Raw genomic sequence first — 61,514 nt, 5'->3', positions numbered from 1 at the left:
AAGAACTCAGCCAGGACCAGGAGGGTGTGGAATGCAGCAGCCAGGAGGTGGCTGTGGAAAGTGGCAGCCAGGAGGAGGCGGGGGTAAGCGGCAGCCAGGCGGTGGGCAGCCAAAGGAGCCTCACCGAATGCCAGGTCCCTCCCCTCCGCCTTCCACGCAAAAGGGCGAGAAAGGGGGGGAATGTGGAGGAGTCGGCCCTGAGGCTGATTGGTGAGGCTTCTGCGGCACTACAAGCAAAACCAACACACCAAGAGGCCTTGGCTGCCTTGATTGTGTGCAAGCTGGAGAAAATGGAGCAGGGGCAACAGATCTGGTGTGAGCAGGTTATTCTCCAAACCCTCAACACGGGTCTGTTGGGCCAAATGACATGAGAATCACACTTGTGTCATTTGGCCCATGCCCCTGCACCTCCTCCTCTTCCGCCTCCTCCTTCTGCCACACCTCCAGCACCACAGCCACAGCCTGGAAGGAAGCGTGTAAGGAAGACCAGAGTGTGATGACCTGGGTTCAGTCTGGTCTGACAGAAGATTCATCCTGTTGTAGTACCACAGCCTGGGAACATAGATGTCATCTGCTGCTGTTCCGGGTTTCGTGGACTTCAGGACCAGACTTCTCTCCCTCAGATATGTACTCCTCAGGCCACCAATTTTTGCGTTGAAATATTTGATGTGTGCCCTGGGGGCCAAAGGCTTCACAAATCTCCCCAGTTTCAACATTGCTGCCTCCCTCTTTATCTGTTACTGACACCGAAATAAAGGTAATTTTTGTTTGGATGAAATACTTGCGTATGTGTTTTCCTTCCAAAAGGCCAGTTTATTTGTGAGCAGGCAGGTACATTTCCAAAAAACAAAGTGAAATAAATAACAAGGGGTGTTAACACTAAACAACCTCCTGTAGATTAAAAAAGAAAAACAAAATCTCAAAAATCAAATAATGTTGTTGTTGTAAGTTTACACAAAATAAAAAAAATAAAAATAAGGACAAATGAGCAAAGTGTCTTTAAAGGAGATTTTTAGGGAATCCCCCCCCCAAAAACATCCCAGAAATAAAAAAAACAAATCAAACATTGTGTAGATGTGACGCAAACTAAAATTGTATTACTGAAATGGTTAAAAAAGAGTAATGAAATCCGTTCGGGAGAAGTGTGTGTGACTATAAGCATCAAAAGAAGTTGGTTCTTGCAGCATTGTAAAGAACAAGAGAATGCGCTTGATGAATGATTTTTTAACATTGCAGCGTGACGAATGTGCTATATCGCTTACGAGCAGTAGTTTTACCTGAACGAGCGCTTCCGTGTCAGAATTTGAATGTGAGCATGCGTGGCACTTGGTCCGATGAAAATGCTCTACACATGATCGGATTAGGTCCGTCCGGCCCAGTTGGTCGGGAAATCGTTCCAACATGTTGGAAAATTGGGTCGGACGGAGATTCGGACGGAATCAGTCGGATGCATACCACACACAGTCGGATTATTTGACGACACGGTCCGATAAGACTCATTCTGACAGATTCTCCCACCGTGTGTACAAGGGCTTAGAGGGATCAAGAGTGAGAGCACCGCCAGGATTGGGATTACGGGAGGAGTCAGATGTGTATGGACTGTGGAGAAGAGACTATAGAATAAAAACCAGAACCACCAACCTGGAGCCGTCTAACTGAGCCCTGCACGCTGCACTGAGGATACATGGGTTAGATTAGAAGGGATGGAGACCCAGAGACATGTCCAAAGAACACAGAGGATACATGGGATAGATTAGAAGGGATGGAGACCCAGGGACATGTCCAGAGTACACAGAGGATACATGGGATAGATTAGAAGGGATGGAGGCTCTGTGTACTCTGGACATGTCTGTAGGTCTCCATCCCTTCTAATCTATCCCATGTATCCTCTGTGTACTCTGGACATGTCTCTGGGCCTTCATCCCTTCTAATCTATCCCATGTATCCTCTGTGTACTCTGGGCATGTCTGTAGGTCTCCATCCCTTCTAATCTATCCCGTGTATCCTCTGTGTACTCTGGACATGTCTCTGGGCCTCCATCCCTTCTAATCTAACAGGGGGAACTCTGCGAACCCTGATGCAAAGAGCAATGCTGACGACCCTGATGTAAGTTGGAACTCTGATGTAAATGGGAATGCAGTGGACTCTGATATAAGGTGGTCTCTGGTGACCAGAGCGCCCCTTACATCAGAGTTCCTCCTTAGATCATGCTCTGTAGCCTTTTCCTTTGCCTTGGGGAAGAATCCTGCGGACTCTGATGTAAAGGGGAATGCCGGGAAATGTTATGGGGGGGGGGAAACTCTGGTGACCAGAGACCACCTTCCGCAGAGTGAATACACTGGAGGGGGGGTGTTACTGAGATGATGGGAAACCTTTATAGGAGTGCCCTCTTGTCACTGACCTCCTCTCCAGTGCAGCGTGCAGGGCTCAGTTAGACGGCTCCAGGTTGGTGGTTCTGGTTTTTATTCTATAGTCTCTTCTCCACAGTCCATACACATCTGACTCCTCCCGTAATCCCAATCCTGGCGGTGCTCTCACTCTTGATTCCTCTCCAGACTCCCCCTAAGAGACTGCAGACATGTTAAAAGACAAGAGATAGTCAGAGATTGCAGAGAGGACACAGGAGGTGGCTAGAGGCTACAGACATGGTACAAGAGGGGGTCGGAACATGTGCACAGGATACAGGAGGCAGTCAGTGGATGTGGAAATGGTACAGGTGGTGGTCAGAGTATGCAGACATGTAGGGGGGGAGCAAACAGATGGGTTCCCCGTGTAAGTTTTGGACACAGAGGGATCAGTCATGTAGGGGGATCACACAGTGGGGTGAAGTCCTTATAAGAGCTGTCACAGGAGGGCCCTCACACAGGACACAGGGCCGGCAGGGCAATGAGGTTGGCGCACACAGGGTGATCAGGTTCCTGTTCTTAGGGGAGGTGGGGTCCTGATCCCCAGGGCAGATGGGGTCCCTAGGTGAGATGAAGTCCCCGTTCCCAGGAGAGATGGAGTTCCTATCCCCAGGAGAGAAGGGGTCCCTGTCCCCAGGAGAGAAGGGGGTCCCTGTCCCCAAGAGAGAGGGGGGTCCCTGTCCCCAAGAGAGAAGGGGGTCCCTGTCCCCAAGAGAGAAGGGGGTCCCTGTCCCCAAGAGAGAAGGGGGTCCCTGTCCCCAAGAGAGAAGGGGGTCCCTGTCCCCAGGAGAGAAGGGGGTCCCTGTCCCCAAGAGAGAAGGGGGTCCCTGTCCCCAAGAGAGAAGGGGGTCCCTGTCCCCAGGAGAGAAGGGGGCCCCTGTCCCCAGGAGAGAAGGGGACCCCTGTCCCCAGGAGAGAAGGGGGCCCCTGTCCTCAGGAGAGAAGGGGGTCCCTGTCCTCAGGAGAGAAGGGGGTCCCTGTCCTCAGGGGGAGAAGGTTTCCCTGTCCTCAGGGGGGAGAAGGGGGTCTCTGTCTTGGGGGGAGGGGGTCCCTGTCCTCAGAGGGGGGAGGGGTTCCCTCTCCTGGGGGGGTTGGAAGGGGGTCCCTGTTCTCGGGAAAGATGGAGTGGGATATGGGATGGTCTCACTTACCATGACATGCAGGTCCCTCATTTATGCCCGTCTGGGCTCCCTCCAGCAGCACAGATGGGTGATCAGCATATCCCCAGGGAGCACAGCTACGGCTTGACAATCTGGCAGCAATTGATGGGTACAGTGGCTGTGTTTGATAGCACAGTGGCGGCAATTTATGGGCACAGTGGTTGTGTTTGATGGGCACAGTGAGCCAGCGTTTGCTGGGCACAGTGAGGCGGTGTTCGCTGGGCACAGTGAGGTGTTTGCTGGGCACAGTGAGGCGGCATTTTTTGGGTGCAGTGAGGCGTTTGCTGGGCACAGTGAGGCGTTTTCTGGGCATGGTGAGGTGGCGTTTGTTGGGCACAGTGAGGTGGCGTTTGCTGGGCACAGTGAGGGGCCTTTTTTGGGCACAGTGAGGCATTTGCTGGGCACAGTGAGGTGCCGTTTGCTGGGCACAGTGAGGCGGCGATTTCTGGGCGCAGTGAGGTGGCATTTGCTGGGCACAGTGAGGCGGCAAATTCTGGTCGCAGTGAGGCAGTGATTTCTGGTCGCAGTGAGGTGGCATTTTTTGGGCGCAGTGAGGTGGCGATTTCTGGGCACAGTGAGGCGGCGATTTCTGGGTGCAGTGAGGTGGCGTTTGCTGGGCACAGTGAGGCGGCGATTTCTGGTAGCAGTGAGGCAGCGATTTCTGGTCGCAGTGAGGCGGCATTTTTTGGGCGCAGTGAGGTGGCGATTTCTGGGCGCAGTAAGGTGGCGTTTGCTGGGCACAGTGAGGCGACGATTTCTGGGCGCAGTAAGGTGGCGTTTGCTGGGCACAGTAAGGTGGTGATTTCTGGGCGCAGTGAGGTGGCGTTTGCTGGTCGCAGTGAGGCAGCGATTTCTGGTCGCAGTGAGGCGGCGATTTCTGGGCGCAGTGAGGTGGCGTTTGCTTGGCGCAGTGAGGTGGCGATTTCTGGTCGCAGTGAGGTGGCGTTTGCTTGGCGCAGTGAGGCGGCGATTTCTGGTTGCAGTGAGGCGGCGATTTCTGGTCGCAGTGAGGTGGCGTTTGCTGAGCGCAGTGAGGTGGCGTTTGCTGAGCGCAGTGAGGCGGCGATTTCTGGTCACAGTGAGGTGGCGTTTGCTGAGCGCAGTGAGGTGGCGTTTGCTGGGCACAGTGAGGCGGCGATTTCTAGTCACAGTGAGGTGGTGTTTGCTGGGCGCAGTGAGGCGTATTTATTGGCAGAACAATGTACTGTATATGTAGTCAGTGGTATGCACGGGGCCCCGCCCCCTCTCCAAGCTCCACCCCCTCTCTAAGCTCCGCTCTATCTCTCCCTCCCAGCAAGTCTCCGCCCGCTTGAGTCAATAATTTTGGTCGACCGCTGAACAAATATCCAGCGCATGCGCTAATACAGCTTGAAGCCATAATTTTTCTTGACCAGTGAAGAAAATCTTGGGGTGGGCAGGGCTGCTGCTGACGTTCTAACCATCTGTTCAGCTCCGCCCGCCCACCCGCAAGTCTCCGCCCACTCGAGGCTAGAATTTTTCTCCACCGTGAAAATAAATATACAGCGCATGCGCCATTAATGGCAGGGGATTGGCGCATGCGCGGTACAGGCCCGCTGTCAGCTGTTTCAGTGACGGAGCCGCACCGGAAGTGACGGGGTGAGCAGATTTCATAGGTCGCAGGAAATTTTACAACACTGGCCCTTTACCATGTGATCAGCTGTCATCCAATGACAGCTGATCACATGATCAAAACAAAAGCTTGGTGATCGCTTTTTTTCTCCTCGCGCTGACAGCGGAGGAGAAAAAAAAAGCCGATCACCGATTCACCTTAAAGGGACATCAGTCCCGAAACGGAAGAGGCAATTATACCTCATATATACCATCTGAAAGTGCCCACAAGTGCGACCTATCAATGCCCACAAGTGCTACCTATCAATGCCCACAAGGGCTACTTATCAATGCCCACCAGTGGTGCCAATCAGTGCCACCTAGAAGTGCTGCCTATCAGTGTAACCGATCAGTGCCCATCACTGCCACCCATCGGTGCCCATAACTGCCGCCTCATCAGCGCACATCAATGACGGACAAAAACGACCCGTTTTCAAATTTTATAACAAAATAAAAAAAAACTTTTTTTGGTCTTTTTACATTTTTTTAACAAGAAATAAAAATCGCACAGGTGATAAAATACCACCAAAAGAAAGCTCTATTTGGGGGAAAAATTTTGGGTACAGTGCTGTGTGACCACGCAATTGTCATTCAAAGTGCATCAGCGCTGAAAGCTTAAAATTCAAGTGCTAGGTGATGTGATCGAACGGCAGTTAAATCGGTGGTAACCCAAAAGCAAACATTTATACTATACAACAGTTTATAAGAATATAGTATTACCCAGATTTAGGACAGCTGCACATTCCAATTAGTCGTTGCTAGTTAGCGCAGATTTTCCTTTTTAAACATATTACAGTTTACCAATTCTTAGTTTGGCCCACTCTGCAATGCCATTGCACAGAGCAGGTAAGTATTAGCCCTTGTACACACGGTCGGACATTCCGACAACCAAATCCGTCGGATGGAGACCACACACAGTCGGAATATCCAACAAAACGGTCCGATCAGACACATTCCGTCGAAATCTCCGACTGTGTGTACAAGAGCTAACATATTTTTTATTTTAGGAAAAAAAAACGTTACAACCGCTTTAAATGCATGAAAGTTTTTTTGAGCGCCGCTCCATATGCCACTGCTAGTGCTTCAGTGATTCACTGAAGCAGTAGGTGCTGACATCCACAGAGCTCATCCAAGCCCAACAAGTAATATTGAAGTGGAGAGATGCCGTACACTGATCAGCCTGAGTATTCAGTATGAAACTACAACAGCCTCAGCTTTTCAGAGGCCATGCCCTCTGGCACATTTTGCCCAGCCCACAGGACTTAGTCATAGAGGTCTCCTCAATGACTAACCTCTTGTTTTGTCACTTTGCACGTTTGCTGTGATGAGTAGGGTCACAGGTCCCAGGGCCTGTCCTGAAAGTCTGGGGAGGGGGTGGACATGGCCTTCTGGTTTAGTTCGCCCTCTTCCTTAGGGTTGGGGTCTCCCTTCAGGGGAGCCTCACCTAGTATTTGGGTGGGTCTGTTTCAGCAGACCTTCCAAAGAATGGGGTCTGACTGGTTTCGGCCAGGAAGACCAAGTTTTAAGTGTCCTTGTCCCTGTCAGGAGCCTAATGCCCTGGGGGATTCAGGACAAGGTCCTCTGATTTTAGAGGGCTTGTGTACCCGCCTGCACTTTTTTGTGTCACTCTTTATGTGTGTGCACATTTTTTATGCACCGGGTGAAGTTTTTGAGTGTGTTTTGCATGCCACAGGCTTTCAAAAAAACAAACAAAAAAAAAACTAGCCACTATGACAGCCCTGTGGGCAGGGTGAAACGCATCAAAGGCATGACCTGGGAGGAGCCGAGGCTGAGGCAGTTCCAAACTGAATAGATGGGCTGATCAGGGTGCGGCTTCTCTCTGGTTCAGTATAACCGGTTTAAATGGCTCATGTCCAAACTGGCCTTAGGATGTGTATTTGTGTATGTATGCGGGTAAGATAGGTACCTTCGATTATAAGCTAATTGAGGGCAGGGACTGATGTGACAGAATGTAAAGCACATTGTAAATTGTTGGTGCCATATAAATTAATAAATGCAAAAATCAATTCACATAACAGCGAGTGTACGTAAAGGATCACCCCCTTATGTCACCATCTTTTGCTTTTGCAGAGTACAAACACCGATACTTGTGCTCAAGTACTCACTGATAACGATACCTTTGCGGTGCGATTTGAGCCCATACAAAATAATTGTACTCAAATCGCACTGCAAAGAATCGCATGCGATTTGAACAGGTATGTGGTGCAATTCCTGTCTGAATCGCTTGCAGTTTCCCGTGCCGTTTCTGTGTGAACCCAGGCTGAAGTCACTATGACAAGCCTGGGTTCACATAGAAACAGGGAGGGAAACTGCATGCATTCAGACAGGAATCGCACCTCATTCCTGTTCAAATGACATGCGATTCTTTGCAGTGCGATTTGAGGCCATTGATTTTGTATGGGCTCCAGCGGCACTGCAAAGGTATCGGTTCAGGTATTGCAGTATTTGCATAAGTATATGTACTGGTGCAAATACTCAGTATTGGCACGGATACCTCTGCAACCCAAATAAACACATATGTGCACTCAACTCTTTGTGAGTGAGAGGAATCATGTGAGATTTATATGTGATACAGCTAGTATATAAGCAGGGTGTAGACAAGGTAGGCAACCTTGGCCCTCCAGCTGTGGTAAAACTACAAGTCCCATGAGACATTGCAAGACCCTGACAATCACAAGCAGGACTCCTAGAGGCAGAGGCATGATGGGATTTGTAGTTTTACCACAGCTGGAGGGCCCAGGTTGCCTACCCCTAGTAGAGAATGGGGTGACTCTGCATTGCAGAGGGAAGTATCATGACTAGACAAATACGGGGACACTTTTAGCACGTCAGTGACAAGTTATAAATACACGTCTCTATCTCAGCAATTTCAGAAAAATATAGATTCTGAACACATATACTGCAACTTGATAACTCTTACAATCTCACGATTTCATTTGTATTGTACAGCATATTATTTGCAGGCACTCTATTATCCTCAGACGCTCTGCTCCGTCATCTCTATGGTATTGGAGGAAAAGAGTTGATTGGCAGTGAAGGAGTTGATGGGCGGGGATAGTGCGCATTGGCTGCTGGCTGTTCTGGAGAAGAGTATCGGTCAGTGGAGTTTGTCATGAGCCCAGCGATCAACATGCTGCTGTCACTCAGGTAGATGGCATGTGCGGTACAGAGCTCCGGCTCGTCTTGTCTATCACTATCCCATCATTCTATGATAATAGCGAGCTATATTGTCTGGTGTAGGACGGGCGAGGTTTGGGAGAGGTGGGTGTGGTGATTGGACAAGACAGTGTGTGGGAGGAGCTTCCAATAGTGTGGAATGTGACAGAACAGTGGGGAGATCACAGTACAAGTCCTCATCCCATCTACTATACTATAGGCGTATAGGGGAACCTGGATCCCTCTCCCAATAGGGTACAGGGGAGAGGAAACTCATATGATTGGATGATGTAGAAAACAGTCACACTGCTGAATTTAAAGGGCCAGTTCACCATTATATACATCATGAAGCTTAAAATGGAAAACTCAGAGGACAGTGCTAAGAGAGGCCTAGCAGTTACTGTACACCAGGGATATACAATAAGCGGACCTCCAGCTGTTGCAAAACTACAAGCCCCATCATGCCTACCTCTGGGTCATGCTTGTGGCTGTCAGTCTTGCTATGCCTCATGTGACTTGTAGTTCTACAACAGCTGGAGGTCTGCTAATTGCATATCCCTGGTGTACACCTTCACCATCACACGAGTGAACACTCAAGCACTGAGCTCCGGACTACTTAATGTTGTAAAGCTTGTGCAAACTGTTGGTGCCATGTAAATCCTGTATAATAATAATACTGCAGCAGGGGAGAAAACGTTCATGTGAGGGGACTGAATTCAGAAGTAATGGCAGCAACACCCTTAGAAACATCCCTGGGAGTTTTCCAGGCAGACTTCATGAGATATTATTATTATTATTATACACGATTTATATAGCGCCAACAGTTTACGCAGCGCTTTACAATGTAGGTCGGGGGCAACAACACAATTACAGTACAGTTCAATACAAAAGGTACAGGAGGGCCCTGCTCATAGAGCTTACATTCTAAAGGGAGTGGGTGGTGGTACAAAAGGTAATAGATGCGGGGAATGATTTGATGGGGTTGATATGAGATATGTAAACTGAATACACCTATAGCAAGGGAATTATTCACCTTTGCTCAGAGATGCTCAGTTAGTGTTATTATCTACAGACAGCCCTTATCTGCATAGGCAGTTTATTGGTAAAGGTGAACTGAACCTTTAAAGCTGAATTCCAGGAGATAGTAAAGCTTCCTTTGCAGTGGGGCTCACATGTCAGGACGAGGGAGTAGCCGAGTGGGCACCTGCACTGGGTGCCGTCTTGAGGGTGGGGGGCCCTGGGGACTTAGCCGCTCTTCACTGACAGGAGTGATTAACTCCTCTCACAAGGAGCCAGCAGCTAGGTCCTGCTGGAGGAGAGGATTCAGCTTTTTCCCTCCTCCGGCCTATAGGGGGAGATGGAGAGCCTGCACTGAGACTGAGAACTCAGCTCAGTCTAAGTCTTGAGTAAGAATGCGCTCAGTGCGGCTGCAGAGATCAGGCGATGGCCCACTGTCTGTGATTAGTGCTGCGCTGACTTCCTGGTGGGCTCTGCACGTGGTCCATGCAAACACGCCTGAGCTCATCCCTAGTCTTGAGGATAGATTTGATTTCCCTTCTTCGTCTCACCCCCTCTCATGTCACATGATTGGAAAGGGGGGAAGAAGCCTTTAGGGGGAGATAGCCTGCACTGAGACTGAGAACTTGGCTCAGTCTCAGTGTGGCTCTGCTGAGAAGTGAGAGCAGATTGTTCTTCCTCCTCTCACCCCTTGCCATGTGACTTGTTACATATCTAGAGAGGGGTAAGAAGCTACCTGTGTGTTAACTGTGAGTACAAAAAAAGGGGGGGAAGCTAAGCCTTAGACCTTCCCTCTCCTTTCATGTCGCCATCTTGAGAACTCCAGCACCCTCTGGTGGTCAGAGGGTTGCGGTGCAGGTTGAGGAGCGAGCACCCTCTGGTGGTCAGAGGGTTGCGGTGCAGGTTGAGGAGCGAGCACCCTCTGGTGGTCAGAGGGTTGCGGTGCAGGTTGAGGAGCGAGCACCCTCTGGTGGTCAGAGGGTTGAGGAGCGAGCACCCTCTGGTGGTCAGAGGGTTGCGGTGCAGGTTGAGGAGCCAGCACCCTCTGGTGGTCAGAGGGTGGCGGTGCAGGTTGAGGAGCCAGCACCCTCTGGTGGTCAGAGGGTGGCGGTGCAGGTTGAGGAGCCAGCACCCTCTGGTGGTCAGAGGGTGGCGGTGCAGGTTGAGGAGCCAGCACCCTCTGGTGGTCAGAGGGTGGCGGTGCAGGTTGAGGAGCCAGCACCCTCTGGTGGTCAGAGGGTGGCGGTGCAGGTTGAGGAGCCAGCACCCTCTGGTGGTCAGAGGGTGGCAGGGCACGTTGAGGAGCCAGCACCCTCTGGTGGTCAGAGGGTGGCAGGGCAGGTTGAGGAGCCAGCACCCTCTGGTGGTCAGAGTGGTGCAATGCAGGTTTTGCTGGCTCACTCTGCCTGCCGCCAACCCCCTGTCGTGCGGTCCGGCTCCCACCTTTGCGTGGGAGTTGGGGACCCCTGCTGGAAAAGGATAGGAAGCTTTGGTTCCAGTTTAATGCCTAGACTAACTTTGACCACTTAAAACACCAGTCTGTATATACCGCTTGTTACCAGTAGGGGAGAGATCAGGCATGCTCACACTATTATTCACACCCACATGTGTGAGTGCAGCAGGAAGCTGTTACTTGTACAGGACAATCATCTGTGGCTCTGGGGCATTCCCCACCCTGCAACCCCACGTATACAATGGGCAGGCAATGCTCTGACTGTAGATGATTGCTCCATACAGGTGACAGTTTCCTGGTGGGCGCACACATGTGAGTTTGAATTCTTGTCTGAACACGCCCAATCTCATCACTAATTACTGAGTCAGTTTTCAGCGTTGTGAGTAAGGCTACCTTCACATTGCTTTGTATGAAAAACACATTAAAAATGCATAATCGTCTTTGCAGCATTTTTGCCACATTTTTCCCGCTTTGCATTAAATTCAATGCAATGCATAAGACGTTTTTGATGCATTTTTGCAGAGTTTGCATTTTCCCCATATTACTTCCAGTGCGACGTTAGATGTTTTCAAGCTGGGGTTCACAGAATTGTATGACAAGGGAGATCACATTATATTCTGACTTCAGTGCAATTTCAGCCCCACAGACTTCTATGTTATCTCATAGAAGTCGCATCAGCATAGATAAGAAGCATTCCTATAACTTAGATTTTATTTTTTATTTTTTTCCCAACCCTCACCTCTCCTTCCTGGTCATCCTTGCTGCCTAAAGGCTAGGTTCAGACTGAAGCGGCTTTGATTCTTCCTTTTGATCAATCGACCCTTCCTTCAATTGATCGATCCTTCTGTTGATTGATCCTTTCTTTGATCGTATCTTTGAAGGAGGGGTCGAGCGGTCATAGTAAGGATCTATAGGTGGAAGAGTTGATTGATCAAAGGAAGGAAGCCTCAATTGATAGAATGATGGATGGAAGAGTGGTTAATTGAAGGAAAGGTCGATCGACTGAAGTCTCCAAAATCGCAGCTTTAGCAAAACCGATGGATGACCAGGGAGGAGGCGTTAGGGTTAAAAAAAAAAAAAAAAAAACACTGAATCCATCAGTCACATAGGAATATTTCTTATCTATGCTGATGCGACTTTTGTGAGATAACATCGAAATCCACCAGGAACCTTTTCCAATATAGCACTGTGCTGAGTTCATTAGAAGGGCACCATTTAATATAATGTGATTTTCCCTTGTAATGCGATTCTGTGAACCTGGGCTTGAGAACTTCTTCCCATAGGTGTGTTGGATTTTTTTGCATTGACACACTCTCTGCTGCCTCTTTAAAAAGCAATCCACTGTACTCGATTTTCCATGGACAGTAGAGTGGCAGCACCCAAGAGGTGATACTGCTGCCTCCTGAATGCTAGGGGGTTATATTTGTGTTTTTTTTTTTTCAGCCAAAGGGGTTTGTTCTTTTAAAAAAAAATGCCACAACCACGAACCAAGTGTTTGGCTCAGAGTTGCAGCATTATTATTATACAGGATTTATATAGTGCCAACAGTTTGCACAGCACTTTAAAATGTAAAGGGGGGGGGGGGACAATATAGGAGGCTAGCCCCAATCACTTGATTGTGTCATATTTGGCGGGTTCTGCCTGCCAAACACAACAGGTGGTATAATTTTTACCACCAACGTGGCCACTGGCCATGTCCACTTGCAGCTCAGCAATCAGAGGGTGGTGAAACCACCCCCTGATTGCTCCCCAGCCACCTGTGTAAACATTGCCTAACATTACCGCTGGCCTTGGCAACTTACAGGTCGGTGGTAAATCCGTGGCTCAATTGCCTATTTTTACCACTCCCTGGCCACCTGTGCAAATGAGGCCTATTTCCTCACGCCACACTACAAAGGTCTTCTCACCTTGCTTGATGGCACTTTGGTTACCCAGCATTTAAAGAGGGCTTCCAGTCTCCCCAACAAAAATTAAAAGTCAGCAGCTACTAAAACTGTAGCTGCTGACTTTTTTAAAATAAGGACACTTACCTGCCCTGGATCCAGCATTGTCCTTACCCATTCTGATTCTTCAATCGGCTTCGGGGACAGGCACCAGCATCTTCACTAAGGGAATCTGACAGTGAAGCCTTCAAATGGCACAATGGGCAAGCCGCGCCACACTTTGTGTTTGCTGCCACTGTTTTCTGGGACTTGTAACATGTCCCAGAAGGCTGCAGGGGAAGGATGGGGGCCAAACTGGCCATCTGACCGGAAGTGGGAGATTGTCAAAATCGGGTAGCGCCCCCCCCCCCCCCCAATTTTTTTAAAAAAAGTGCTAAATGTAAAGGAGAAGGATGGGGTGAAGTTCTGATTTTAAGTAAAATAAATAAATGAAAAGATTTTTGCTTGTTATTCATTGTCCTCCCTCTTTACAGACCTGGTATAACATGTCAGATATCGCGGCTTCTCAGCAGATCGTTGATGACGACGAGTACAGGGCACTCTAATGGAAGGCTGCCAGATATGAGTGAAGGTAAGATTGGCAAATATAATTTAACTGAATCCAATTTTTCATAACTTTAGACCATCATGGGTCAGTCCTGCCAGATACAATATATGACTTTAGACCAGAGTTGGGCAGACTCGGCTCTCCAGCTATGGTGAAACTACAAATCCCACCATGCCTCTGCCTTTGGAAGTTACAACAACTGGAGTACTGAGGTTGCCTACACATGCTTTAAACAATGCTTGTTTGTTTTCTGGCATTGACGGTTTTTGGCACAAGGCTTTTGCCACCGAAGAGCAAGTAAAATCGTCAAGTTGCCTAAAGTATCAGAAAGCACTTAATCATCCTTGGCATTTAAGCCTGCACCCCAAAATCTGAACACCATGCATCTATATACAGCTATGACGTTGATGGCCCAGGAGTCCCTAGGTATCCTGTTAAGCAAAGGATGGACCCCATGAAGCCGCACATCAATGCAGACCCAATGGTATTGGAATAAGTTAAAGTCTCAGTCACGGCTCCCGCCAGGCCACACCCCCAACACATTTCACTATGCCCCTCAGAGCTTAATCATGATTAAGCTCAGAATAAAACAAGTTAGTGGCCTAGGCTAAGACTGCAGCTCCTTCCCTGGCCTGCACTCACAGTGGTGGAGATGGGATTGCTTTCCCTTGCAGCCTGAGCGGCACATATTTTCCATTTACCGGTTCCCTAGGTATCCTCCCTTACCAGAGAGTGAACTGCTATATTTCAGGAGGAGTTCAGACAAAAGGAACGTTTCTTAAAGTATTGCTTAAAACAAAACTAAACTCCCAAAATACTTGCCTCCACCTTCTAGCGCCAGCCTTCTCTCGCCGGCTGCTGTCATTTTCTTCCCAGGTGCAAGGTTTTTGACCTTTTGATTGATCAGTGGGGAAGGTGGGATGGGATCACTGGCACATCCCGAGTGTGGCAGGAATGCATGTTCAGTGTGCCTTCAGTAGAAGACTGAACGTGCAGGTAGGTGTTTGTTTTGCAGAAGAGATATAGCCTGTCTTTTCTGCAGTTTGCTTTAGGGGCTAATTCATGCCAGCTGCTGTGTGATGCAGTCCGGCCAGATCAGTACTGATGTGTGTCGATTTTAGCACATCGTACTGTTCATTTTTTTTTTTTTTTTTTTTTATATCGAGCTTTATTGAAATGTCACACAGACATTTTGTTGTAAAGTTCACTTAAATCAGGCGTCTCAAACTGGCAGCCCTCCAACTGTTGAGAAACTACAATTCCCATGAGGCATTGCAAGGCTGACATTTACAAGCATGACTCCCACAAGCAGAGGCATGATGGGACTTGTAGTTTTGCAACAGCTGGAGGACCACCAGTTTGAGACCCCTGGCTTAGATGCTGCCCAGTGCAAGGCAGTGGATTGGTTCACAGTGTGCTTCAGGTACCGCACACCGTTGAAATGCATTTCGCCTTGCCCTACAGTGGGCTTGTGCAGGGAAAGATGCCCAACTCAGTCCCTCTGAATAAATCTGGTGTGTATATACCAAAATTTAGTTCAGTTTTAAGAAGAAGCAATATTTCTATATTTTTCCAATAGCATGGCAAATCTTCACTTTTTAGTTCAGTTTAGTATAGTGGGAACAGGAAATAATTTATTCCTAGCGATGAGTAAGATAAGTAGAATATGTGACAAATGCATTTGAACTGAAAATACTTTCATATTTGAAAATCCATAATGAACACATTCTTCTCTAAGCTGTATTAATGCTAAAATTTTAGATTTTTTTTTTTTTTTCACCTGGTGATCCAGCCAGTAAGTCTGTTTTTTTCACCTTCCATTAACAGACCAAGCTGTCTAACAAAAGTGGCAGATAGAGGGCTGAGATAAAAAATGTGATGTTAAACGCTTGCCGACCAGCTGCCGTCATTATACTGCGGCAGGTTGGCTCGTTCCTGCAAATCGCAGTAGGTGTACGTCGACTTGTGAACTCAATTTTGTGGGGATGGGCGCGCTGCCAGAGGCACACATGTGCTCCCAGAGGGGGAGCCAATCGGGCAGATTTCCATTCTGACAGGGGAGATCACACAGATCCTGTCTTTCTGCTAAGCAGGAAGACGGATGTGTGGGTTTCCCCAATTGCACCGTCCCCCATACAGTTAGAAAACACAAACTGGGAACACATTTAACCCCTTTGATAGCCCCTGATGTTAACCCCTTCTCTGCCAGTGTCATTAGTATAATAGTGCATATTTTTAGCACTGATTACTGTAATAATGTCACTAGTTCCAAAAGAAGTGTCAAAAATGTCAGGTGTCCGATCTGTCTGCCGCAATGTCGCAGTCCCACTAAAAATCACTGATCGACGCCATTGCTAGTAAAAAAAAAAAAAAAAATGCCTTAAATCGATCCTCTATTTTGTACACGCGATAACTTTTGCGCAAATCAATCAATATATGCTTATTGCGATATTATTTATTTCATTATTTTTTTTTTTTTTAACCAAAAATATATGTAGCAGAATACATATCAGCCTAAACTGACGAATACAGGTTTGTTTTTGTTTTTTTGGAAATGTTTTACATCAGAAAGTAAAAAATTTATTTATTTTTAAAAATTGTCGGTCTTTTTTTTTTTTATTGGAAAAAAAGCACATCAATTTTGTTTGGGTACAATGTGGCACCACAGCGCACATTTTACTTAAAGCGACGCAGTGCCGTATAGCAAAAAAACGGCCTGGTCAGGAAGTGGGTCACCCTTCTGGGGCCAACATGGTTAATTACAGTGGTCCAATTCTGTAAAACCTTTGTCCCTAAGGGAGAAAAACAACTGTTGCTGTAACTGCTTATAAAGTATTATTTGGTATTCAGTTTTAATTTGTTAGTCCCTTTCATCTAAATCTGTTAGTACATCTAAAACTATCCTTTCCGCAGACTGACAATCATGCTGCCCAAAGGTGTCTGTTGTGCCGTTATAGACCGGGGACACCCTAAACCAGGAAGTGTATTAGTGGCCAGATCACCAGGAGAAAATAAAGGATACAAATACCTCTTGAAACTGTTGCACTACAATGGAAACCAGGGACCTATTGTTTTCAAAGAAGTCAGCAATGGCAGCTTCCAAACCACCTTCCTATAGGTCCCTGTGGAGTCATAGAATTGGGAGCAGTCAACATGCACTAGCAAACTCTTCCTAACCTCCCTGTATCTCTAACCAGTAGAAAAGTGGACATTGTAGCTAAGTGGATGCAGCCCCGAATTCCAAACTAGAAAACCATTTAGCCTATGACATGTCAACTCGCATGCAAAATCGGTGGCAATTGCCATAAATGGCCCCGTCCAAATTGGTGCGACGCCGCATTTGTGGCGCCACACAGATTCCCAAAAGTTGTTTCTGTACTACTTTTGGCGACTTTGGGGTGCAATTTCCATTGACACCTATGCAGCAACCCGCACAGATGTCTCTGAAATAGCCCCCGAAGTTGGGACTGACACGTAGGAATGAAATTGTGCGAGTTCATTCCCACTGTCCGTGTGAACCAGGGCTTAATTGGGTTCAAATCATTTGGCTTGTGGTTGCAGCACATTGACTTGAATGGTTAAAGTGGAAGTCAAGTCAAAAATGATACTTTTTCTATTAATTACATGTAAAATATCTTTGACATTATTTTCCGTATAACTGATTGCCAAGCTTAGAAAGTCTAATCAAAGCTAGACAATGAACTTCTTCCTGTTTTTCAGGGACAACCTTATTTCCTTATTTCTGAAGCCACTCACTTCCTGAAAACGTTGTCCTTTCTCTTCTACACAGGCATGTCTACTGCTCATTTTTAACCGCCCCTGTCTTGCCAGCCCCGCCCCCATCCCTCCAATCCTTTTTAGACAGACATGCCTAAACCTGCCCTGCCCCGCCCCCATCCCTCCTTCTCAGATCTCCTCCTGTCTTCATTGCCTTGTTTTGGATAGTAGTTTCTTCTGAGGGGGGGGGGGGGGGGGGGGCAGCCTGGCTTTGAAAGTGCGTTCTGTTTGTTAGAAACTGTAATATAGATTACAATGCAACATGCTGCAGGTTTTATACAGTGTACAACCACATTGTTGTTGCTGCATGGCACTGTGATGGGCACTGTATGCATGGTGTGGCACACGCCCAGCTGAGGGAACTACGTGTGAGTAATGAGTTAAAGGCTACGTTTCCACTAGTGCGACTCTGGACACATAAAGCCGCATGACAATTCATACTAGTGGAACCAGAGCCTTAGTCTGTTTCCACTATTGCAACCCCAAAGTTGCACGATTTAGAGTGCGGCTTTGATCCAACTTTATGCTCTCTGAATCAAAGTCTCATCAAAGCATTGCAGGTACCTTTTCAAAGTCGCATAGATGGGAACGGGTAACATTAAAATCAATGGGCTGTGACTTGCCATGCGACTTTGGACACATAGTCGCATGACAAGTCACTTTTCCACTATTGCGACCACAAAGTTGCACGATTTAGAGTGCCACTTTGATCCAACTTTACACTCTCTGGATAAAATTTGCATCAAAGTATTGCTGGGACCTTTTTCAAAGTTGCATAGATGGGAACGGGTGCCATTGAAATCAATGGGCTGTGACTTGTCATGCGACTTTGTGTCCAAACAGAACAAAAGAAAATTGAGTAATTTTAGGTAGTAGTGGGCTTAGCACTATATGGCCATATGGTGCGACCAAATCCCCATATTTTCTGAATATGCTCAGGTGTTTTAAATAGCCTTGCAGGAGTTAGATGTCATTTTTGTATGTGTGCGCTGTAATATTTCGTTCTGTCTGCATGGTCTTATGGCTGCACAATCTTTAATGCATTTTTTAGGGCGTGTGTCCAAAATCGCATGACAAGTTGCACTAGTGGAAACTGAGCCCTAATGTGGTTGCCTGTACTATGACCATTGTAGACTGTGAGCCGAGACCCCAGAGCATTTCCATCTACACTGACCACCACCCTGTCCAGCTCTCTTCTCCTGAGCACAGTATGTACACTGCACCTCCCATCCCCCCATTGTGGATGGGGCTTTTTATTTCTTCACTTTCTCATAAATTAGGATGTACAATGAGAGAACACAGGGCAGGAACCTATAATCGGCTCCTTCCATCCTGTATACACAGGAATAATGTCCCTCCCAGGAAGTGATGTCACTAGCTTTCAGTGACCACACCCACTGGCTGCTTTTAGTCTCGGAAGGAAGTAGAATTTAAGTCATGTGACGGCACTGAATACTGCAAAATAAAGGTAGAAAAACTGTGATTTTTTTCATTTTGAGACATAAGGGTTGAACTTGGCTCACATTAATGATTGCAGGGTGAGAATTTAAGTGTTAGGGTGGACTTCCATTTTAAGTATGACAGGCAGTGCGACCTGTCAATTTGACATGCTATGTTAAATTTGCAGCTCAACTGCCTGCTTTTACCATCCCCCAGCCTCCCATGTGAAAGGATTTATGTTCCTTTGCTGTTGTATTGGATAACTTTATCCAGCTGACATGTGTACCTTTTAGACATATGTCTATATGTGTATAAAGCGTCACTATATCTGAAAAACTAAAGTTGCAAATGATGGCTTGATTTGCAATGTAAATTTAGCGTGTATAATGTGTGCGGCAGCCATTACTCGTGGCGCGTGAAGACTCCATCTTTTCACTGGGAGGTTGGGGGACCGTTTTATACTATTCATGAGACCACCAATACATAGGTGTGTGCTTGTAGGTATTCACATTTTATTTTGCCTCAGTTGTACCTTGCTTGTGTAAATATTTGTTTTCCCTTGTAGGATGCATCCCTATCCATGTGAATAATGGTGTGTGGTAACTTAAAGCATTTTTATAGCACTCGCTTTGCTTTAAGCCTCTTATCTCCTGCGCATTTTGCTGTGGCTGATTATGGAAGCACTGAAATTTTTTGAAGTGCTTGTCAAGCACACTTTAATGTATTAATAAATAAACCTAATGAATCATGGTTGATTGTGCATATTATCCTAAATTTATGCAATTAATTTTATATGTAAATGAGAAAAAAATAAATAAATCATATTCCCTTTTGTAGATTCTAATACATTTTTCTTAAAAATTCCTTACAAATTTTTTTATGTGTTGATCATGTGTTGGTCATGAAGTTGTTACCCATCCATGTATATGGTTTTGTTACACTGGGTAATTTCAGGACTGAATCAGGTTTCTTGCCTGAGCTCCATTTGAAAAAGGGGGGAACCCCCCCCCCCCCCCCCCCCCCCCCGAAAATCCTATTTACCTGACCTGGCAGGGTAGTGGCCATGATAACGAAGGTGATACTCCGTGTGGGACATTTGTTGCACACCAGGTATACTGACCCTTTTGATCTCCCTCAGCTGCATAATTTGTAATAGCGAGGGACTGTGTTCACACTTTAAAAAAAGAAACTGAAAATCAAGTCCTTTTGAGAAGTCTGTCAGAGCATTAGGTTATTTACATGTATTTGCATTACCGTTCACAGAGACAGAATCAAATATGCATTGGACAATGCTTGGTTTGATTTGCTTCCATGCACAGATAAACCAGCTGGTTTGGTTTGATTTGCTTCCATGCACAGATAAACCAGCTGGTTTGGTTTGATTTGCTTCCATGCACAGATAAACCAGCTGGTTTGTGTTCTAAATGAACAGTGTGATTGACTGTGACTTGGTTTACAATGTACAATAAAACGTGCAAACGTTCCAGGAATCCAGCCACTTTATAAACAGTGAAGGCACACTATGAGTTAAGTCTAAGGAGGAGCATTACATCTCCTGAACATATTTCTATTAATTATATCCAATAGATTTGTGGCTCTACCAGAGTATACATGAGACACTTAGGGCTGTGAGTGAGGGGAGACGAGCGCACAAAGCAGCTATGCCTGTCCTTCCCCCCTCTGCTGCCCATTCACAAAAGCCTTTGCATATTGTGAACAAGTTCACTTAATACAAAGGCTTCTGTGTTTTGGGCAGGATGGGTTAAGGGCAGGCATAGTAGTTTCAGCGACTTGGAAGGTCCTGAGACCTGAAGGATCAGCAGTGTGCTTGCGGAACTACAGTGAATATCTTCTGGGAGTACTGTAAACCTGTCAGACATTAATAACAGAGATGAGTTCAGGAGATGACATGCACCTCCTTGGACTTAACTCCTAGTGTGCCTTCGCTGTTAACAAAGGATCTGAATTGCTGGAATTTCAATTTAATTGTAATCGTGTATAGAATTTTATCATGTATAGAAATGTAACGAGCTTGCCCTACTTACAACAACATAGTGATTTAGATCTATTTTTTTTTTGGATATACCTGCTCTAAAAAAATTAACCTTTTAGAAAAACACAGCCAGCAAAATGCATTGTTGCATGCGCCATCAATCCGCTCGCACATGCATGAATATGTTTCTCTCTTTTTTTTTTTTTTTTTATCTTAACTTGGTTTCGTTGGCTTCTACTGTGCTTGGTATTAATGTTATGTTTAGTTACTTTTGTATCGCGTTATAGACAAAAGTAAGAATAAGGCCTCTTTCACACAGCTGTTCTGATCAGGTCTCCTGGTCAGTTTGTTGGGTGGACCCGATCAGAAGGTTCAGTCGTCCCTATGGACAGGCTGGTGTAAATGGACTTGTGTCGGTTTACACTCGCCTACCATCAGGTCCACAAAAAAAAAAGGAAGGGGATCCATACTCTTCCGTTTAGGCAGATTGTTTACTCATGACTACCTTCCAATCCAAACAGCAGAGTTCATATACTCCTGGCCACCCAAGAGAGCAGAGCGGGCTCAGAAACTAAGCAGACACGGAGTCGTCCACCTACCCCCCCCCCCCCCATTGAACAGGCTGTGTAGTTTATAGTGCTGGGTATAGTTATAGATGGAGCAAATTGCAGTGTACAAGCACATCTCTGTAAGCATAGAGAGTAAGGTACTCATCCCAAGGGTGGCCAAATCCATATGAAATTTGGAGACTGTCCAATCCAGAAGTCAGTAGGATTTTTTTGTGGTTCAATTGAGAACTAGTGAAAACCTCCAAAGTTTGGTGCAGCTGTTATTTTTAAGCACCGTTGGCTACCTGGTACCTGGGATTTGTTCAGTCCTGGCGTCACCATCACGTAGGTGGCAAAATGATTGCCGTAAATTATTTTCAGAGGGTAACGAGCGTTAAAAATGAAATGATTCCTTGATTCATTATATTTTTATGCCTGTTCCATGGCGAGTGGTGCTTGAATTCATAAGGAATTTAGGTTGTCTGACAACAGTAGCACTTGATGCACTGGTATTTGAGCTGTGAATAGGTAAAATGTCTGAATTACGTTGGCCTTCCCCTTTACACCAATATGCTGGCCGAATGCTCCAGTCACCATGAGTTTGATCTTTCACTACTGCTTTTACAAGGTATAAAGGCTATAGCAATCTGTAGTCACTATGGAGATTCAGGGAGATTTTTTTTGTGATTTGTATTACGTAGATTTAGCTTTACTAGGTATTAGCATTGAAATGCATTCTTCTTTTTTTTACTAATTCTAAATAAATTAGGCTATATGGTAGCAGTTTTCAATGGCTGTGTCTCCTCCTCTTCGGTCTGTTTCAATTGTCCTGCCTGCCTCTCTATCCCGTTCTTGACTGTATAGTAATGGTGACTGTTGGGTTCTCTTTCAGTGCGTGATAAACTTAGGGAAATAGTTGGAGTCTCTACAAACTGGCGGTAAGGTGCTTTTCCCTAGTATGCCGAGATAGCGGGTGCAAATTTGCCAACCCTTGAAAGTATTGTATAAAATCTCCTGTATTTTGATAGAGATCATGTGCAAGCCATGGAGGAAAGAAAGTCTCTACAGTCTTTACTGGCCAAAAGGCAAGAAGACCTCCCATCACGTAGAATGACAGACAGCTACACTGAGGTCATGCTGCCACTTGGTAGCCAGCCGGAACTACGAGAAAAATACCTTAATGTTTACAACAATGTACGGTAAGAACAATATTGTTTTTTTTTTGTGGCCAAAATTTTAACTCTCATAACTTTTTTTTTTTCTCCCTCCCCTCATATGGAATATAAAGTGATTAATTTATGTGTGGTATATGCGTTTATTTTTATAAGGTTGTAATTATTGCATTTTTTGTTTATAGGTTTGGTAGAATTCTTGAGGACCTTGACAGCTTGGGAGGTAAAATATTCTGCTATATCAACCTATATCAAATATAATTAGAATTGCGCTACCAAAGAAATATCAAAAAATGTGTAGCAGCCAGCATCTACAATGATACAATTGCAAAAAAAATAGTGAACAAAAAATGCAGCGCTTACATAAAAATAAATAAAAAAATCACCCCGCCGTGCGTGAGTAGAGTAATAAGGTGCAAATAGCAAATCAATTGCATAGCATAAACTATGTAAATAATAGTGAAATTAAGAAAAACACAATTCATATAGATAGGCAAGTGTAAAAGTCCATGTGAAACATGTCATGTAAATCAGTAGAATAGAGTGAATGAATGAAACCTATAGCCTGAAACCAGACCTAGATCATATAAAGAAACAATTGTCCCTTTAGCAATGGATGATTATTTCTCAGTGGCGGATAGCTGGACATAACAACAATGCCAAACATCCAGTGCCTGAAAAGTTGGAGCAATATAAACACCACCGAGTCAACACCCTTGAGCGTTTCTTCACAACACACAGATTGCCTACAAGGAAGGTAATCGGTACTCTTACCCGAAGGTGTGGACCCACACACCTTAATGGTGAGTCATTCAAGCATCAAGTTGCAACTAGAAGCAATCAATCATCTCGTGGGGATGCTGTAGACCTCAGCCGCATCGAACAATCCTTCGTACTCTCCACGCTCAGGATGTCCAATATAGGATACCGCCAACTTGCACTCCACAGAAATTACATGTATTGACACCCAGGTTGGTAAATGGGGGGGGGATATTTAAAAAAAAAAAGGGAAAACAAAAGGCCTCCTCATAGAGCAGATTAATCCGGTAAAAAAATGTATTAAAAATACAAAATCAATCAAATACAAAACACATGCATGTACAAGCCGTCAGTGAAGAGGGGTACAAAAACAAGACTCGCCACTAAGGCGTTTGGGTCCACACCTTCCGGCAAGAGTACCCATTACCTTCCTTGTATACAATCAGTGTGTTGTGAAGAAACGCTCAAGGGTGTCAAGTCGGTGGTGTTTATATTGCCCCAACTTTTCAGGCACTGGAAGTTTGGCATTGTTGTTATTTCCGGCTATACGCCACTGAGAAATAATCATCCGTTGCTAAAGGGACAATTGTTTATTTATATGGTCTAGGTCTGGTTTCAGGCTATAGGTTCCATTCATTCACTCTATTCTACTGATTTACATGACATGTTTCACATGGACTTTTACACTTATCTATTTATATGAATTGTGTTTTTCTTAATTTCACCATTATTTACATAGTTTATGCTATGCCATTGATTTGCTATTTGCACCTTATTACTCTACTCACTGCGGGGTGATTTTTTATTTATTTATTTTTATGTAAGCGCTGCATTTTTTGTTCACTATATCAACCTATATGGCATTTGTGTTTGACAGAAGGAAAAACACAGTAGGAAGGTGCTTCACAGATGGGTTTAGATATGGCTATTGGATATGGGTATTAGATACCGTAATTAATAATATGGCCATTGCGTCAAGTATGCTTTGTTAAAACTGCCATATTTAAAAGGATAGCACATACATTGGTTTTAGGACAGTGCTAGGACAGGCAACTTTTTGGCAGACCAATTAGAAAGTTTGTCCAGGTAAGTAGATCCATTAAAGCTGATCTCCTCCAGCTTTAGTTTCACTTTAACTACTGAATTGGCTGAGGTGGGCGGATGATGTCACAATCTATACATCGGCCAATCACAGGTAGTATTGTATTTGGAGACTACAACGCTGCTCCCTGAATGACTGAGCACTGCTTAGGCCAACTCCAAATTGGTTCCGGGAGTGGGATGAGAAGTTCACATTCCACAGTTGAGTCACAGTGCTGTATACTGTGTGTAGCTGAGGCTACATACAGTCTATACAGTGCTTCCAGCAGGCGCATCTGTTAGCATACAGTTCCTTTGACCTGAAGCAATGGATACACGCTCCTACTTGCTCTGAAGGCAATACTCTTGACCTTATTTTCTCCCACCTATGCACTCCATGCAACTCTCCTTACCCTCTATATGATCACCACTACCTTATTAGTTTCACTCTCTCCCTCTCCTACACCTCCTCTCCCTCCAACCGCTTAAAAGTTACCTGCAGAAACCTGCGTCATCTCAACCCTTCTCTGCTACCGACGACCTCTATGACAAAATCTCACCCCTATCCTGCACCGACCTAGCCACTTCTGTCTACAAAGCTTCACTACTAGCCTCACTGTTCTCACTGCCCCCTCCATCACTACACACACAAAATCATTCCCGACCCCTTCAACCTTGGCAAACAGAGGATACTAGAAGTCTGAAAAAACATAGTTGTGCTCATGAGCGCCTGTGATGTAAGACTAAGTCTCAGACTTCAACCAATATAAATCTGCGTTCCAAAAATGTAATTCCAGTCTCCTCACTGCAAAGCAAACCTATTTTATCACTCTCATTAAAATCTTATCCCATCCCCGTCAACTCTTCTCTACCTTCAACTTTCTACTTTTGTCCTCCACTGCCTCCACCCACTAACTCACTCACTGCCCAGGAGATCGCCAATTACTTCAAACAGAAGATTGATACAATTCGCAAGGAGTTTTCTACTATTCAGATACCCTCCACACTTTACACCTCGTGCCCTCGGGTACAATCATTACTTCCCTCTTTCAACCTCACAACTATAGAGGAGGTTGCTAAACTACTTGCCAATGTCCAGCTAACCACCTGCCCTCTGGCTCCTGTTCCCTCGCAAATGCTACATTCACTCTGACTCTATTCTACACTCTCAACAAAAAAAATCCCCCTATATAAATGAGATTATAAGTGACCACCAACACAACACACAAATCAAAAACATAAATATTTTATTAACAAATACAGAACAAAAGATGCACATAAATACATTAAAACCAGAGGGACCACTAAGCAAACCGTGTCCCAATGGTGTAGCAAAATGTTATAAACGCATAATTGCATTAAAAAAAAACAACCAATAAATATTAATCATACTCTAAGCTGATGACCCCACACCCGACGCGTTTCTAGTTGCTGAAAACTTTCCTCAGGGGTGAAGAGCAAAAAGTTGGGTGGTAAGTTGATAATTCTGAGATAGTAAATCAAAGATAGATGTATTGGGACCATTTCATACAAATGCCTGTCATTGGTTTGTGTGGCTTTGTCCCAGACTGGTATTTGGCCATGACTACTTCCCTTTTGGTCCACCCTTCTAAATCTTCTGTGTAAAGAAAACACGGGTTGCACAAATCTGTAGGTGCCTCAATTCTCATATACAAAAGGTTTTACTCAAAATAAGCAAAAAGCCTCAATAGGCTCAAGATTTGCAAAAAGAATGTGCCCGCAGGAGAGACTGAAGCCAGGGGGTCAGTCTGGATTTTGTCCCCAACACTTGACATAAATGGATCTCCTAAAACTAACAAACTATCTACTAATGGCCAAAACCAATGGACGCTACTCTGTACTCCTACTCTTGGACCGTTCTGCTGCCTTTGATACGGTTGACCACCCTCTCCTCCTCAAAAAAAACTCCATGCCTTTGGTCTTCGTGACTGCACTCTTCGCTGGTTCTTCTACTTATCCAACCACACCTTTTAGTGTTGCATACAATTCTACTTCCTGAAGACAGCTTCAGAAATATTCAGGTGTACAACACCCCTTCATGTGTCCCAACTCACCGGATTGAGACGACCCCCAGCTTTTCAGTCTGGCGGGTCACTTAAAGCTTTGTAAAGGTGTCCAGGGATGATGGATGTGGTGTCAGATCCTCAAATCCGAAAATCTCTTTGAGAAGTTTCTCAGCAGAACAGACAGGTACTCAAAAGTGAAGAAAAAATGGAAGACACTGAAGTACCATTAAAAGATTTTATTGTACAAGGGAGTGGGTACTTACAAAAAATACGATCGAACAAGCCTCAAACATAGATTCGTAGGTATAAAAACATTGTTCGTGGCGTGCGTTCCACGGGACCGGAAGTAACGCTTTTGGTTAACCTGTCTGAGATTTCGGATTTTAGGATCTGACACCACATCCATCATGCTTGTCTTCACAGAAGCCTATCCTACACACACCTAACAACTGTATTTTAATTTTCTCCATCACCTCATCCCCCACAGTTAGTACCTTTTTGGGTCATGAACAATGGACTCGTTAAAGTGAAAGCAAAGCTGGAGATCAGCTTTCACTTCAGGAAGAATAGTCTGCTTAGCTCAGTCATATGCCTTGTAAGTAACTGCAAGCATCATCCTCGGTGTGCACAGTTTATTACCTCTCCACCGCTGAAGATCGTTGTAATGGTACTAATTCCTCTGATGGGTGAATATAGGAACAATAAAAGTGGTCAGCCTTCGCGCCGCTAAGTGGTAATAAGTGACTAAAGTGGAACAAAATCCAAAATCAGATATAATGAAACACAGATGCTGTGAAAAAGAGCCTGAGTGATATAAAGTGCAAATGCTAACTAAAAAATGCAGCAGGACAAAATAGTGAGCACAAACTATCAAATAATGAATATAAAGGGGTGGGTCCTGCGCAAATCGTGCCACTCAAATAAAATACACAAATTCAAAATAATATAAATATGTGCATACATACAATGCCGTGAAAAAAAATATAGTCCAAAAAACAGCACGCATAAAAATATATAAAAAATATATAAAAAAATGGAAAAAAGGTTTAATGATAGAACAATAATAAAATGTCCGCTACTCAAGGCTCCCAGAACTCTCACCTTTAAACGAAGTGAATAAGCAAATCAAACAAACTCCAGGATTCTCTTATTTCATTCATAAATGATAAATAATAGCCATCAGGAAATCCAAAGGAGGGATGCAATGATACAATTCCGCCACTAGAGGGCCAGTCCCAGCTTCCAGAACAGGTGAAATGGATCTTCACTTCTATTTCACAGTGTATGGCTCAAAATAAGAGAGAGGAGGGGGAGAGAGAGAAACAGGAGACTTCCATAGTGTAGTAGTTTAAAAAACGGCAGGTAGATTTATTAAAAAGCAGTAAAGACTCTCACATTTTAATTGCAAAAACAAGCACAATCCCCATGAAGAAGTCACATGACGTAACGCGTAGGGATTGGCCAGAGGACGAACCGGAAGTAGAGTAAGGCGGGAGGAAGTTGTCATTATACCCTCTTCCTGGTTGTGCTTGTTTTTGCAATTAAAATGTGAGAGTCTTTACTGCTTTTTAATAAATCTACCTGCCGTTTTTTAAACTACTACACTATGGAAGTCTCCTGTTTCTCTCTCTCCCCCTCCTCTCTCTTATTTTGAGCCATACACTGTGAAATAGAAGTGAAGATCCATTTCACCTGTTCTGGAAGCTGGGACTGGCCCTCTAGTGGCGGAATTGTATCATTGCATCCCTCCTTTGGATTTCCTGATGCTTATTATTTATTATTTATGAATGAAATAAGAGAATCCTGGAGTTTGTTTGATTTGCTTATTCACTTCGTTTAAAGGTGAGAGTTCTGGGAGCCTTGAGTAGCGGACATTTTATTATTGTTCTATCATTAAACCTTTTTTCCATTTTTTTATATATTTTTTATATATTTTTATGCGTGCTGTTTTTTGGACTATATTTTTTTTCACGGCATTGTATGTATGCACATATTTATATTATTTTGAATTTGTGTATTTTATTTGAGTGGCACGATTTGCGCAGGACCCACCCCTTTATATTCAATATAGGAACAATGCCTCCTTGCTTGCTTCCTTTGTTTCCTATTCTCCCCCAGCCAGTGGATTGGAGAATTAATGGCCTTAGCATATTGATGAGGTCATACCTCTGCTTACCACCTGTAAGCTTGTTCAACTGTCTCTCCCTTTGCTGTGTAGGATATTACAAGACGTTTATATCAAGACAGTTTCAGGTTTAACCAAATCAGCCCCGGGAAGAATTTACCCCCCTTCCTGACCAGAGCACTTTTTGCGATTCGGCACTGCATCGCTTTAACTGACAATTGCGCGGTTGTGCGATGTACCCAAACAAAATTGACGTCCTTTTTTTCCCACAAATAGAGCTTTCTTTTGGTGGTATTTGATCGCCTCTGCGGTATTTATTTTTTGTGCTATAAACCAAAAAAAACGACAATTTTGAAAAAAATTATTTTTTTTACTTTTTGCTATAAATATCCCCAAAAAAATATATATAAAGATGTATTTATTTTTCCTCAGTTAAGGCCGATATGTATTCTTCTACATATTTTTGCTTAAAAAAGATCGCAATAAGTGTATATTGATTAGTTTGCGCAAAAATGATAGCGTCTACAAAATAGGGGATAGATTTATAGCATTTTTATTATTTTACTAGTAAAGGCGGCAATCTGCGATTTTCTTATTTATTTTCGTGACTGCAACATTATAGAAGACACATTGGACAATTTTGACACATTTGTGGAACCATTGGCATTAATACAGCGATCAGTGCCATTAACAATGCACTGGTTACTGTTATGTCACTGGCAGTGAAGGGGTTAACTGTGTTCCCTGGGAGGTGATTCTAACTGAAGTGGGAGGGACTAACTACAGGAAGTGACAGATCGTGGTTCCTAGCTAATATGGACACACGATCTGTCACTCCTTTCAGAACAGAACAGGGAAGTGTGTTCACTTGTCCCTGTTCTGTGTCCCCCCCCCCCCCCAAACCTCCTCTTCTGGGGTTGCCTGGTGGCGCTGTCTGCTCCTTCTCTTCAGTGTCTGCCTCCATAGCTTTCTATAGGGGCAGACATGAGGGCTTTCTACTGAGCTGGGCTCTGTGTGTTTTATAGACACACAGCCTGGCTCAGCCGTTAACCCCCCCCCCCCCACCCCTCCCGCTCCCTGCTAACTGGATTTGATTGACAGCAGCAGGCTCCCAATCAGGCTCAGGTAAGTAATTATTCCATCCTGCTCTTTTGAATTTTCTCATCAATGTGGTTGAAAATAAACAATGATATGACCTCCATTAGTAAAAAAAAATCTTAAATCTAAAAATTTTGAATGAAATTGTACTCGTGTATGGCCAGCTTATAACACTGTAGGCAGTCATAACAAGCTCTATGTTGAAGTATTTGAACGTTATTACAGTATATGCTGATTTTTGCTTTTCTGTACTAGTTCTCATCTGCTACACCCACACCAAGTGTGAATCACGTAACACATCTCCTCTTTCAATAGTCACTGCCTTAGTGGACAAGATTGGTGAGTGAAAAAACATACCTGAGATGAAAAATTGCAGATTTGGTACCAGTTCTGTTTTTTACTCAAACTCTATGATAATCCATTCACAGTAAATATTTGAAGTCAAGTAATTGATATCCATTGATATTCTTTGTATGGATGGTGGTGTGCATTATCTATTGCGGTTGCACCGATGTCATAAAAAAAAATTTTTTCCCTGCGAATACCAGTGTGATCTGAGCCCATCCATTTTGTATGGGCTCAAATGGTACCACAAAGGTTTCGATTTCAGGTATCAGAACATTTGCATGTGTCTAAGAACGTGCAAAAATGCTTAGTATCGCTATCCGTACAGGTATAGTATAGGTGCAACCCTATCTATCTATTATAGCACAATTCTTTTTTTTTTTTTTTTTTTTTTTTTTTAGGTAAATGTTTTATTAGGTATATTATACATTATATGGCTGTCAAAAAATCCCAAACATCAGATGTATCTGGTTGGATCTGTCGGATTACAATGACACAGCAGGGAGTATTACTTGCATGTGTGGATGGGGTAACCCATTGGGGTTTTTTTTTTTTTTTTTGCGATTGAAGAAATAAAAAAAGCATCTATGTCCAGCCTTAGATTTTTCAATCAGGCCAGGTAGGAGTGGGAAGACCAATACCCACTAATTGAAGTTCAACGCGAAACCAGACAAAATTTGAAGTGTGTGACCAAGTTGTCAATAGGTTTCACCATTGAAAGATTTCCCCTCGCCTGTTCTGATGGCAACTCCAAAAATATTAGATTTCCTTTCAACCAATGCTAAAACGGTTCCAATCTTTCCACATTCTAAAACAAAAAAGATTTTTCCATTAAAAAAAACATTTTATGCTGGTCACAAAATTCAACTTTTATAATCTTCTTCTTTAGATTTACCAACAACTATATGCTATGAGACACTAAGGCCCCTTTCACACTGGGGCGGTTTTCAGGCACTACAGCGCTAAAAATAGCGCCTGAAAAAACGCCCCCTTTCACACTGGAGCGGTGCGCTAACAGGATGGTGAAAGTCCTGCTAGCCGCATCTTTGGAGCGGTGAAAGGAGAAGTGTATTCACCGCTCCTAAACCACTCCTACCCTTTGAAATCAATGGGGCAGCGCAGCTATACCGTGTCAATTTGCTGTCCCCTCAAAATAACTCGACACACAGCCATTAATGTCTAAACCACTGGCAACAAAAGTGAGTACACCTCTAAGTGAACGTGTCCAAATTGGGCCCAATTTACCCTCCACGGTGTCCTGTGACTCAAGGTCTCAGGTGTGAATGGGGAGCAGGTGTGTTTAAATTTTCTGTTTATCGCTTTCACTCTCTCATACTGGTCACTGGACGTTCAACATGGCACCTCATGGCAAAGAATTCTCTGGGGATCTGAAAAAAGAATTGTTGCTCTACATAAAGATGGCCCAGGCTATAAGAAGATTGCCAAGACCCTGAAACAGCTGCAGCATGGTTGCCAAGATCATACAGCAGTTAAACAGGACAGGTTCTGCTCAGAACATGCTTTGCCATTGTCGACCAAAGAAGATTGAGTGCACATTCTCAGCGTCATATCCAGAGGTTGTCTTTGGGAAATAGACCTATGAGTCCTGCCAATATTGCTGCAGAGGTTGAAGGGGTGGAGGGTCAGCCTGTCAATGCTCAGACCATACGCCGCACACTGCTTCAAATTGGTCTGCATTGCTGTCGTGCCAGAAGGAAGCCTCTTCTAAAGATGATGCACAAGAAAGGCCGCAAACAGTTTGCTGAAGACAAGCAGACTTCTTGTCCAAGAACATGGATTACTGGAACTACGCCCCGTGGTCTGATGAAACCAAAATAAACTTATTTGGTTCAGATGATGTCAAGCGTGTGTCATGGCAACCAGGTGAGGAGTACGAAGACAAGTGTGTCTTACCTACAGTCAAGCATGGTGGTGGGAGTGTCATGGTCTGGGGCTGCATGAGTGCTGCCAGCACTGGGGATCTACAGTTCATTGAGGGAACTATGAATGCCAACATGTACTGTGACATACTAAAGCAGAGCATGATCCCCCTCCCTTCGGAGACTGGGCCGCTTGGCAGTATTCCAACATAATGACCCAAACACACCTCCAAGATGACCACTGCCTTGCTAAAGAAGCTGATGTTAAAGGTGATGGACTGGCCAAGCATGTCTCCAGACCTAAACCCTATTGAGCACCTGTGGGGCATCCTCAAACGGAAGGTGGAGGAGCGCAAGGTCTCTAACATCCAGCAGCTCTGTGAGGTCGTCATGGAAGACTGGAAGAGGACTTGTGATCTCCATGCCCAAGAGGGTTAAGGCAGTCATGGAAAATAATGGTGGCCACACAAAATATTGACACTTTGGGGCCAATTTGGACATTTTCACTTAGGGGTGCACTCACTTTTGTTGCCAGCAGTTTAATTGCTGTGTGTTGAGTTATTTTGAGGGGGTCAGAAAATTCGCACTGTTATACAAGCTGTACACTCACTACTTTACATTGTAGCAAAGTGTTTTCTTCAGTGTTGTCACATGAAAAGGTATAATAAAATATTTACAAAAATGTGAGGGATGTACTCGCTTTTGTGAGATTGTGTGTGTGTGTGTGTGTATAATAAATATATATATTATATAATTTTGTATGTATATGATAAATGCTTTGCTTTACTATATTACACTGTGTTTATTATATATTTCAGATCTACGCAAGCAGATCATTTCTCCTGACTGTGACATTAAGCTGACAGGCCATGTGTCATGGGTTGGGAAAACATCAATGGAAGTCAAAATGCATATGTTACAAGTATGTATTATGTAATAAATCAACTCAAAAAAATTAAAAACAAATAGATCTCCACACACCTACACGCTTTAAACGACAATAATTTTATTACCTTTAAAAAAGCGATATACATAGAAAAAAGCACCAATCCCTATATATATATATATATATATATATATATATATATATATATATATATATATATATATATATATATTTAGGCTAGAGGGGGAGGCCCCTAAGATAGAAAAAAGGGGGGGGGGTTCTCCTCAGTGGTCTAACCTTGCCCAAAAACTAAAACACAAACCGTGTCATAGGTGTATATGGAAACCCCCCCACAAATAGAAGGGACAACCAGATAACACGGTCTGCAGACCTAATCTCTCCCGTAGTATAGGAACACCCCCTAAATATACCTAATAACACATAGATCACCCATAAGTCAAGGGTCATGCAAACAATTCCTAGTGCGGGGCAGTGTATTCTTGAAAAACAGGTTATATCTCACTGTCCCACAGTGGAACAGAGCACAGCCTAAGATGCATTAGATGAAAAAACACTTGAAGGGCTCCCAATTGTCAGTCAGTCAACAAATACATGTGTATGTTATACATCCTCCTAATAGTCTTATCCTGATGAGTTGTAAATGACTTGAGAAATGGGAAGATATTCAAATACTCCAAGGACTATATGCACTAGCAAGTTGTCAATTGTCACCAAGTGTGAAACAGTAGTACTAATTCTCTATTTTAATAATATGAGATTATCCCTATAAACTGCAGGTAATTCTCATACTTAGTCATTAGTCACACATATAGCTATGAAATTGCTTCACAATCGCTGGTTTGTGTAAAATTTTCCACAAGGGTTTTTTTTTTTTTTATCTTAATGCATAGAATGTATTAAGATAAGATAAAAAAAATCTTCTGACTTTACAATCAGTTTAATTAGCCATGAAGCAGATTACTTGGCAAATAACTACATAACAGACCTTCTTTGTGTTTTTTTTATGGTTACAGCTTCATGACGGTGTTTACAGTCCTGTGTTGGATGCAACGTTTGTTATGGTGGCTCGGGATCCAGAAAACAGGAGGTAAATAGGTGCTGAATATAAATGGTTACATTTTCTACAGATCACCTTTATCCAAGAATGTGTATTGGGATAGCCTATTGTTATAATAAGTAGAGATAAGAATAACACAGCGCATAGAATTTTGAGAATTGCGTAAACTGTTGCATGTTTGTGGAGAGTCCACTAGATAATTACTGTGAGATGAATGGTCCAGCGTTTCAAAAGAATATAGTATAGTGATGATAATGTTGTTAAAGGTTGGGTTACCTAGGGAATGGACCACCATCAGCCGCCTTGGAGCCTGTGTTATTTTTATCTCTCTTCTGGTTTAACTTTGACTCCGTTGATATGCGCTTAGCAGCAGGAGCTTGGAACATTTATTGAATTGCTGGCATATGACTGCGTGCTGTGTTCTTTTGTAATATGTGTCCAGAGTGAGTGTAATAGCGCTGGACTTTTTAGTGGTTTTTGTTATAAAAATGTAACTTCTCATGACTTATTAATGTCCTTAGGCCAGCATTTGTTAATCCTTTAGTTCCTAATGGAGAAGAAGAGGAAAATCTTTTCAAGCAAGGGGAATGTAAGTGTTCATTTAACCCACCCTATCACAACTTTTTTTTTTTAACATGCAGGTACCTTTGGAATAACTTCGCTGTCCCAGGGAACCCCTAATAAAATATGCTATATCTACTATCTATCTAGATTACAGCACCTTAGTGTGATGGTCATTGGAAAGAATGCTCCTTACATTTGTGCTTGTTGGGGATTGCTAAAAGGTTCATTGTCAGTAGTTACTTATCTGAGAGGGAGGCATTGCTCAGGGAATGCCCAGCAATCTCTGGAGGAGCCCTATATTTCTATAGAAGCTTGGTTGAGAAAGGCTGATCTAACCTGATGGTTAAAACCATGTTTGAACAAATTAATTACATTTGTGCATTATTATCATGGCTTTATATGACATAAAGAAGAAAAGGGGGAGGTGGTGTGACCCACACTGTTTTATACTAAGCAGTTGACCAAGGTAACCGTCTAGTCATCTTCTAATTGTCATTCTTGTTGCATAGTAATGAGGAGCTAAGATGAAAACTAGAAAACATATTTGAGGCAATCCTGTCTAGATATATATTTTAACAACACCGTTATGAGTTATTTTACTGAAGCCTAGTATAGGTTTGAGAGACAAGAATCCACTAGTTCTTAGGAGTGGTGGCCCACCCCACCTATCCTGTCTACTCTGTACAAAAAAAGATCTGTATACTTGCTCTATTTTAGTCTACACCTGTACAGCTCCAGCTCCCGTGTTAGTGAGCACCTGCTGCAGGGGAGAGGAGTGCTGACAACAGCTATGGCTATGGGAGCCTATGGGTTAAGTCACAGATCCCAGAATACCCACCTGTTGTGGAGCGCTCAATGACATAGGACAGATGGACTTACTAAATAACATGACCAGTTTGGATAAAATAAAAAAAAGGTAAGTATACAGATCTTTCTTTACACAGTGCAGGTAGGAGGAGGTGGAGGGAATGTTTTTAAGAATATTATAGTTGGTATTAGACTTGCATTTCACTTTAACTTCTACTAAAATGATGATGGTCAAACATATTCAAGTTTAAAGTATTTGTTGAGCCTTTTAAAAAAAAAACAAAAAACTGCCAGCCGCTCTATTAGAGGCTGGCATACCACGCTGTGTAAATCCTTTCTAAAAATGAGCATTCTAAATAGCTATTTATTTCAGGTTGTTTACGTGACTCGCAGCTGTTTTTCCGCTCCGACACACGGCTACTGCTGGAGGGACTATGATCTCCCTCTGATGTCAGCTGGGGAGATCATGTGGCCACTCGGCACCTCTTGCAGAAGCCCTGTCTTGGAGCTGTAAAGCAGCTGCGACTCACGTGACCGTCCTGAAGACAGCTCTAAATAGCGTATGTATCGGCTTGCCGCGCCGGTGTATAACACGCACTCCAATTTAAGAGGGAAGTTTCAGGGAAAAACTTTTTCTTTTTTTAAATAAAAAAAAAAAAATCTTTTTCAATGGGGAGCAGCGGTGGAGGTGCAGTAAACACACCGCTCCTTCACCGTTCCAAAGAAGCTGCTGGCAGGACTTTTCCTGATGCCCTGCCAGCGCACTGCTCCATTGTGAAAGCCCTCGGCTTTCACACTGGAGACAATGGAGCAGCAGTTTGAGGGCGGATTGCAGGCGCTATTTCTAATGCTATAGCGCCTGCAAAACGCCCTCGTGTGAAAGGGGTCTAATGGTCAGTGAAAATCAATGCAGCCTGATTAGTGCCCATCTGCAGCTTCAGTGCAGCCTGTTCTGTGCTCATCTGCAGCCTGTTCTGTGCCCATCTCCCCTATAAATGCAGCTCACCATCTCATATGAAGTCACTGAGCCATCATCTGTTTCCTTGGCTCTCAGTTGACTGTCACATACACAGTCCTGCCTCTGCCATCTGCATTGGACCAGCTCCTTTGATAGACAGAACACTGGTCCAAAGCCGGTGGTGGAGGTGGGACTGTGTGTATGACGTGAGAGCCGAGTGGAGAGGAGATGACGGCTCTGTGATTTCCGGCAGAACTCGAAAATGCGTGTTATACACCGATAAATATGGTGGCTATTAAGATTGCTAATTTTTAGAAGGAATTTACAATGTGGTATGTCGGCCTCTAATAGATAGGCTGGCAGTAACAATATATTTTTTTTTTCAATAATAGCGGTGGGGGAGGGGGGGGGATGAGCAGAGCAGAGACAGAGAGGGTGCTGACAGGCAGGAAGGAGGGGGTTGGGGGGGGGGGAGAGCAGAGAGGACACGTTAAGGGCCACTGGGGGTTATTATAAAAACTAGTGCAAAACAGAAATTTCTAGTGTGTCATGTTTCCAACTAATGCTTTTTATCCTCTGACAGTGAATAAGTCGAGGCGAGTTGCGTTCAGTACTGCATCTCTTTTGAAAATGGCTCCAGAAGCAGAAGAAAGGAAAATTGTGCATGACATGTTTCTGAACACACTAGATACAAAGTATGTGCATAGGGGTAAATACAAGTCCTTTTGAATATGGATGGGGAAAGTATCTTTCTGGATTTTTTTCACAAATGTCGTCTTCTAATGTCATTCTATAGCACCGTGAGCTTCAGAAGTCGTGTATTGCCTCACAACTCGGTGTGGATGGAAGATGCTAAACTGAAGGGCTTGGAGATCTGTCACCCACAGGTATTATCTTTTTATCTTACATACTAATATATTTTTGCACTAACATAAATAAAAGGAATTGTTCTCCACTGCCACATTGTCATAGTAGCAGTTCTGGCCTTTCTTCTGAGCTGAAGAAAGTTAATGATGTTTGCATGCTTTAGGAATCCAGAAGCAGATTTCATTCAAGTGTTTGGGGATATGTGGTCTTGCCTCCCTGCTGAAGTGATTCTCTATTCTTATATTTAAAGTGAAAAGACATTGTCATAAAATTGGCAGTTATAGATGGTCATATAATTTAGAAACCTTGTGGAAATCTCTGCATTTAGCTAGTTGAAAACTTGAACTCTTTTTTTGTGTTATAAGAAAGTGATCCAAATGTCACTTCTCATGAAATGACACTGTTAAATGTTTTATACAGAATTAAGTTGCAAAAATAAACACTAACAATAAATTTTACAATATTAAAATCGTAGAAAGGATGAACCACCGCTCCAGAGTAATCCTCGGACTGAAGCTATGTCTTCTATTGATGAGCCCCATGTGCTGACCATTACACACACCATGAGCAAACAAGCAGGACAAAACTCTGGATAGCCGCACACTGGAAAAAGACTTGAAATCCCATAGCTATGAGTAAGCACTGATTACGGTGCGAAACGCGTCGTATTTTCCTGTATCTTGTTATTCTTTTCTTTTGCTGTGGATTTTTTGGTTTTGTTTTGATGTGACCCACGTTGTTTCAATTAAAGATGGGATTTCAAGTCTTTTTCCAGTGTGTCGGTATCCAGAGTTTTGTCCTGCTTGTTTGCTCATAGTATTAAAATCATATCAGTGCCCATCAGTCCTGACTTATCAATGCAGCCTTATCAGTACAGCATATCGGTGGCAATCAGTGCAACCTCATTAGTGGCCACCATTGCTACCTCATCAGTGGCCACCATTGCTACCTCATCAGTGGCCACCATTGCTACCTCATCAGTGGCCACCATTGCTACCTCATCAGTGGCCACCATTACTACCTCATCAGTGGCCACCATTGCAACCTCATCAGTGGCCACCATTGCAACCTCATCAGTGGCCACCATTGCAACCTCATCATTGGCCACCATTGCTACCTCATCAGTGGCCATAAGTGCCGACCCATCAGTGCAGCCTATCACTACATGGGGATTGCAGGGAGGCATTGTAAGGAGAGCCGGCCGGACACAGAGAGAGAAAGCATCTCCCGCTTTGATACATCTTGGATCTGAAATGCCAGCCCCTATCAAACAAAGTCCCGCCTCCTGGACCTATGATAGACAGCACACTGATTACATTTTCCAGCATTGGACCAGTGTGCTGTCTATCATATGAGGCAGACTTTGTTTGACAGCGGCTGGCTTTTCAGATCCAGGCTGTGTCACAGCAGGAAATCCTCTGTGTGATGCAGCCAGCTCTCCTCACAACCGTTTCCTGGCTGATCGCGGCTGGTGTGGGGGTGGAGAAAGACGTGTGGACTTTCAGACAGTTTTTTGTAAGGTTAAATAAAAGATGAAGGATAAAATATTATTAGTCTTTTCCAGCGGGAGATGTGTTTATGTATAAAATCAAAATACTTTTTTTATTTTGATGTTTTACAGTGTAGAAATTGATTGGATGAAATTTATTGGATAATTATCTTAATTTGCATTGAATTAGAAATAATGCAGTCCTATACAAAATCACAAATGGATGCATCATCAATATGCTTCAGCTGATAATTGTAAAAATCATGTGCATCTATGGCCAGCATTGGTATTTCTTCACAAACCTATGATTGTAAAATGTAATATACTTATTTTGCTATACATTGATGACATTGATAAGTTATACTGCTGTGTAGTTGGTGAACTATAAAAAACATTACCTGTGTTAATTTTGGAGTTGGAAGCTGGAACCATCCACAGTGTGTTGCTGTCACGTCTAGATCTGCTTTGCTGCAAATGTTCTAAAATATTTCTCAGTTCTGTGTGAGCTCAATGTTTGTTTTTTCTTCCAACTTAAGCAAAGGAACATCTTCAATAGGATATTTGGTGGTTTTCTAATGAGAAAGGCCTATGAACTGGCATGGGCTACTGCATGTTCCTATGGGTAAGTGATCTTTCCTTTTATCGTTAAAATATTTTTTACTCCCTTTCAGGATTTGTTTTTATATACACGTATAAGATTCTTTCAGCTGTGTACTACTACATGTCTTTTTCAAAACAGTGGGTAATGCATACCCTAATTTATTTCAGTGTCTGGTTATATGTATGTGTATAGAATATAAAAAAATGATTGCCACACCTTTCTCTTCTAGTGGATCTAGACCTTACGTTGTAGCCGTTGATGACATCATGTTCCAAAGGCCTGTGGAATTAGGTTCATTATTATTCTTATCCTCTCAGGTAGGGTTTTACACTTAATAGTTAAAGCTGTATGTATTTGCCCGTACAAATTACTATCTGACCATACAAGCTTTGTACAAGCAACTTTAAATTTGCCAAAACTATGTAATACAGGAACCTAGATCAGCTAACCCGTCAGGCAGGTGCTTGAACTATATAGTTGTTGGTAGATCTAAAGGTAATTGTACAATCATATTGTAGCCTGTGTGGTAAGCTTTAGATCTACCAACAAGTACAGTATGTAGAAGAAGCTACTACCTAATCTGACTATGCTGACTAATTGGATACAAATTGATTAGATAGTTTAGCTAGGTATGCCCCCCATAATACCAGGTTTTGGTAGATCTAAAGCTTATTGTAAAGAAAATGTACAGTAGAATTGTAATGTGTATAGTGAACTTAAATGTGATCGATATTTTTGTTTTAAAATCCTCCATGGGGCTGATCATAGCGTTCTAGGCCTTCCTATTATGCAACCAAGTTATTCTACACTGCCGGTTGTGACTCCCTATATTTACTGTGAATGTATTTCCCCGGTAACATGCGTATCGGGTCTTTGAATGCATTGTTCATGTCCCCCTTTTTTAAATTTCTGTCTTTGGGTTCTGTGCTGTGTGCAATACCACTTGTTATCCAGTATGTACTGGATGATTTACTAATGGTCTATGGTCAGGATGTTACTCAGGATGTTTCTCAGGGATTATATTACATACACTGGTCTTACCTCAGTGACCAACCACCCTTTCAGCAGTATAGACACTTGTTGTTCTTATACATTTTGGTGGCCTTGTGGAGTTTTGTACAGTGCATATTCTTTGTTAACTGTGATCTATTGTGGTTTTTCTTTTATGTACTGTGAAAACACAATAAATATCTGATTATAAAAAAAAAAGCCACAGGGCTAAGGTTTCAACCAGGTACTTATGAATAGGTAACACTTAAAGTACTTAGTCCACCCAATACTCATATATCAGTATTGGGCTAATGGGTTGATATAGCCATCTGCTTATTACATTTCCCAGTACCACCTACCTGCTGAACCTTTTTTGAGACTGTCCCATGGCTAGTTTACATCTTACATTACAGAAAAGTTGGAAGCATGGGGTATGAGACTGCATAGTGCAGGGGTAGAAATGGTGAATCCAGCAGGGAAAAACTGAGACCAGTAGTTGGTAATGGTGGGTTATCCTCGCGCTATAGTGGTAGAATTTGAGCAGGCTAGTGTGGTTGCAGCAAAAACACTGACAGAGGTGCAAACCCTCCCCTCAAAGTGATAGTAAGTAAAAAATAGATGGTGTTGCGCTCCACGCCAAATAAATTAAATCTAATAACACAATTGATAAATAATCGCATAAAATCTTGAAGACGCACTCATGCGATTAAAATTACTATTAATTATAACTACAAACTTTAGTGCAAAAAATTAATGCCAAGTGATTAATACAGTGCTCGGAGTAAAGCTAGTTCCTACTATTATTCATGAATGAAGGAACTAAAATGATCTATACAATCATAATAAAGTGCCAGATAAAAAACGCAGATCTTAATAGAAATACTTCAAAAGAATCGTGACATCAAACAAATCTGTGTCAGTCCATGAAAGTGCATCCAAGTGCCAACATGTGTGCAAAACTTATATATAACAAAACCATATATAATAAATACACAATAAAAAGAATATAGAACGGTGTGTGAAAAGTATGTATCACAGAGTACAAAGACAATAGTCCAACAAACGTGATTGCTAAAAGTGTCTCTAAATTAACATAAAAAACTAAGTAATAAAGTTCATGCAGGAAATGAAATAAATCCACGCTGTGCTATGTGAAGAAATTAATCCTGTGAACGACCCCGGGATAATTCCACCAGTGATCTTGCAGCTCCTTAAACGTGGGTGCTCACACACTGAGTGCAGTGGGTACCTTACCTCACTGCTGTCAGTCAGACAGCAATATGCTCCAATATAGCGGTTGTGTCCTCAAATGGGATGTATGTCCTCAGTGGGTGTAGGGATACTCCAATACTTTGCGGTGTATATCCTAAATGCAGTATGGGCGCCCCCAAAACTGAAGTATTTCTATTAAGATCTGCGTTTTTTATCTGGCACTTTATTATGATTGTATAGATCATTTTAGTTCCTTCATTCATGAATAATAGTAGGAACTAGCTTTACTCCGAGCACTGTATTAATCACTTGGCATTAATTTTTTGCACTAAAGTTTGTAGTTATAATTAATAGTAATTTTAATCGCATGAGTGCGTCTTCAAGATTTTATGCGATTATTTATCAATTGTGTTATTAGATTTAATTTATTTGGCGTGGAGCGCAACACCATCTATTGAGACCAGTAGTTGATTCAGCAAACCAGGGTCAGTTCATAACTGAAATATCAGTATTTTGAGGCCTGACCTTTTTCAATAAAAATTGTACTAAGGAAAATATGTGGACTACCATTGCTACCCTTGCTCTGAAAATGCTACTTGCCTTGCTGGCATGCTCATCCAATGGTTTCTAGTTGCTGACCTAGGACAAGTTTGTACACAGGTTCTGACATCAGTCAGACATTACTGGCTGCATGTTTGTTTTGGGAAAGTAACTCAGAAGGTACAGGAGACAGGCAAACAAGCATTTTCAGAATGGGTCAGGACTGATCACATATTTCTCTGCAGGTTTCTTTAATTATCTGTGTATCACCAAGAAGGACATGCTAACCTTCTTGGGGGTCATTGATCAATGTGTCAAGATGCTTCTAAATATGCAAGTATGCATTAAAAAGATAGTTCTATCTTTCAAATGTAAGAGCTATTTTTTTTCCACTAATAATCCTTTTATTTTATAGTGACCAACTTCTGGCAATACTATTTTCTCTTATATTCACCGACCGACACAGCTCCTCTCTGTAGTCAGTCGGTGAATATAAATGGGTTGTATAGCCTGCCATTAGGAGAAACTAGGCAAAATTGTTACACAATACACAGAACTTTAATCCCGCCCCAGTGATTAAACTGCCGGCTGGGTGACAGGCTGGTTAATGATATCCTTGTGGTCTCCCCAGTCCGGCCATCGAGCGTGAGCAGGCCGCAGCTAAGACTCGGCAGGCCACGACATGCCTCAGCTCCAGAGGTGGTCAGTGAGCTTCAATGCTCCGGGGTATACATATGACCGGGCTACTGATGTCTGGATCACAGTATGCCGGGCCAGCAGCTACCCTGAAACTGCGCAGGAGTAGGTCTGTGATGGAATGTCTTCCAGCTCTTCAGGACTGGTAAGTACGGCTCTCCCTGCTTCGGTGGGGGTGAGCAGCTGAGCATTCCCTGGGGGGTCGATTCGGGGGCCACCTCACCTCCCTATCTTCTCTCCCAAGTCCCTATCACCCCTCCCCCCCCCCCTCTGAGGGGGGTGTCTGCATGCGCTGCGGGCGGTGTGTGTGTGTGTGTGTGTGGGTCGCGGTTTCTCACCTGTGGGGGCTCTGTGCGGCTGGCGTTAGTCCTGGTCCAGGTCTGGGGGTCCAAAACAAGGTGCTTGCGGACTATCTGAGTCGACAGATGCTGGACCCAGGAGAATGGGCATTGCATTCGGAGGTGTTCCGGCTGCTGTGCCTGAAATGGGGCACACCAGATGTGGATCTACTGGCCTCCCGTCTCAATCGGAAGGTACCGAGATTCGTGTCCAGGACCGGAGATCCGTGGGCAGACGCGCTGATGGCTCCGTGGGATCAGTACCAGCTGATCTACACCTTTCCTCCGCTAAAACTATTGTCACGTCTGCTTCGCAGAGTGGAAGCTGAGGGGATTCCAGTAATCCTGATTGCCCCAGATTGTCCTCAGCGGGCCTGGTACGCAGACCCGGTGCGCCTGGTGGCAGACGCTCCCTGGTGACTGCCGTTGCGAGAGGACCTCCTATCTCAAGGTCCAATCTTTCACCCTGCTTTACCATTGCTGGCTTTAACAGCCTGGCTGTTGAAAGCCTGGTATTGAGGAACCGGGGTCTGTCGGACTCGGTGATTCCAACTATGCTGAGGGCACGGAAATCTTCTTCCAGGAAGATATATATTGTGTGTAGTACCTCTGCGCTGGACCCTATAGGTATAATATGAAGGGAAGATGGGCTACTGCTGCACACACTGATAAAGGGGAAAACTCTGACCTCAATAAAAACAAATGAAAAGGTAAAAGTGCTGCGCTGTATAAGGAAAAGGGGGGAGGGGGCAAGGGGAAAAAAAGGGGGGGAGGGGGAGTGGATGATCGGGGGTGGATGAAAAAAAAAAAAAAAAAAATATATATATATATATATATATATATATATATATATATATATATATATATATATTTTTTTTTTACATAAAATAATTAATCGTGAACACAATGTATATTCCCTATGGTAAATGAAAGATCAAACTACAATTGATGGGTGAAAATTGTGAATCAAAGTGTCATAGGGATCTATATAAGATACACTAACAAGTGCTAAAAATGCAAAAAAACTTCAAATAAAGGCTCAAAGTGACTAGTGCACACACAAATAAAATGATCAAATAAAATAATCACATTCAAAAATAAATCCGAAGCAATCCGTATAAATAAAGTGATAAGTGCCAATAAGTCCAAATAATTGGTCGCATGGATGAAAACACTGGAAGTAAAAGCAGTGCAACTATTGCTGTCGTGTTGTTCAGGCAACAGATAAGCCATATTTTATAATTCAGTGGCACACTCCTCCTTTCTCCTTCGTGGGATAAATGGGTGGATGTCCCCTTACCTTACCACTGTAAGGTTACAGCGTATAACAACATATGATGGTCACTATGAAGCTTCCCTTCTCTTTATACACACTGTACACACTGATTATCATTATATCAATCGCCAGGTGTGTTAATGATAATCAGTGTGTACACCCATTCACTTGGGGCATGGACCACAACAAAATGGAGACCATCACCTATTTACTCCCACTGTAGTATCTCCAGCGTATGGTAGATGGTAGATAAGAAAATTGCCGCGCTGACACTTCCGGTCACACTTCCTGTTATGATAGACAAGAAAATGGCCACGATTGTATTTACGGCCACCGGACTTCAACAAAATGGCCACCGTAATAAGCAAAATTAGGGTATATAAAGGACACTTCTTTCTCTCTGTCTATTCCCTGAAGAAGTCACGTGACGGTGACTAACACGTGCGGAAAGAGAGAGAGAGAGACACCGCAAGTGACACCTAGACCCGCTGTCCATCGTTTTATTTACATTCTATGCCTGTTTTTAACTTCCAAAATGTGAGTAGCTAGATTACTTTATTAAATAAAAAAAACGATTGATGAAAATACTACACTATCTGGCAACGTTTCTTACATTTTATGAGGTTCATCTGCCACCATACCATCCGATATAAAGAGAAGGGAAGCTTCATAGTGACCATCATATGTTGTTATACTCTGTAACCTTACAGTGGTAAGGTAAGGGGACATCCACCCATTTATCCCACGAAGGGGAAAGGAGGAGTGTGCCACTGAATTGTTTGCATGATTTGGACAGCACAAAATATGGCTTATCTGTTGCCTGAACAACACGACAGCAATAGTTGCACTGCTTTTACTTCCAGTGTTTTCATCCATGCGACCAATTATTTGGACTTATTGGCACTTATCACTTTGATTATACGGATTGCTTCGGATTTATTTTTGAATGTGATTATTTTATTTGATCATTTTATTTGTGTGTGCACTAGTCACTTTGAGCCTTTATTTGAATTTTATTTGCACTTTTAGCACTTGTTAGTGTATCTTATATAGATCCCTATGATACTTTGATTCACAATTTTCACCCATCAATTGTTGTTTGATCTTTCATTTACCATAGGGAATATACAATGTGTTCACAATTAATTATTTTTATGGTGTAATATATATATATATATATATATATATATATATATATATATATATATATATATATATATATATATATATATATATATATATATATATATTTTTTTTTTTTTTTCATCCACCCCCGATCATCCACTCCCCCTCCCCCTTTTCCTTATACAGCGCAGCACTATTACCTTTTCATTCCAGGAAGATATACCATCGTACGTGGAAGGCATATATCTCCATGTGTGAGGAGAAGGGGTGGCATCCGCGCTCCTTCACTATATCCAATTTTCTTAAAGCCTGAGTGCTTTTTTCGCCGCTGTCCTCTTGTGGCAGCATTACACGTGCTTTCACTTGCTGCTTCCTGTGTCCACTCTGCGTGCAGGTCGCTGGATGGCTCTTTGCTGAATGCTGAAGCTGCTCTGCAGATCGTTGCACCGCTGTTTATAGCTGCTGCTGACACAGTTTTCTCCTCTCTGCAACTGGGAACCTCCTAGGGACTACAGGCACTGCTATGGCTGTCACAGAACGCCCCAGGGTGGGGAGTTTAGCACTAAGTAACCCCCCACCCCACGCGGAGGCAGCAGAAGGATGGGACCTTCACTGTCCTAATTCCCCTTGCAGGCGGCAGACAGGCTAGGGTCAGCATGGCTTCAGAAACTGGTGTTTCTTCCCCCGAAATCCAGGCTATAGCAACCGGGTCACCTGCAGTTAGCGCGGTGCGCATGGACACCCTGACGTCAGTCCTTGACTCCTATGTTGCTAAGATAGAGGCGGCACGTGGCAGGAAAGGTGGACGTGCTCTGATCTATCAGACGTGGCTGACCAGGACCGTTCGTACAGTGAGGATGATTCCCCGTCCGGGGCCGGGCGCGACAAGGTGCTTGTTGGAGCACTTATCACAGCTGTGCGTGATACCCTGAAGATTCGGGAGCCAGCAGATTCCTCTGCTGATGTACCGGTTCCCTTTGGGTCCCGCAAGCCAGCATGTTCACCTAAGACAGGGGTTGACAAATTTGCTTGGAATCTAGGAGCCAGCTAAAAAAGTTAGGAGCCAGGTCCGTGACGGCGATCTGGACCTGTCCCTGGCCTGACATGGAGACGAGTGAGGGGAAGATAGCCCCCAGCCCCCCACCTGTCTCCAAGTCATTGCCCATAGCTCTTAGAGGGACATTTTTAAATTGCATTTTAGTGTAAATATGAGATGTGAGGTCTCTCTGACCCCAGATCTCATATATAAAAGAGGACCTGTCATGCTTTTTTCTATTACAAGGGATTTTTACATTCCTTGTAATAGGAATAAAAGTGACACACACTTTTTTTTTTTTAAAAGAACAGTGAAAAAAATAAAAATAAAAGTTAAAATAAGAAAAAAATAATGTTTTAAATGCGCCCTGTCTTGCCAAGCTTGCGTGCAGAAGCGAACGCATATATGAAAGCGGTGTTCAAACCACGCATGTGAGGTATCGCTGCGATCGGTAGAGTAAGAGCAATAATTCTAGCCCCAGACCTCCTCTGTAACTCAAAACGTGCAACCTGAAGAATTTTTTAAACATCGCCTATGGAGATTTTAAAGGGTAAAAGTTTGTCGCCATTCCATGAGCGGGCGCAATTTTGAAGCGTGACATGTTGGGTATCGATTTACTCGGCGTAACATTATCTTTCACAATAAAAAAAAATAAAAAATTGGGCTAACTTTACTGTTGTCTTTTTTTTTTTATTAAATAAAAATTTTTTCCCCCAAAAAAGTGCGCTTGTAAGTCCGCTGTGCAAATATGGTGTGACAGACAGTATTGCAACGACCACCATTTTACTCTCTAGGGTGTTAGAATAAATAATATATATATATATATATATATATATATATATATATATATATATATAATATATATATATATATATATATATATATTTTTTTTTTTTTTTTTGTTTTGTTTAGGGGTTCTAAGTAAAGGGATGGAGAAAGACTGGCCCATTAGCATTGTTGGTTGTAATTCCAACGGCCACCACAAGAGGGCGCCAGATTCCAGAAGGAACCATAGGATCACAGAAGGCCTCAAAGCCGGGGGCTCAATTACCGGCCGCCTGCGGCGTGGCCCGACGCGATCGCGCGGGGGGGGGGTCCACGGAGACGGGATACCCCCAGCTATGCTGCCCCAGGCGCAAGGTCGCTGATTCTAGTCGCCAATGCGACCTGGCGACCGGGTTTTGTCGAGCACTGACCTAAGATGTTCCCGTATTTGACTTATTTTGACAAATTCATCTACAGGGAATGGGGTCGCCCGCAACTGACCTTTTCGGTCCCCAGAAATCTGTTGGTGCGTTACCCCTTTTGAGGAAAGCCTTCTCAAAAAGTGGTCGGCTCCTCCAGTCGTGGACCCCCCAGTGTCTAGGTTAAATAAAGTAATCACGATTCTGATTGAGGGGACTCCTGCATTCAAAGATCCCAAGGACAGGAAGGCCGAGGCAGTGGCTTGTTCCTTGTTTACAGTTGTGGGGTCGGCCGTGCGACCTGTACTTGCATCCGCAGTGGTGTCGCAGACACTGACTGAGTGGGCAAAACGCTTGCACCGCGAATTGGGAGAGCAGAATGCCTCCCCGGTCTGCTTAGAGCTAGCAGACCAACTAGTGCATGGCCTTAAGTATGTTTGTGACATGGCCCTGGATACTCTTCCCCTGTTATCCTGGGCTTCAGTGTCAGCCGTGGTTCTGAGGCGCCTCATTTGGCTGAAATGCTGGTCTGCTGACCAGGCATCCAAGAAAGCCCTGACGGATCTTCCCTTCCTTAGCGACCGGCTCTTTGGAGCCGTGTTGGAAGACATTATTAAGAATGCCACGGGTGGTAAGAGTACTCTACTCCCACAGGCCAGGAAGGCTAAGGAGCCACGCCGTAGCCAAAGGCCCTCCTTTTCCGCTCACAAGACGGCTTTTTCGTCCTCCCGGAGCTTCGGCAAAACGTCCCCAGCCCGACAGGACTCCCACGGACGGTCAGAAGCGTCCCTGGACCCGCAAGCCTAACTAGCCTGCGAACAAAAGTGCTACCGCATGAAGGTTTGCCCCCACCCATGTCTCGGGTGGGGGGTCGTCTTCGGGAGTTTGCAGCCCGGTGGACCTCCCTGTTATCCGACCAATGGGTCTGCGATCTGATTTCCACAGGCTACAAGATAGTTTCTCTCTTGGCCGCCAAACAGATTCTTCCCCTCCAGCATACCAGTGTCCCCGGTTCGCCGGGAGGCCCTGTTAGGGGCGGTGAGGGACTTGCTGAATCAGGGGGTGATTGTACCAGTTCTGGAATTGGAACGCTTCCAGGGGTTCTACTCAAATCTGTTTGTTGTTCCCAAGAAGGAAGGGGTACGTCTAATCTTGGACTTGAAGGCCCTCAATCACTTTGTGAAAGTGCAGAGGTTCAGGATGGAATCAGTTCGCTCAGTAGTCGCTGCACTCCATCAAGGGGACTTCCTGGCGTGCTTGGACATCCAGGATGCGTACCTGCACATACCCATATGCCTTTCGGCATCAAAAATTTCTGCGTTTGGCAGTCGGGGAAGCCCACTACCAGTTAGTGGCTCTTCCTGGGCATCAGCCCCCCGAGTCTTTACCAAGGTACTGGCTCCAGTTTTGGCGTTGCTGAGACAACGCGGGAAGAGCGACATGTGCCAGCCCTGTCGGCCATTTACATCCCAGGGGTGGAAAATTGGCAGGGATCACACAGATTGTAGTCCAAGCCTACGCCTTGAAGCGGCAGGTGTCTCCCTTTCCAGTCACGGCCCACTCTACAAGAGCAATCGGAACGTCTTGGGCCTTCTGACACCAAGCGTCTGTCGCTCAGGTGTGTAAGGCGGCGACCTGGTCGACTGTCCATACATTTACCAAGTTCTACAAGGTAGACGTCAGTGCATCGGCTGATGCTGGTTTTGGCCGCAAAGTTTTGCAGGCGGCCGTGTAGCTGCTATTGAGTTTTTTCCTGGTTTTTCGATAAAAACACAGTACTGTTAATGCAGTGTTGCATTACTTCCGCAATGTTGCAGTCTTGGGGCTCACTCCTGTTAAGGATGCCTGGTTATATGGGGGAGTTTTCCACACACACTGCTGTTTTTTCGTGGGTTTAGTTTTCACTAGTTCCCACTTGCCATGGTGGAAGAAGTTTTAATGCTGTTTTTCCCACCCCTCGTTTGGCACTGCTTGGGGACGTCCCATTTAGTTACAGAGAGGAGCTGTGTCGGTCGGTGAATATAAGAGAAAATAGGATTTTTGTACTCGCCGTAAAATCCTTTTCTCTGTAATTCACCGACACAGCACCCACCCCTCCTTTTTTCTACGTTATACTACTTGTTGACATACTGAAGCTGCTGGGAGCAGGAGGAGGGTTGATAGCACAGGGTCCGCCCCCCTGGGGCGGGATTAAAGTTCTGTGTATTGTGTAACAATTTTGCCTAGTTTCTCCTAATGGCAGGCTATACAACCCATTTTAGTTCCAGAGAGGAGCTGTGTCGGTCGGTGAATTACAGAGAAACCGATTTTACTGTGAGTACCAAAATCCTATTTTTTTTTTAGCTACAACATGAGGGCGCGTGTCCCACTGCACCATGCCAACTGGTCTTTAAAACCTAGCTTTTATTAGTTCACAAAATATTGAAAAAGTGTGTGAAAGAATGTATTGTGTTTTCACTTAAAGGGGTCACCTCAAAAAATGAAAGACGAGAGATTACCACAGTTGTCACTGTCTAACCATGGTTCTTTAATACTGCAAATATCTTCCCTGCTTCTTGATCTGCTGGCTTTGCAGCAAACAGTCCATCTAAAGGAGGCTACTTTAATACCCTACCTGTCAATACAATAAATAACCTGACAGATGCCTATAAGCTGTTTAAAATAAATATCTTTCAACAGTTCTACAGCTCAGCTCAGATAATTGTATCCAGCCAATCTGTCTATACTGGTAGTGCTACAATTGCTTCCTTGTTATAGATAATATGCCCTCTCCAATGAGCACCATTCATCTCTCATCAAACCGAGGTGCTATACCCCCCCAATGAGCCATTTGGCGAGTTTTGGTTGTGGGTTTACATGGCTTCATTGGGGGTATAACACCTCGGTTTGAGAGCTGAATGGTGGTCATTAGAGAGGGCATATTCTCTACAACAAGGTAGCAATTGTAGCACTACCGATATAGACAGATTATCTGGAGCAGAGCTGTCGATGTGGATACTACAGATAGAACTAATCATACAATTATCTCAGCTGAGCTGTAGAACTGTTGAAAGATGTTTATTTTAAACAGCTTCTAGGCATCTGTCAGGTTATCGTATTGACTGGCAGGGTACTAAAGTAGCCTCCTGCAGATAGACAGTTTGCCGCAAAGTCAGCAGATCTGGTAGTTCTACTATGCAACCAGAGAGATCCTGTTCAGAATAAGAAGCAGGGAAGATATTTGCAGTATTAAAGAACCATGGTTAGACAGTGACCACCGTGATAATCTATCATCATTCATGTTTTGAGGTGACCCCTTTAAGTAAAAACACGATACATTCTTTTACACACTTTTTCAATATTTTATTTGTTAACTAATAAAAGTTAGGTTTTAAGACCATTTGGCTTGGGTGCGCCCTCGTGTTGTAGCTAAAATGTAAGAGCTAGGTGAAAGCCTTGGATATTATGTTACCAACTGCTATTGGGCTCAGCTCACCAAGGTGATTTATAATAAGTATTGTGTGTGTGTTATTTTCAGCCGCATGAATGTTTACTTTCAGCTGTAACTTTGTGAAATTAGTCTGGTTACTGAAGATATGAAGAAAACATGCATTTCTATAAAGATTTCTTTGTCCAGTTACATAATTTCAATTAATCTGGGCACGTGTTCTGCTTTCATTGTAGGTGTGCTATACAGAGAATAACTATATTCAGATTCGAGTCCACAGTGAAGTTTCGGATCCCATCACTAGGGAACATCACACAACTAACATCTTTCACTTTACATTTATGGCAGAAGAGGAAGTGCCGCGCATTGTACCAAAGACATATGGAGGTGAGAGGACCTCAATCTGGTATTCTTTTTATTGCATTGAGAATTTTCAATAAGTAAACACATAGCATTTGATGTACTAAAGGAGTAGAGTAAATCTTTACTTTGAAAAGCGAATAATGGTAAATATGACAGACTAGTGTTCACTTGAAATACTCAAAAGAAAAAAAAAATACATTCTTGTTAGCTCATGATTGCTTGATTTTAAAATTAGTTTTTTTTTTTGGTTTTTTGTTTGTTTTGTTTTTTACTAAGATCAGTGAAAATTCACTTTGCTAAGTGAATGCTCTATAATCTATTAGTAAATCAACCTCTATAAAGCAGATTGAGCTCCAGCTTTTAGTGAAATTTTGAATAGATTGTTTGTTTAGACCAAGTTACTCCAAATGAACTATTTACTTCATCATCGGCAGCTGCTAGGATCACTGTATATAGCCTCATCTACATAGAGTATACAGTGCTGTGTTCTGGCAGTTGGACATCATCTTTCTGTCCCACTCCTGAAACAAAATCAAGTTGGGCTGAGTGGTGCCCGGCCTTTTACAGGGATCTTTGTAGTCTATGAATGAATACAAAGCTTCCTCTGATTGGCTGAGGAAGAGAGGTGAGCTGATGTTGTCACAATCTCAGACTTCGTCAAATCAGAGGAGGCTTTGTATAGAATACAAAGTTCCTTATGAAGGGCTGAGCACTGCTCAGCCCAACTTGCTTTTGTACCAATCGATCGAATCTCGGCCAGTTCAGCAGGAACAAGGCAAGATTCAATCCATCTATAGGCAGGCCAATTGTATCGACTTTGGTACAACCAGCATGTCGTATTTGTAGCAGTAATTGCTGTGTTCTCCAGGCAGAAATGGCTCCCTGCACCCTCCCCCACCTGGTGAATGCAATAGCTTTGTGGGAGGCATTGCTCCATACTGACTCGAGCAATGTTTTGTTTTGTGCAGCAACCTGTGGTTGCTGAAAAGAAAATCTCATAATCTATGGCTTGCTTTACCATGAGTGCCCTCACTCCCCCTTCCAGCACTAGAGTTTCAAGCACTCTACAGTATCTATTTTGGAGGCACAGAGTATACATTTTAACAAGAAGTAAAAGAAAAATTCTCAAAACGTTTTTTATATGAATTGCAGGTTTGCCTTAAGCAATTAATTTAGTTAAAGTGGATCTTCACTCTTTTTCTAGTTTTATAGAATATTGCTTCCTCTTGCCTTCTTTCACACGGTTGCAAACTTTTAAATACCTGTTTTTAATGGTCAACCAGGAGCTTCCATCTTTTTCACCCAGGCAAAAATGACATAACCCCAGCTGTCAGTAGCCTCCTGGGATACCACATCATTCATCTCAGGAGGCTTCAGGGCAATCTATAACAGATTTGCATGCTATAGGCATACCATAGGAACCCAGAAGAGACAGCAGCCCCCTGGAGACATACAAGATGAAGGTGGGTGCATGGGACAGGAACCTGGGAGCTGGTTTCGCTAGGCTAGTAAGTATGTTTTTGCAGCATAGAAAAGACCAGCTGTAAGTGACACATTAATTGTATTTGTGTGGGGGGGGACAATGCTGTTCCTCTTTTTAAACTGCCAATGTTGTTTAATGTAACATCGTCTTAATGTTTTGTTTTGTTTTTTATATATAGAGTCAATGCTTTACTTGGATGGGAAGCGACATTTTGATGCAGTAGTACAAACCAAAAACGGCCAGAGCGTGTGATCAAGAATTGTTCTTCAACTGACAACATTACCAACAAAGTTTGGTATACATTTTTACATTAAGACTGTTCCCAAAGACAAGAAAGTGAAGATGATGTAAAAGGACACTAAGCACTTTGAAAAAAGAGCTGAAATGTATTTCTACCGCAACGCCTTCCATTTTATTATGCACTCTATTTATAATCACGCACATTTTTCTTATGGGTAATATGAGTCTTTTGGAGTTTTAGGAAAGCATGTTCTGATGTTGCTTGTAAATACAGCAATCCAAGGTTTTACTGTATCCTTATTTTTTTTTTTTGCATTTGGTTGTGTGTGTGTGTATATATCTCAACTGGCGTGTTATGTTTTTTTTGTTCCACACCTAAATGGTCATTCATGAATGCTTAGCTTGATAAGCATATATTACAGCAAAGAGCAAGTAGCCATAGAAAAAAGTCAGAATACTATATACAGTAAAACCTTGAGGTTTGATAGTAACTTGGTTTGAAAGCATTTTGCAAGACAAGCTAATTTTATTATTTTTTTATTTTTTTTATTTTGTCTTGATATACAAGTAGTGTCATGTTACAACTGAGTATAAAAGAGAAGAGAGGCGCTTCTAAGTGTAGCAATATGGATAGATTTAATGAAGGTTCCACATTTTAGAAACGCACATGGTTGATGATTAAAACGGGCACATCCAAGTATGCAGGCTGGGGTAAAGCTGTCCACATAGACCATCCTTCTGACTGCCATTGACATCGTCCCTTCCATGCTGCACTCCTCAAGTGGTTCAAGCCACACTTTCAGATCGCTCTACTGCAGGGTAGTCTTCCCGGTCACGATTGCAGAGTGACAGCGGTGAGAGCCGGCGGTGTGGGGGATGGTCTATGTGGACAGCTTTACTCCAGATGCCTGCATACTTGGATGCGCCTCTTTTTCGTCAACCGTGTGATTTGCTAAATTTTGTACCTTCTTTACCATAAGAGCGGCAAGGGTGTGGAATTCCCTTCCACAAGTGGTGGTCTCAGCGAGGGACATTGATAGTTTCAAGAAACCATTTTATAAGCACCTGAACGACCGCAACATACAGGGATATACAATGTAATGCTGACATATAATTGCACACATAGGTTGTGACTTGATGGACTTGTGTCTTTTTTTTCAACCTCAACTACTATGTAACCATGTACCTTCATTAAATGAAAACCATATTGCTACACTTGGAAGAGCCTCTCTTTTCTTCTCTTTTATACTTTTTAGCTCCTGCTGGATTTTGCTTCTAATCCCCTATGTGGAGGCTTCCATTTGTGGATGGACATTTTATGGTTACACAATCTATCACATTGCTATAATCTCTTTATATGGACTATAAACTGAAGGACTTAAGAATAAATGGTTGTGGAACGAATCACTTGAGTTTCCATTATTTCTTATGGGGAAATTCGCTTTGATATACAAGTGCTTTGGATTACAAGCATGCTTCCGGAACTAATTATGCTCACAATCCAAGGTTTCACTGTACTACAAGTAAAGATGCTATGTACTACAATGACTTCACCAACTTCTTCCAAGTCTGAGGGGTAAAACTTGGTTGCTTTGAGACATGACATACGTGTGTGTCTTGGACCATGTTTCTGAATACTGTAAAGGCCACTGTATCAAACACGTTGTAGTAGAAATAAGATGATGTAGAGATTAGAGTTGTGCTATAATAGTAATCAAATGAGGAATACTTTGTTAAAGTAGTATTAAACCAAAAATGTAATATATTGCAGCTTGCTAACCATTAGATGCAGTGGCTGCATTTTTCGTAATACTTTATAAGCAGTTACAGCAAACGTTTTTTTTTCTTTCTTTTTTGGATAAAAGTTTTACTTAAAAGCTGATCATTGTAAGCAACCCTGCTAGTGTCAAGTGGTTTGTGTCATCTGTGTAACTGCTATATACTGCTGGATAACTTGTTTGTTTGAAAAACAATAGACTTACTAGCTAGATCACCAGATGAAGAAAACAAGTCTAAAGAAAATGAATGCAGCCATCACATTCAAGAAATGGTAAGCTGCAATATAATAAATGTTTGCTTTTGGGTTCATTACACATCTGGTACTTTAACCATATCCCGTCTGGTGTGTGTGTGTGTTTGAGAGAGAGCGATAGATATATCTATGTGGGTGCTCTGGTGCGTGCAGCAGCATGATTGGTGGACACAGCAGATCTGTTCAGTACTGGGCTGCTGTGATTGGCCCAGGTACCATGTGATCTCTGTGATTGGTTATGTTAACACGTGAACACAACTGTCATAAATGGCTTTCATTCATGACAGCTTGCTTACTATTTTGATCTTTGGAATCGGTCACAGTGATCACATGGTACAGGACCAATCGCAACTGCCCTGTACCATGTGATAGCTGTAGCCAATCACAGAAATCACAATAGTAAACAATGAGTCATGAATGAAAACCATTTATGACAGTTAGAATGATTGTTTTTGCAGTGAAAAAAAAAATCCAGGTCACCTACCCAGAGAAGTACAGTATCACTATGGTGACACTGCACTACTCTTTTGACAGTATGTAAAAAAATATATATATTAATATTATAATTTTATTTTATTTTTTTACCTGCTGTCACCAGTCAGTGTCCCTAATCACCACCGCACCAGTTAAAGCGTCCCTGATCGCTGCCACAGCAGTCATTGGGGTTGATTTACTAAAAGTAAAAAGACTATGCACTTTGCAAAGTGGAGTTGATCCAAAGCATAGTAAATGAGATAAAACTTCCCAATTCTTTGCAAAGAATACCCAGTCACGTGCAAGGGGAAAAAAATAAAACCAAACACAACATTTCTGCTTGCACATGATTGGCTGAAAGAAGTCACCAGAGATTCTGCTCATTCACTAAGCTCTGGAGCAACTGCTCTTGCAAAGTGCACAGTCTACTTGCCTTAGTAAATTAACCACGCTGTGTCACCGTAAGGTCTTGTTCAAATAAACGGTGCTGTCTGAAGAGCCATCCATGTTTGGATCACTTTTGAGAGCGCCTTTTAACAGGCAGTGAGGCGGCATTGCATTGCCTCCTCACCACTTGCTTTAACTCCTTGGACCCCGTACACACGCAACTTTATTCACTTTAATAGATCATGATCAACGGTCATACAGGGGGTTATACATCCTTCCACAGCTGCGAAGAAAAGCATTGAAATCACAGCAAGTGTACACCACCAGCCACTGCCTCTGTAGCTAAAGGGGGTAGTAAAACCATGGATTAATTGGGTCTATAACTTTCCACATCTCTCCTCTATTCTGGAAAGCCTGAGATCCAAAAAAAAATCTATCTTATGCTTTCCAGAAACAAAACGGCAGTGTGTACAACTGCCAGCCCTGGAAGTGATGTCATGACGTCGCTTACAGCCTCTGAGGGTCATAGAGATAGCCAGGGACCATCTGGACCACGGCCAGCTGTATGGTAAACCGCGTTCCCTCCCGCCTGTAAAAACAATCAAGTGGCTAAACATCCGTGATGATGGGTTTTACATGTGAGGGAATCACTGGCTGAAAAAAAAAACCGTTAGACTTACTGGTAATGGTATTTCCATGAATCTTCCAGGACAGCTACTTGAGAGATGATTGGCTCCGCCTTCTACAGGAAACACAAACCAGAAACAATTTAACCACTTCCCACCCAAAGACATCATAGGACGTCTTTGACTTTCAATGGGAATATCAGAATGATGCCTGCAGCTACAGGCATCATTCAGATATCCTTGTTTTTAGCCACCGCTATTTCCACCGCTTGATGGTTCTTACAGGCAACGTGAGGGGACATCCCCCCCTCCGGCCACCATCTGGTGCTTCTTCGGGCTCTTCCGTGCCATCGTGGACCCAGAGAAAGAATCTGGCGCCGCCAGATGACGACCATAGGGATTTCCGGTGACCACATGGTCACTAGTCGTCTCTATAACCGTCAGAGGCCCGGGTGCAATGTTATGACGTCACGTCCAGGGCGCAGATGTAAACAAAGCCGCGGTTGCGTCGGGTAAGCATGAGATGGTGGATTTTTTTTTTTTTCCCCCGATCTCATGCTTTCTAGCCTGGAGGAGAGATGTGGGTTATTATTGACTATTTTATTCCCTAGGGTGTCTGCTAAAAAAATATATATAATGTTTGGGGGTTCTGTGTAACTTTAATTATATTTACATGTAGGAGAGGAGTGCCAGAATAGGCCTGGTATGGAAGTGGTTAAAAGGCCCCTTCCTCTCCTCCTGATCCTCATTTGTATGAAGATCAAGAAAACCTCCACCAAAAGTGAACTCTGACGAGGAATATAAGAAACTCGCTAACACACCACCACCAGATTAATTTAAGGGGACCTGTGAATAAAGAATAGGGTGGGAATATAGACGCTGTCCTGGAAGATTCATGGAAATACCATTACCAGTAAGTCTAATGGAGGATTTCTCCCTTCATCTTCCAGGACAGCTACTTGAGAGGCAAGATTCTATACCTTAGGGAGGGACGACAGCCTGAAGCACTTTCCTTCCAAAGGAGAGGTCCTGGCTGGAGAGCATCTGGACTCCATAATGCTTGTTGAATGCATGAGAGGAGGACCAGACAGCAGCTTTGGGAATATCTTCCCATGATGCACCTGCTCTATCTGCCCAAAATGCAGCTAGAGATCTAGTAGAGTAAGCCCGAACTCTAGTAGGAGAGGACTGCCCTGTAGATCTGCTTCACAAATAGCTTCTTTAATGCATCTGGCAATGGAACCCCTGGATGCCTTGGAACCCTTTTTGGAGCCGCTAAAAGAAATCAGTAGTTGGGAAGCTTTTCTAAACTCACATCTCACATCTAAGAAATCTCACATTAAGAAAATAAATCTTTCCTTCTCCGCATTCCCGGGGGAGGAACAAAAGCTAGGAAGAACTACCTCCTGGGATCTGTGAAACTCAGACGAAACTTTGGGTAAATCCAAAGGGTCAGTCCTAATTACTACCGTCATCTAAAATTCTTAAGAAAGGATCTTTACAAGAGAGATTCTAAATCCAAAATCCTTCTCCCTGAAGTTATGGCCAAAAGAAAAGCCATCTTTAAACTAACTAATTTCAAAGGGGCTTCATGAAGTGGCTCAAAAGGGGCTCTGGTAAGGGCATTCAACACCAATGACAAGTCCCAGGGGGGAACCTGGTTCTAGGTGTATGTCTAGCCTTAGCTAATCTTTTAATCAACGGCTCCTCCGCTAGTGTTTTTTCCATGATTAGAGACAGAGCAGCAACTTGAACCCTAAGCCATTGTACACACGGTCAGACATTCCGATGGACAATGTCCGATAGGACCGTGTTGTCGGATAATCCGACAGTGTGTGGGCTCCATCGGACTGTTTCCGTCGGAGTATCCGATGGACCAAGTTTTCCAGCTGGGTTATAAAATTTTCCGACAACATGCTCCGATCGGACTTTGTCCGATCATGTGTAGAGAATTCCGATCGGACAAAGTGCCACACACGCTCAGATCAAATTCCTAGACCAAAGCTAATGGCTACTAGCCTGAACGTAGTCCCGTCCTAACGAAATAACGTCATCACGTTAAGTACGATCGGATTTTCTGACAACTTTGTCCGACTGTGTGTATGCAACAGTTTCGGACAAAATCCGTCAGACAAAATCCGGATTTGGTTGTCTGTATGTCCGACCGTGTGTACAAGGGCTAAGAGTTCTGACAGCAAGCCCCTTTTCTACCCCCTTCTGTAAAAAATCCAGAACACAGGATAGACAATGAGTCCGCTCCAGCACTTTTTTGCCAGGCTACAAAAGTCTTCCAAACTTTACCATAAATCTTTCCTTCTGACTAATTTATGGCTGTCTAGAATAGTCTCAATAACCCTAACTTAACATCCTTTTAATTGTAGGATGTGCCACTCAGCCTCCAAGCCATCAAATGGTAAATCTGAAGGCTTGGATGAAGTACTGGTCCCTAGCGGAGAATGTCCCTTCTCTCTGGCAGAGGCCAGGGGGACGCTATTGAAAGTGCACTCAGTGTGGAGAACCAACTCCTCCTGGGCCACCACGGAGCAATCAGAATTGCCTCTACTTGTTCCTGCACAATTTTCCGGACTACTGGAGGCAATAGCAGAAACGGAAGGAAAGGCGTAGGCTAGGGAAAAATTCCACTGGAGAGAGAGCACATCAAAGAGAGATAGGATTTCCCCTGGGGGTGGACTTTTTAGGCAAGTACACAAAAAAACGTGTATAGCAAAGTACAAAATGTATTTAATAAACTAAAATCATGCCATAAAAGAGATTAAACAGCATCATACATGAATTATCAAAAATAGATCATCCATACAGAATATCATTATAGGTCACAGCATTAGTTGCCATACGCGTTTTGGAGCCTTGACGATCTCCTTCAGGGGCAGATATACAGTATGGCGTACAGTTCTATTAAAATACATGCAGCACAACATTAGAATAATAGACAAATTTACCAAGAAAGAAAGAGGGGAATAATATTTATAATGGTGTACTTCCATATCAACAAATGATGCTATGTATAGATGGTATGCCGTTAATTAAAAACAAAAGAGGTAGGTCAAACAATGCACATATGTGACTCCCCGAGCTTCAAGGGTCCCTGTCAATGTGTGACATTTAGGGAAAGGTTGTAGGCATTACATAGCCACAAGTTTTTATAGAGCCCCAAAGGAAAAATGGATCGTCGGGTATATACGAGGGAGGCACTGAGGCGGACAAATAGTTGTGCCCGACCTTGTTAAGGTAAGCCACTGTCGTGGCATTGACCAAAAAAACCAACAGGTCCCTTGCACGAACTCTTGTTTTTGAAGCGACTAAAGCCTTTCCTATCGCTAACAGCTCCCTGAAGTTTGAAGACTGATTGCCTCCTCTGGCCGCCAGGCTCCCTGAGCCTGCCAGTCTTCTGAGTGAGCGCTCTAACCCCACAGGCTGGCATCTGTGGTGATCTTTATTGGAGAATGCTGGGCCCAAGCCTTCCCTACCTGCAGATGTTCTGGCCGCTCCCACCAGGGCAGATTGAGAGAATCATCTCCTGGAAGATGTATGACCTGATCCAAAGAGGCTTTTCTGTGACCCCAATAACCCAGCAGAAATGCCTGAAGGGACCTGGAATGCAATTGGGCCCAGGGAACTTCTGGGATTGCTGCAGTCATCAAGTCCAACAGCTGCATTATCTGAGGAAGTGAGGTCTGGGGAAAGACACCTGAAACGCTGCACAGAGAGAAGGATATTCAAGACCTTCTCCTCTGGTAGAAAAATCTTTGGGGCGGCTGAGTCTATCAGGTAGCCCAAAAAGAGATGGCTCCAGAGCAGACTTCTGCAGATTGACATTCCAACCCAATCTTTGAAAGGTCTGCAGAACTACTTGTAGATCCTGACCAAGGTTCTCTTTCTCTCGGGCAAAGATCATAAAGTCGTCCAAGTATCTTTTGTAAATGAAAAAAGGCCATGATCTTCATAAAGATTCTCAGGGCTGCCGAGAGACCAAAAGCAAGGACCCCGAACTGCCAATGACATGGGCACGTTTTCCGTGAGGATCGCAAACCTCAAGAATCTCGTGTAAATGCTTTCCATCCGGAAATGACTGTAAATTATCAATCTAAGCCTCCTAAACAGATTCTTAACCTTCCAAACTCCTCCGGATGACTTTTTTACCAGGAAAATATGAGAATAAAACCCTTGGAATTTTTCATCCTCTGGAACAGAGGATAAGAAACTCCTCCTGATTCCCAAAGGGAAATCAGATCTAACATGCCCTGCCATCTCCCTTGGTCTCTGGGCAACCGAGTGAGAAAAAAACCTCTGGGGAGGAGGGACCTGTAACCCTCTTCTATAATCTTGAAGATTAAAAGGATTTTTTTGTGATCTCTGCCCATTCTTTGATGAAAAGGGTCAGCCTTACCCCTGAACCTCCACTTATGCCCTCTGGACTGTAACAACCTTCCTTCAGGTTCTTTCCATTCAGAAAGGACCATGTCCTTAAGTGACTGGTGTACAGGAAAACACTTAGGCTTACACCCCTCCCCTGAAGACCCCTGTACATTCCATCCTGAACCGACTGAGTCTGCTATGGCGACTCAATCTGCTCAGAAGTATAAACTACTTTCAACAGTTCCTCAATATCTTCGATTGGGAACAGATATCTGGTTGTGTTAACAGTCTCCTCAATTTCTGATGTGGCCTCCTCGTCAGATGTAGAACCCGAGTTCTTCCCCTCCTCCGGGTCAGAGACTGATTGTGAACTCACGGTCTCTAACACTAAGGGAGGTAGAGACCTCGCCGCGACCAAAGGAACCTGCGACACTGTCACAGCTGTTGAAGTGGAAGTTCCTAACCCTGCTAATCTATCATTAAAGGACTGGAAGGAAGAAACCACTTTTCATGGAAACCATTAATTCCTTTAGAGTAGAAACAGAATCGGCCCCTGCCACTGAAGAAATACAAGTATCACACAATAGTTTTCTACAGCTATCAGGAAGCTTAGATCTACAGTTCCCACATTTTCTCTTAACAGGCTTGTCAACCTAGGAGAAAAAAAATCAGAATAAGAAAGGCATATAAACTAAGGCCGCGTACACACGGGCGGACTGTTCGCCCAACCTTGTCCGCTGAACAGTGTTTGGGCGGACAGTCCGCTCGTGTGTGGGCTTTCAGCGGACAGTTTCAGCGGACAGTTGGACGGACAAAGTCTTTCGGAAATTCCGAAAAACTGTCCGCTGAAACTGTGTTTGAGCGAACAGTCCGCCCGTGTGTG

The 61,514-nt window shown here is 43.5% G+C and overlaps 1 protein-coding gene across 3 annotated transcripts; it reads left to right on the top strand.

Moving 5' to 3' along the window:
* The first annotated feature begins 8,229 nt into the window (after positions 1-8,229).
* On the top strand, positions 8,230-54,139 carry ACOT9 (acyl-CoA thioesterase 9). Of its 3 annotated transcripts, XM_077480693.1 has the most exons (16): positions 8,230-8,362; positions 13,258-13,355; positions 19,114-19,140; positions 21,982-22,027; positions 22,118-22,288; positions 22,447-22,484; positions 29,606-29,689; positions 32,394-32,497; positions 33,496-33,569; positions 34,061-34,128; positions 36,452-36,563; positions 36,665-36,755; positions 38,761-38,846; positions 39,055-39,142; positions 50,886-51,036; positions 52,674-54,139. In XM_077480693.1, exons 1-16 carry the CDS (start codon positions 8,328-8,330, stop codon positions 52,745-52,747), a joined length of 1,347 nt encoding a protein of 448 aa, XP_077336819.1. In that variant the 5' UTR covers positions 8,230-8,327; the 3' UTR covers positions 52,748-54,139. The 3 variants fall into 3 exon arrangements, with proteins under 3 accessions (XP_077336819.1, XP_077336820.1, XP_077336821.1); XM_077480694.1 differs by lacking the exon at positions 19,114-19,140; XM_077480695.1 differs by lacking the exons at positions 19,114-19,140; positions 21,982-22,027 and having other exon boundaries at positions 8,345-8,362.
* The last annotated feature ends 7,375 nt before the right edge of the window (positions 54,140-61,514 follow it).

This window comes from Lithobates pipiens, unplaced genomic scaffold (assembly GCF_037356315.1).
Source record: "Lithobates pipiens isolate NorthernLeopardFrog02 unplaced genomic scaffold, aLitPip1_a1.2 Scaffold_16, whole genome shotgun sequence".
NCBI lineage: Eukaryota > Metazoa > Chordata > Amphibia > Anura > Ranidae > Lithobates > Lithobates pipiens.
The sequence above is the reverse complement of the archived record's forward strand: the minus strand, read 5'-3'. Positions and strand labels throughout refer to the sequence as shown.

Bases quoted from the DNA above. Each gene is read 5' to 3' on its own strand.
- ACOT9 (XM_077480693.1), top strand. From the start codon at position 8,328: ATGAGCCCAGCGATCAACATGCTGCTGTCACTCAG. The intron at 22,289-22,446 runs GTAAGAACAATA...TTTTGTTTATAG, and splicing joins AATGTTTACAACAATGTACG to GTTTGGTAGAATTCTTGAGG. The intron at 51,037-52,673 runs GTGAGAGGACCT...TTTTATATATAG, and splicing joins TGTACCAAAGACATATGGAG to AGTCAATGCTTTACTTGGAT.